Below are 72089 nucleotides of genomic sequence, written 5' to 3' on the forward strand. Positions count from 1 at the left end.
TGACGGATATGTTATTCATGGTCAATATGTTGGCTCAATGTTGATCTTGAAAGAAGTTCTCACCCTGAAACAATCTTATCCTTGTCCCCTTGTTGGAACAACAGAGGAACAATCACTCCTGTCATGGTGTAAAAGACCAACAAGGCTGTTTGATGTCAAACTCTGACACCAACAGGAAAAAAGCAACTTCCACAGTGTTTACCAACTCTGCCTCAGGAAATCTGTTTGTAATTTGCAAGTTCTCCTTTGAAACCAGGGATTGGGAAACAGCTCTAATTGAAGAGTTATCTATTAATCCGTGTTTATTCTTTGCACTTCCACCTTAATTAAAGTGTGTGTGTGTGTGTGTGTGTGTGTGTGTGTGTGTGTGTGTGTGTGTGTGTGTGTGTGTGTGTGTGTGTGTGTGTGTGTGTGTGTGTGTGTGTGTGTGTGTGTGTGTGTGTGTGTGTGTGTGCGTGTGTGTGCGCGTGTGCGTGTGTGCATGCATGTATGCAAATGCTCATGACAGAAGTATTTGAGAAAAATACACAATGCAGATGAAAACTGCACCCCCTGTCACGTTCCTGACCTGTTTTCTGTTAGTTTTTGTATGTGTTAGTTGGTCAGGACGTGAGTTTGGGTGGGCAGTCTATGTTTTCTGTTTCTATGTTGGTTTAAGGGTGACCTGATATGGCTCTCAATTAGAGGCAGGTGGTTTTCATTTCCTCTGATTGAGAGTCATATTAAGGTAGGTGTTTTCACATTGATTGTGGTGGGTGGTTGTCTTCCGTGTCAGTGTATGTTGCGCCACACGGGACTGTTTCGGTATGTTTGTTCGTTCGGTTTTTGTGTAGTCTATTTTCCTGTTCGTGCGTTCTTCGTGTCATGTAAGTTCGTTTGTTCAGGTCTGTTGACTGCGTTTGTTATTTTGTATATTCTCAAGTGTTTCGTGTTTGTCTATCATTTAAATAAATTCATTATGACTGCATACCTCGATGCGTATTGGTCCGACCCATGCTTCTCCTCTTCAGACGAAGAGGAGGAGAGCAGCCGTTACAGAATCACCCACCAAATTAGAACCAAGCAGCATATGTTCGAGCAGTGGAATACACAGGACTACTGGACTTGGGAGGACGAGCTGGATGGAAAAGGTCCATGGGCACAGCCGGGAGAATATCGCCGTCCCAAAGCTGAGCTGGAGGCAGCGAAAGCAGAGAGGCGGCGATATGAGATGAGGAGGCAGCAAGGAGACGTGGCTGGAAGCCGGAGAATCAAGCTCAAGACCGGAGATATGAAGGTACGCGGCTAGCAAGGAAGCCCGAGAAGAAACCCCAAAAATTTCTTGGGGGGGGGCTAAGAGGTAGTGGGCCAAGGGCAGGTAGGAGACCTGCGCCCACTTCCCAGGCTAACCGTGGAGAGCGGGAGTACGGGCAGACACCGTGTTACGCAGTAGAGCGCACGGTGTCTCCTGTACGTGTGCATAGCCCGGTGCGGGTTATTCCACCTCCCCGCACTGGTAGGGCTAGATTGAGCATTGAGCCAAGTGCCATGAAGCCGGCTCTACATATCTGGCCACCAGTACGTCTCCTTGGGCCGGTTTACATGGCACCAGCCTTACGCATGGTGTCCCCGGTTCGCCTACATAGCCCGGTGCGGGTTATTCCACCTCCCCGCACTGGTCGGGCGACGGGGAGCATTCAACCAGGTAAGGTTGGGCAGGCTCAATGCTCAAGGGAGCCAGTACGCCTGCACGGTCCGGTATTTCCGGCGCCACCTCCCCGCCCCAGCCCAGTACCACCAGTGCCTACTCCACGCACCAGGCTTCCAGTGCGTTTACAGAGCCCTGTTCCTCCTCCACGCACTCTCCCTATGGTGCGTGTCTCCAGCCCAGTGCCTCCAGTTCCGGCACCACGCACTAAGCCACCTGTGCGTCTCCAGAGCCCTGTACGCACTGTTCCTTCTCCCCGCACTCGCCCTGAGGTGCGTGCCCTTAGCCCGGTACCACCAGTGCCGGTACCACGCACCAGGCCTATAGTGCGCTTCGAGAGGTCAGTGTGCCCTGTCCCTGCTCCCCGCACTAGGCTTGAAGTGCGTGTCTCCAGTCCGGTGCCTCCAGTTCCGGCACCACGCACCAGGCCTACAGTGCGTCTCAGCCGGCCAGAGTCTGCCGTCTGCCCAACGGCGCCTGAACTGTCCGTCTGCCAAGCGCCGCATGAACTGCCCGTCTGTATTGAGCCTTCAAAGCCGCCCGTCTGCCATGAGCCTGCAAAGCCGCCCGTCTGCCATGAGCCTACAGAGCCTTCCGCCAGACAGGAGCCGCTAGAGCCTTCCGCCAGACAGGAGCCGCTAGAGCCTTCCGCCAGACAGGAGCAGCCAAAGCCTTCCGCCAGACAGGATCAGCCAGAGCCATCCGTCTCCGCAGCGCCGTCTGAGCCATCCGTCTCCCCAGCGCCGTCTGAGCCATCCGTCTCCCCAGCGCCGTCTGAGCCATCCGTCTCCCCAGCGCCGTCTGAGCCATCCGTCTCCCCAGCGCCGTCTGAGCCATCCGTCTCCCCAGCGCCGTCTGAGCCATCCGTCTGTCCCGAGCCATTAGAGCCGCCCGTCTGTCCCGAGCCGTCAGAGCCGTTAGTCAGTCAGGATCTGCCAGAGCCGCCAACCAGACAGGATCTGCCAGAGCCGCCAACCAGACAGGATCTGCCAGAGCCGCCAACCAGACAGGATCTGCCAGAGCCGCCAACCAGACAGGATCTGCCAGAGCCGCCAACCAGACAGGATCTGCCAGAGCCGCCAACCAGACAGGATCTGCCAGAGCCGTCAGCGAGCCATGAGCGTCCAGAGCCGTCAGCCAGCCATGAGCGTCCAGAGCCGTCAGCCAGCCATGAGCGTCCAGAGCCGTCAGCTAGCCATGAGCGTCCAGAGCCGTCAGCCAGTCATGAGCTGCCCCTCAGCCCAGAGCTGCCATTGATCCAGAACTGTCCCTCAGTCCAGAGCTGTCTCTCTGTCCGGAGCTGCCCTTCAGTCCGGAGTTGCCCCTCTATCCTGAGCTACCTCTCTATCCTGACCTACCTCTCGGTCTTGAGCTATCTCTCCATCCCGGTGCTGCCCCTTGTCCTGGTGCTGCCCCTTATCTTAAGGTTAACATTTAAATTAAGTGGGTGTAAGATGAGGGTGGTCATTCTAAGGGGGAAACGTAAGCTGGGATTGACTATGGTGGGGTGGGGACCTCGCCCAGAGCCTGAGCCACCACCGTGGTCAGATGCCCACCCAGACCCTCCCCTAAACTTTGTGCTGGTGCGCCCGGAGTTCGCACCTTAAGGGGGGGGTTATGTCACGTTCCTGACCTGTTTTCTGTTAGTTTTTGTATGTGTTAGTTGGTCAGGACGTGAGTTTGGGTGGGCAGTCTATGTTTTCTGTTTCTATGTTGGTTTAAGGGTGACCTGATATGGCTCTCAATTAGAGGCAGGTGGTTTTCATTTCCTCTGATTGAGAGTCATATTAAGGTAGGTGTTTTCACATTGATTGTGGTGGGTGGTTGTCTTCCATGTCAGTGTATGTTGCGCCACACGGGACTGTTTCGGTATGTTTGTTCGTTCGGTTTTTGTGTAGTCTATTTTCCTGTTCGTGCGTTCTTCGTGTCATGTAAGTTCGTTTGTTCAGGTCTGTTGACTGCGTTTGTTATTTTGTATATTCTCAAGTGTTTCGTGTTTGTCTATCATTTAAATAAATTCATTATGACTGCATACCTCGATGCGTATTGGTCCGACCCATGCTTCTCCTCTTCAGACGAAGAGGAGGAGAGCAGCCGTTACACCCCCTCATTGATCAAATAATAGACAATATGCCAAAGTACATGTGCTGCAAAAGGATATATATTTTAAAATCACAAAACAGTGGATAAAAACTCCTGTGTCTAGAATATCAGTTTACTGTAAAGAAACATTGTGGACAGTGAGTTAATGCTGGAAGACCTCAAGTGTAATTGGTTAAACTGCAATAATACATGCAAGGTGTTCACTCTTTCCAGTACCATATTCTTGCATGTGTGCCAAGAAACATCTTGGCAAGCATGGCCAGTCTTTTCCCCTAAGTAAATTAACTAAATCATTGGAATGGTTTAGGGAGGAAATGACAAGGTGTGTCTGACACAGCTGCAGAGGTCATTTAACAAACACAATGATGTCATGGGAAGTAGCTTCTTCACAGCACTTGGTTTCCTTTCATCTGAACAGCTGAGCTACTTTGTAAAGGGTTGGATTTTCCTCTATAGGCGTTCAAAAACTCCATTTCATAGATCTTTTTGAATGGTAAGTAGAAACTTCTACTTCTGCTGTTGGTTAGGTTACCACCTTGATATTCCTCAACAGATAAACTAATACAGTTATGCTATAAATGTATTGATCTTTTGGGGAAAATGAAAAAATATTGAGGGAATAACCTAAACGCTTCATCCTTGAATGCATTAATGGAGACCAAGACAGAAATGTATATTTATTTACCTTCTTCTGCCCTTATGTGACATGAAGTGAAAGCCCAGAGGCTCTCCTATTTGCCACACTCTGTCAGGTAACTTTCACACCCAGAATCTATGGCCCCATAAACCAGCCTGGGAGCCTAGGACTTGGTCAGACCTGGTCACACAGAGCACAACAAGGGAATGTGGCCCAGCTGAGAGTAGTGGGACCCCAGCTCCAAGCACCACCTAATCTTGAACAAGTGTGAATAGGTTACTGTGGGAAACAGTGGGGGAGCGTTTAATGTGGTCTCGGGGTGTAATTCGGCATGCTCTTAATCAGCTCTGGACGTTCTTCTGAGCGCTCCCTAGGGAAGAGAACAGCAGCATTTCTGATAACGTATGCAGGACAATGGAGAGGGGACACAGTCAGGGCATCTGTTTTGTAGTGCCCCAATGACTTATTACTGTGGCCAATGGGACCCACGTGTAAATCTGAGGTCCTCTGGAGCTGCAAGGCGAAAGAGTCTCTTTGATGCTGAGTGAGATTTAAAGCAAATAAAACAAGTCAACAACGCATTAGACGGAGAAAGAAAACCCTTGTCGACAGCTCTCTGTCCTCCTGAGTATGTTGAACATTGCTATAGGTTGCAATGTGTTCTGAGACATATGGCCAGAGAAGAGTGTTACAAAGGATTACACAGGCTTCATATAGAGTATAACAGTTAATTGAAATCCTATTACTGCATATTACATACATGTCTAAGTAGGCTACAGATGTAGGATCTTAATTTGAGCCAGTTTAGTACAGCAGGAAAATAATTCTGAAGGAACAGGAAATGTGAATTATGATGTGGATTATAATTAATGTAAATGTTTTGTAGGGGTTGATACATTTTTTGTTAGGGCAAATCAAATCAAATTTGATTTGTCACATACACATGGTTAGCAGATGTTAATGCGAGTGTAGCGAAATGCTTGTGCTTCTAGTTCCGACAATGCAGTAATAACCAACGAGTAATCTAACCTAACAATTCACAACAACTACCTTATACACACAAGTGTAAAGGGATGAAGAATATGTACATAAAAATATATGAATGAGTGATTGTACAGAACGGCATAGGCAAGATGGAGTAGATGGTATCGAGTACAGTATATACATATGAGATGATGTAGGGTATGTAAACATATAGAAGTGGCATTGTTTAAAGTGGCTAGTGATACATGTATTACATAAAGATGCATATAAAGTCTGATACTTTAAAGTGGAAATGACAAACTTTAGAATCCTTTTAAAACCTTGAATACACTACAAGTTTGCATTTCCTCCTGTGCAAGAAAATTCTTAGCAACAAAAGAGTGATCAAATTAAAATCCTACATCTGTAATTTAGTGCTGTCTAAAAAACATTTAAATGATTCATGTGGTGTTTCGGTAAGGGTCTTTACATGTGTCACATGCGGTTTAACACCACTGTAAAAGCGCTCCTCTCCCAGGCTGGGCTTTAAATTTAAGTCACATGGTACACAGACTGGTCGTGCTTTGTGAGGTCCTTGACTAAAGGAAGCCATGAGCTTTGGGAGGAGCAGGTTCCCACACCCAGAAGAAGAGACGGAGGACAGGCTAACACAAACAGTCCGCCTTTCAGGAAGGAAAAGGCTCCCTTTAGGCCTTTATCAGATCTGCGAGCGCCTCAGTCCGCCAGTCGCCTGCCAGCTGCTGTCCCCCCGAGAGGTACGGCTTCACCCTGGTCCAATTTAATGGTCCCTTTACTCTGAAATAATCAGTCATCATAATGCACTACTAATATATCAGGCTAGATGCTAGGTCACTCCCTTATTTGGGTCTGAGGACACAGTGCATACAGAGGTAAAGTGTGGAAGTTTTGGGACCAATTTCAAGAATGCAGACTAATGGCAACACTATCAGATAGGGCTAGACCGGCAGTGAAATATGTGATGACCTGTGCATGGTAGGCCTACACCCCCTCACATATGTTGAGGAAGGTCTGGCCAACATGATACAGCAATGTGGTAACAATTACTATAGAATGAACAAAATAACAGATCTGTGGGTAGAGTGTGTGTAAGCTTGGTTTACCACACCACACATTCATTCCTTCCCGTTCAGGTCTAATTTCCTGATCAAACAAGTTATTCTATTCATAAAAACAATTCTGAAGGAAATAAACACAACACGAAACAAATCCTCAACCCCCTGGTTCCTCAGTCTAGATCCCCTCTACTCTCTGTACCCATGGACCAGTATGTCTCTCCTGTGGTATTCGTACACATTGCGGCTGAACAGGAGCTGCCCTCAGCTGTCTTTTGATTGCATAACCCTGCCTCTTTGCTTACCTCATGGAACATCTCTGGAGTAACTCATGGAGACTGAAGACACAAAGAACAGGGACACGTTCACAACATCTGCTGGCTTCAGCACCTCATGACTGTGTATGCCGCTTGGGCAACTCCGAGTGAGTAATAGTTCCCTTATGTCCAGTAAAGGGGGCTGTGTCTACGTTGATCTTTTTTCTAAACTTACTAAACCCTTATGTAAAGGAATCGGATGTGGAATGGTATATTTAATGGGGGAAGGAAACTTTGATACTTCAGTTTAGTTAAACCTTTCAGCAACAAATGTTTTCTTGGTTGACTCCTCCATTCTTTAGATAGAAACAGATCTCAGCAACAGTCATGTAGGATAGGGACTGGGAGTAGATGATATCCCACTAACGTCATAGGGAAAACTTTGCCACATCGAGGAGGTCTCGATTTTATGGGTTGTTGCGAGAAATTGATACACTAACGCATTACAAAATTAGCACTCTGGTTTAAAAATATATATTTAAAAAAAGCCTGGGCCTGAAACCTCTGCAATCTTTTTTACTGGCATGGCTAAACTCTCCAAACTTGTATAAAATATATCTTACATTCGTTAATAGTAGAAACAACACAGTGTCCGCCGACTGAATGTCATTATTACCAGATCTGTAAAACAGACCATTTTAAACTAAAATGTAAACATGCTGCCTTTTGATTGATGTCAGTTAAGTTGTAACAACTTTCTACATTTGGCGCACCCTCATGGTTGCCCACAGAGACACCATGGCAACAAAGACAAGAGTGCTTGAATACATACATGTCAAGACAAAGGTCCATGCTGTTCAGTATTTGAACGTGAAGCTAGTATAGGCGAGAAAGGCTCTTGGGGCCCTGTAGTGCCGATTTATCACATTGTGTTGGATTGCAGAGAGGGAGGGACCTTTTGAATGTGTATGCCTTGTAACTCATTTGTTGTGGACTTGGAGGGGTGAGGGTGGGGGGTCAGGATATGTCTGATGGAGGGAGGGACACCACCGAGTATTAGTGGCATGCTGGGAAAATAAACAAACACTGAGCAGAGTTTTGTCTCTTTCCCTTGTAGGTAAAGTCTTTGTGCTCTAGCAGAAAGTGAGGCTTTTGTTAACAGAAAAGTCAAAGAAAAGACTAACTCCCCTTGCGTCCTCAGACATCCACACACAGAAAGGCTCCATCCAGACAGAGACGACAGATGGGAAGGCCCAAGGCCCTCCGGCAGGTTTCTCTACATATCCTTTCTCCCCAGCTCTCTAAGGGCGTCTGTCTGCTTCCAGTCCCGTGGAGACGGCCGGACACCCTGGCACCAGGTCTGGAGCTGGGAAAGATCGCCGGCCCAGATGTAAACAGGAGAGAGACCCCACCCATGGGCATGGGACAGACAGACAAACCTGACATATCCTCTCCTGGAATCACTTCCAAAGAACTCAACAAAAACATCCCTCAGCTTTTCCTTCAACCCAATGTCAACGGGCTATTTTTTGTTTAGTAATCTTGAAAATTAAGCTATATGGATTGCAATGCTGCAAATGACCTTACCAATATTAATCCATACCCACAATGTCATCTCATTGCCAAAATGTACCATTTCCCAGGAGGAAATTCTGGCCTCCAAAAATAAGGTTGTTGTTTGCTAAAGAAATGCAGGTTGAAAATGTTCTGCATATCAATCCACAAACAGACAGGCTGACTGTATTAATGCTGAGGCCGCCACACAAGGGCGTAGCCTTTTCCAGATGCTCATTTTGGGAATTTGACCAGATTAACAAGTGATGACGAACTGACTGACGTGCAGAGGACTGTCAGAGGACATGGTTGCTCAATGAGGACTTTTTACTCAAAGACAGAGAAGGCATTAGTCTTCTCCATAAGCTTTCATGAAATATTGTGCTGATTGTCCTTCAGAAGCCAAAATAACCCTCTTGTTTTAAATCAATGTCCAAATGGACAGTTAGATCATGACATTTTGGTGTGGCTATGAAAAATCTTTGTAACCTTTGACATTGGTCACAAGAACATTAAAAACGTATTAAAGGCATGAAAATCCAGTTCTGCTAACAGTGAATCCTAACTAAGCCTCTGATGGTATTTGGAAACATGAAACCTCTTTTTCAAAGAAATTCTTACTATTTCTTTATGTCATCTGTTTGGGGCTTGTCCATTGTAGACAATCATCCTGATAAATGACCAGTTGATCCAGAGGAACATGAACTCTAAAAACAGAGCTGTTAGAAGTTCATCAATTCACATAGGATCTATCTGGTTTTATCTTTGTTCAAGAATACAGTCTAAAACTCATGTATACACTCAAAAAAATGCACCAATCAAATCTCATCTGTTTGTATTGAAGTGCCTAATAAACAAATATTGATTACCAACGACATCAAGTAGAACATTACTGTTTGCCTGTCCCCATACATGACAGACACAGGAGTGTGTGTGTGTGTGTGTGTGCGATGGCAATCTGGGTCAAAGTTCAGATTATCATCCTATAGATGGTGCTGTTCCTACTGCGCAGCTCATGTTGACGATGATGACTGCCCTCTGCTGCTCATCTAACCCTCTCGCTTGAAAGCAAAAGGATGAAAACCATACCACAGGAACAACATTAGCTTCACTCAGTAAAAAGATATCAGTAAATATATATGGTAAAGAAATGTCCTTGTGGTGGAAGTTTTCTCTTCCACAGAGCATGTGTATTTGAAAATGAAAAAATGGCACTGCCTTAATTGACATGCGTCAGCACAGATTATTGACCTCATAGGAACGCTTTCAATTCCGTTAATCCGCCCTCTGATATCTCTGCAGCGGCAGCCTACAACGACTGTGTCAATCCTCTGCTACACACAGTGAACAGAAGAGTACTGATCACACATATTTACCACAATAAATATGCCTGCATTGATATTTAACATTGAAAATATGAAAGTCAAAGACCCCTCTTTCACATCTGAGTAGCTTTTTAAGTCGCTATCTCGGGTCTCTATTTAGCCAGATGGCTCCCTCTCTCAATCCCCACTCACAATCAAGATTAAGATTACACTATTACACACACACACACACACACACACACACACACACACACACACACACACACACACACACACACACACACACACACACACACACACACACACACACACACACACACACACACACACACACACACACATACACACAGAGACAGACACACAGAACACAATACTCATAAATGCGTCATACACATGTTCATACTAACGACAGACTGTCCGTCCCCACCCTGCTTTTTCTGTTAATTCTCTAAATCCGTGCTGTTTCCAACATTAATATGCCCTTGATAAACAGATTCTGGTGATATAACACAGGCTTTCAAAAATGGCCTTTTTAAATGGGCAGAATCCTACACGAGATTCAGTTGTTGAAATTACAACTGAGGCTTAAGTTATTAAACAGAGCAGCTTTAATCATTGATCACAGAAATTCAAGGTTGGAGGAATGGCATGGATTAAAGTATTTTTACCACAAAGCCACATATCCACTGTGATCTGAGAGAGAGAGAGAGAGAGAGAGAGAGAGAGAGAGAGAGAGAGAGAGAGGAGATTGACGAAGATAGATTGACGAGGATAGAAAGAAAGCCCTGCTGTCACTTGCTAGTTTGGTGATTCCAGCTCCACTGAAGGCGACCGTCTTCCATTCTCCGTCCCATCCACCAGCTGTTTCTTCTGGGCCTGTGGGCCGCACAGTATGAGGCAGCCACCATGGGCTTTAAGGAAAACTTCTCGGAGATTGATCCTGTCACTTTGAACCTCTGCATCCTTATCGCCAGCTATGTTATCTTGCTTCTGGTGTTCCTGATATCTTGTATAATGTATGACTGCCGGGGCAAGGATCCGACCAAGGAGTACGCGCCGGACCCTGTGCCTACCCAATCCCCCATCAGACTGGTGGTAATGCAGCAGACCACCCCTTCTCCGCAACATCAACGCTGGGACCAGACCAATATGGTCACCTCATATGAGCCTCAGCCCAGTCCAGACTTCAGGGAGAAGAAGAGCACCATGGTCTAGATTCTAGAAGGACTACTGTGGTGCTGAAGAACTCAGTCCACCACCTGTTGGAATTATCGCAGCGGGATAAACTTTTGTACATATATGTTTTTTTAAAATCTGTTTCTACATTTATTTTTTAGACTGTATTTTTCCCTGGTGGCCAGGACAATGCTAGGATTGGACCTGCAGAAGACCAGTCTGAGACGGTAAGAGAGAGGCATGTGTGTGCAGTGTTGATGCACATGAAATCCGTCTTTTAGAAAGCTCTGGTGGATCACAGAAGCCTACAGCCTGTTCTAAAAGAAGAAATGTCACAACTGATAATCAACATGGAATTCAGGAGCTGTACTATTAACAGTGGTTTGTGTTACACGACATGAGAGGGAACTGCAATTGACTGAAAAAGGGTTGCAGTTTTCAAACCATATCTTTGCACGTAGCTCAAATATTTATTACATCACAAAATGCCTCAGTGTTTAAATTTGATACAAAGTATTACCAGTTATAATTTTTCATTTTTCAAGAGAGACAGGTCTGCCCCTCTCAGTGAGCGTTCATTGTCATCTTGCTTCACTACTTTGTCAAAATGTTACTTGATAGACATTTGTATGATGCTCTGCTAGTGTAATGTTTTCATCGATGACAGACTTGTTGCCCTATCTCAATCAGGACTCAGGAGGAGTGTATTACAAAGTGTGCCCTGGCATTTTCAGATTAGGAAACTGCCCAACATTTCCTCGTATTTTTTATAGGCAAACTAAGGTAGCCATTAGCCAATTACATAACTTGACAGTGTTGAGTCTTTATGAAGTAACCAACCACAGTTCAGCCAAGTGCTGTCCAACCATGGTCATGACTTGTGAGGCCCAGATTATTCTGCTATTTTGAGACTTGCTTCTTTAATCGCTCTCCCACCCGCCATGAGAAACAGGTTATTTATGGAGCCCATTTCAGATATGTACCTGCTAACCCTTTGATGTCAAGACATGTGACTTGATTCAGCCAACACAAGTTGATATATGTAAATAAATACATTAACAAATGCTATGTAACGGTTTATATACAGTTAACTCATTAATTATAAGCTGTATTGAAGATACAAATGGTCAGAGTAACACATCAATCAATCAATATTGCATACTGTGTACTTTTTCTGAAGTGCTTATTGTTTTGTATAATTTCCCTGTATGAGTAGTAGCTTCCTGTACAAATGTTCCCTTATGAATAATGAAACTACAGACGCTTGATACAGACTACTCCTATCATCAAGCAAAAATAAACATACTTTCTAAATAGTGTTTTACTTTGATAATTGCTGAATCCTATCAGTGCATGTAAATATTACATGGACTGTTCCAATAAAGAGCTGCAGTATCTAATACTGATAAAGGTGTCTGCAGCACACGCATGGCTATTTCCTGACTGTAGGGTCCAGACTGCCCAGGGCACTTCACTCTCTGGTGATACAGAGAGCATGCCATGCAGTGCCCGGATAAACCTGTATCTCTCGTGACACAGATACGATGGGAACATTGTATTCCCAAGCCCCACACCAGTCATAATGTAGTGCAGCTCTGCAGTGTACACGTGAAACGAGCAAAGTCCCATAGATATTTATTGATGTGACGCAGTGCTGTTACTGTAGGTCCTGAGTCCTGACTTTGCCTAATCTACAGTATATGACTCACTAAATAGCCAAATCTATGCACACATTCCTTGACTTGATGTTGTCTGATTCCAATGTGTTTCCTCTTTTATTCTGACTGGCAATGTTTCCATTTGGCATCTGTGTTATAGATATATGAGACGCTAGAGAGGGTCTGTCTTTTGTTCTGTTGTCCTAATGCTGAAAGGGGAGAATGCATCCACAATGCAGGCCTCATGAGGACTCGCAGGTATGGACTGTCGTGGCCATACATTCCCCTCCCGAAATTCACTAGGCCATCACAGACTCCATTGAACGACTACAGTATATTGTGAGACAGAGGTTGTGGCTAACACTTATCCAATTATTCAGTCAATCTGCTTGAATTAGGATCTCTAAAAGAGAGTGCAAGGTGAGGCTATAAACTGAATTAAGCCCTTGCATGTAATATAATTAAACGGCAGTAATCATACATTCACTCGAAGGTGTGACGGAAACCCGTAGTAGTCACTGCCAAAACTAGCACCTGTACACACCGAAATAGCTTTGCCCATGCCATCTTACCTGGAGCATAAACAAATTAAGCTGTTTTCGTCCTTATACTTAGAAACGCTACATGTATGCACCTTGCCCTGAGCTGACACACCTGGCAAAGCAACTCCAATAGCTTGATTACAGTACAACAACATCAACACCTACAGTACCAATAGAAGATTACACTAGATTAACATCAACACCTATAGTACCAATAGAAGATTACAGTACAACAACATCAACACCTACAGTACCAATAGAAGATTACAGTACAACAACATCAACACCTACAGTACCAATAGAAGATTACAGTACAACAGCATCAACACCTATAGTACCAATAGAAGATTACAGTACAACAGCATCAACACCTATAGTACCAATAGAATATTACAGTACAACAACATCAACACCTACAGTACCAATAGAATATTACAGTACAACAACATCAACACCTATAGTACCAATAGAAGATTACAGTACAACAACATCAACACCTACAGTACCAATAGAATATTACAGTACAACAACATCAACACCTACAGTACCAATAGAAGATTACAGTACAACAACATCAACACCTATAGTACCAATAGAAGATTACAGTACAACAACAACACCTACAGTACCAATAGAAGATTACAGTACAACAACATCAACACCTACAGTACCAATAGAAGATTACAGTACAACAACATCAACACCTACAGTACCAATAGAAGATTACAGTACAACAGCATCAACACCTAGGGAATCACACCATCTCTTTATCAGTTGTTGACAGAGAGAGACACTTATATTCTTGAAGTAATTTACTTGGGAAAATGTATTTCTCAAAAGCTGGAATCAAGAGATTCCAACTGATGAGAAACTAGCAATCTGAAAGGATCATGTTCAGCTGAGTATTAAGATGTAAAAATAATTACCACTAAGATAGAATACCACGGAATCCCATCTAAGAATATACTGTATGGGAACAAATAATTGTAACGTTTAGAAAAGGCAACATGTTGCAGGACAATGGGGCTCCTGAGGTCTAATGTGAACATAAATCCAAATGTTCCAAATATCTGAAAATGCTTGCAGTATTTTTGTCAACAGTGAAGAGCAATGTTGCACCAGGCTGGCTGTCACGCCTCTATGCAGACACTACACCAGTAATCCTTTGCTACAGGGGGAAATGTGCTTTACAGGTTAAGAACACGCCACACTCAGCTTGTTAGCTACTAGATCAATTCTGATCTCTGTTGAGGCTGGGACACAACACAGGCTCTATCTTACTTTACAGCAGTTTGATTTATTGATTGAAATGGGCATTTACAGCATGGCTATAACATACACTAATATATCCACCATGCCATGAATTGCAAAAAGCAGCCATTTTATTTCCATCTCTTTACTGAAACCTCAAAGCATCTGAATATCACACCTTTACATTTCTTGTCATCTTTGTCAGACAGAATTAGTGTTGTTGTTATTCTAAGTGTGATGATGGGAATATTCCGTGGCTTTTCCTAGAGGTGTTTCCGGCCTATTGTAATCCACAGTATTGGGATTCCCATGTCTTCCCTTTTTAGAGGTACTGCATTCCAGCATGAAACAGTAAACCAATTACAGAGCTGTTTAACCCTGGCATCACGTGTCTTCACAAAGCCTCTGTTATCCTGTGGGTAGTCCCACCAGTGTCTGTCTTACAGTAGCCACTAAAGATGTCATGTTAACAGCATGGCCTGCTGTGTGCATGTACAGTACAGTACATTGCGGTTGGGCAGTATGGAGCATTGTTTAGTACTGTTGATCTACATGGTGTAGGGAGCTTTTACATCCTGGCAGAGAGCTTTGTTGGGCAAGCTTTGAGTGTTTAAAAGCAATCAATGAAAATAGGTCACACACAGCCTTTACAGTATATGTAGCCATAGTGACACAGAGGGTGATTCTTCTCGGATGCTTAACGTAATACCTGACCTGAGGGACCTTTAACCACACTTCCTCTGTAACATGAACTCTTCCACTTGCACTGCCATTGTGGCTAGTGGAGTAAGTGAAATTGGTCTTCAGGTTGTTGACTGTGAGCAGAGTGGGGTAACGGATGAACTCTGCATGTGCCTCTAACATGTAACAGTGTCAGAAATAGAATGAGCTAAACACTGTTTTATAGCATATTTAGAAACACAGGGACACTATGCTGAGCTGCTAAACCCTGTGTTGGTATGACAGAATGCCAACCTCCATGTCTCAGTCCTGTATCGCATTAGGGGTGTTAGCATGGCACCATGGGGGAACTGCAGCCTTGCAGCAAGAACAAGGAAACGCTAAACCCTAACATATGGCTGCTCGCATCCTCCCGTTGTCTCTGCTAATGTCATTCTTAAAAACCCTGCCTGCCTGCCACCATCTCAGCTGTACTTCCACAGCTCGTAAACCATGAGCTCCTCCTGGGCTGGATAAACCACATTTGAACTGTCCGATGCATGGTGTACCCTAGGGATAGGATCTTGTGCAAAAAGTGGATTTGACTTTCATGAACTACAATACACATTAGGCTAGGGCTACTTTTGTAATCCTTTGCCATCACAACATATAAAACCAGAGAGATGAATTCATATTTAGAGGCTTACCCGTCTGTCCAAATATAACATGTGAAATCTTTCTCTAAGGGGTTGGCTATACATCTTATTTTGAGTTTACCAATGCAAATATTTAAAATGGATACATTTGGGAATGTTATCTTCTCATGCATAAATGTGCTGGTTATTAATGGTTCTGAAACGTATTGTGCAATGCCACTGCGTTGAAGTTGAGTCCGTATGGGCTTATGTTTCACTCTGGTTGTAATAGCCCAAAGAGAAAAAAAACTGCAGGCATTTGTCAGTTTGAAAGTCATTAAGCCTGCATATCGCACTTAAAGTCTTATGCAAACAGCTATGTGTTGTGTTGTCTAATGCTGTTCCTGAATGATCCAGTTACATTACTGTCACTGTTATGTAACTCTATGGGTTAGAGAGTGCTCATCAGATACATTGATGAGTTACAATGCTGTCACTGTTATGTAACTCTATGGGTTAGAGAGTGCTCATCAGATACATTGATGAGTTACAATGCTGTCACTGTTATGTAACTTTATGGTTAGAGAGTGCTCATCAGATACCGTGCTGATGTGCAATTCAACATAGGCTAGCAGTACATTGTTTTGTGTCCTGTCCACATACAGCACAACACAATTACCCATAGGGACATATTTGCATCTGATAACATTGGGAATTAATCACTTTGCATGCAAGTATGCATCTGTTGAAACAGGCCTATGATGTAATATCAGTTTATTTGCTCAAGTTTATTGACACTGAGATAAAAAGTCAATACTAAAAGGCTGAATTTGGAAAAATAAATGATTCATTCATGACACAGGACATGATATTGGACTCTGAACAGAATACAAAAATCATTTTTGATGCATATTCAGATTTTCGTCACTAGTTGCCACACCCACAAGGTCATAAACCCCGGCAATTTATACAACTTCTCTTCTTGAAATTAAAATCTGATTTAAAAACTAACTCTAACATTAACATTAACCTTAACCTTAACCACACTGCTAACCTTATGCCTAAACCCGAACCTTAATTTAAGACCAAAAAGCTACTTTTGGTTCTCATTAATTTTTTCGATAAAGCGTTTTAACTTTAGGGTTGTAGTAACTAGTGGAAAACTAGTGGAAACCCATATTCAGGGTTGCTGGTTGAAAAACAAAAGTAACTACTACTGTTACATTTGTCTATCATGGTGTGACAGATTTTGAGACCTCCTCCAGCCACCCATACTGTCATCAGATCTTTGATTGGTCTGATAGGATGATGTCCCACACTTTTAGTGCTATTATTGGTTCAAGCATCCGTCATTCAAAATCTCTTTGCATGAACTAAATACATTTTAATCGTGAAAAAAGGAACAACGCCGGTGTCTACAAGGGGATACAAGTGTTAGGAGGATATGTCTTTGCTAAATGATTGTATTAATGTAATCGATTGAAGCTAGTTTATATTTGCAGCACAATGGTATTAAGGAAAATACTAAAATAGTGTCTTGATGTATTGATTTGGACTGGGGGTATCTTATTATGTGTACAGATGACTGATTAGTTGATGACGTTAGCTGGGCCTTCGCTTTCTCTTGTTTTGGCTAGCTTTCTAATTTCCCATTTGGCTAGCTTGCTGATTTCCTATTTTTGACTGTAGCTCGCTAGCTAAATCTTGCTTCGTGATTTCCTCCCTTCGTTTTGCGTGAAGGCATTGACATGAAGAGAGTGAACAGCCTTCAAAGGTGGGTTAGCTAAAAATGTGGCTGTCATCCAATGTTTGCATTATGATGAATTTAGCTATAGATAGATAGCTGGCGTTCATTTGTTCAGGCAAGCGGTCTTGTTAACGTAAGTGAACCTAGCTATTGGCATTTACTGAGCCTTATTCTTAGATGGATTGTTTGTTTGTAGCCATGAATGAAGCAGAAACATGGTTATTGTAGCATGCAGTACTATAGCCTACTAGCTACAATGTTTCCCACCAGGAAATGCGATATAGCACAGGGAGATGGAATCCGGTAAAACAAGTCGCCATAATTGTCCAATCATGGCTTTGTAAATAATGGGTATATGTCCTTGATGAAGGGTAATTCCATGTTATCAGAGTGACGCTGAGACTCACTTTAAAATGTGTGGCAAATAAAAACGATTGATCGCAAAGTTTAAAAAAACATACACCTATATGCAAAAGTATAGTTTTAACAATTGCCACTGAACATTTTACAAAAATACTTATTTGAGGAACAGTGCAGATGCAAAGTTTGGAAACAGTATAACAGTAAAATCTCCCTCACTTTTTTATGTGACCACGTTTTTCAAAAACTCTATTAAATAAGTATTTCGAATTAAGATTCAAAGATGATTGCATTAAGAATTCGGTTTCAGCTATGATATGACACCTTGAGTATGAACAAATCTGTTTTGGTTATTGAACTACACTAAGTGAAGTGGATCAATACCTGGTAACAGAATGACTGTAACAGATTAACATCATGGGTCTGTACTATACAGAAATGTATAATTATGAATATCATTCTCTTCATTGTGATGTGTCCTATACAAAGGTAGAAAAATGTAATATTCTCCTTTGCATGTTTGAGTATTATTCTACACACTGGCTATTATTCAAAATGTTATTTTTAAAATGTATTTAACCCTAATGAGCTCTGCCTCCATACTTGACCAAATGTGGTTGGTCCAGATCGGACCAAATCTCTACCAATCATAGATGTCGATGTTTCACAGGTTTGGACATCACAGTACAGTAAATAAAAGTATAGTACAGTAGAGTAGAGTATATAGTTCAATACAGCACAGTATAGTTCAGTCCAGAAGAGTATATTACATTATATGGTACTCTACTCATGTGCTCTACTGTACTGAACTCTACTTTCATCTCGGTGACCAGAAATCAAAGCCTTTGCATATTCCACATTTTTAGGATTTAAAATGTTGAAAAATTTACCTATGTCTTAATTTGTAAATGTAAATTTAAAAAAAAATACAGACTCTTAGCTTTCATTTGGAACAAAATGTTATATGCTCTTATAAACTTCAGGTTGGTGCTGATGGGTCCTTTTACATGAAAATAACTTGTTTAGTTTCAGGTCTTCTTTTTTTCTTTGGTCAATCACTAAAATGTGAATGTACCAGTAGGCCTTCTTGTGTTAGTTATATGCTATTTTTCTTTGAGATGTACTGTATGTCAGTTTCTTGTCTTCTTGTGTTATTTTCCTGCTTCCTTCAATTGGCATGGCATACTGTTGCATGAACAACCCAGAAACAGTGTGGAAACAGCCCTGAATCAGGATGACCTCTAACACCGGTATTGTAACAGCCCCTAGTCCTCCCCGCTACCTGCCCCACTAACACTTGCTGCATGTTGCTGTATGTTTCAGGTTCATGAACAGGCGGGCCTCTGCTAACTGCCGCTACCAGCCCACCTGTTATGAGCATGCTGCAAACTGCTATACTCACGCGGTGAGTTCACCTTCCCTAAGTGTAGGCCTACTGTACAGTTGTGGCCAAAAGTTTTGAGAATGACACATATTACTTTCCACAAAGTTTGCTGCTTCAGTGTCTTTAGATATTTTTGTCAGATGTTATAATGGAACACTGAAGTATAATTACAAGCATTTCATAAGTGTCAAAGGCTTTTATTGACAATTACATGAAGTTGTGGCGAAGAGTCAATATTTGCAGTGTTGACCCTTCTTTTTCAAGACCTCTGCAATCTGCCCTGGCATGCTGTCAATTAACTTCTGGGCCACATCCTGACTGATGGCAGCCCATTCTTGCATAATCAATGCTTGGAGTTTGTCAGAATTTGTGGGTTTTTGTTTGTCCACCCGCCTCTTGGGGATTGACCACAAGTTCTCAATGGGATTAAGGTCTGGGGAGTTTCCTGGCCATGGACCATGGACCAAACTCTTCCTGGATGGTTGGGAGAAGTTGCTCTCGGAGGATGTGTTGGTACCATTCTTTATTCATGGCTGTGTTCTTAGGCAAAATTGAAGTGAGCCCACTCCCTTGGCTGAGAAGCAACCCCACACATGAATGGTCTCAGGATGCTTTACTGTTGGCATGACACAGGACTGATGGTAGCGCTTACCTTGTCTTCTCCGGACAAGCTTTTTTCCGGATGCCCCAAACAATCAGAAAGGGGATTCATCAGAGAAAATGACTTTACCCCAGTCCTCAGCAGTCCAATCCCTGTACCTTTTGCAGAATATCAGTCTGTCCCTGATGTTTTTCCTGGAGAGAAGTGGCTTCTTTGCTGCCCTTCTTGACCCCAGGCCATCCTCCAAAAGTCTTCGCCTCACTGTGCGTGCAGATGCACTCACACCTGCCTGCTGCCATTCCAGAGCAAGCTCTGTACTGGTGGTGCCCCGATCCTGCAGCTGAATCAACTTTAGGAGACGGTCCTGGCGCTTGCTGGACTTTCTTGGGCGCCCTGAAGCCTTCTTCACAACAATTGAACCGCTCTCTTTGAAGTTCTTGAAGATCCGATAAATGGTTGATTTAGGTGCAATCTTACTGGCACCAATATCCTTGCCTGTGAAGCCCTTTTTGTGCAAAGCAATGATGACGGCACGTGTTTCCTTGCAGGTAACCATGATTGACAGAGGAAGAACAATGATTCCAAGCACCACCCTCCTTTTGAAGCTTCCAGTCTGTTATTCGAACTCAACCAGCATGACAGAGTGATCTCCAGCCTTGTCCTCGTCAACACTCACACCTGTGTTAACGAGAGAATCACTGACATGATGTCAGCTGATCCTTTTGTGGCAGGGCTGAAATGCAGTGAAAATATTTTGGGGGGGATTCAGTTCATTTGCATGGCAAAGAGGGACTTTGCAATTAATTGCAATTCATCTGATCACTCTTCATAACATTCTGGAGTATATGCAAATTGCCATCATACAAACTGAGACAGCAGACTTTGTGAAAATTAATATTTGTGTTACTCTCAACTTTTGGCCACGACTGTACAAAGACGGGTTTTCAAATGTCAGACCTCATTTTCTCTTTTTCCCATGCTTAATTCTATTGACAGAATTCTACCTGGTGTTGATAGGTTATGGAGAAAACACATTTGACCAAAAACACTATCATTGTAGACTACACTGAGTGTATGTTACAAGGATAGTTTTCAACAGTTGGTAATGTTAATCTGTCTCCCTTTGTCTGTACCCTGCAGCTACTCATCGTACCAGCCGTTGTGGGCATGGCCCTGCTGCACCGGCTCTCAGACGACCGCTGGGAGAAGATCACAGCCTGGGTGTACGGCATGGGCCTGTGTGCCCTCTTCCTGGTCTCCACTGTGTTCCACATCATCACCTGGAAGAAGAGCCACATGAGGTGAGGAGGCAGAGGAATGTTCTATCACACTAGACCAGGGGTCTTCAACCTTTTCTTGCCAAGGGACCATAAGTTAGCTTTTTTTTTTTTTTTACATGTCTTATCATCAGGTGAATGGAAAGGAGAAGTAATTAACATTTTAAAATTAATAGATTTCTTTATTATTATTATAGATTTGTTTATTATGATTATTTTGACCTCCCCACATTATAATTGAAAGAGGAAGTGTAAACTCATAGCATATTAGTTAGAAAGGTAACTCCAAACTAATTTTCGCTAAGAGCAGCTGTTTAGCTGGTTAAACAAAGGTTAGCCATGTGTTAAAAATGAATGTCTAAGCCGAGAGCTTACCAGGTTTGATTACAGTAACCGGTCTGACTACCTGAGTTATATTATACAGCACATAATTTTAATTGCATACTAGGTATGAGTGGGCAGACACAATCAAAGGACAAAGAGAGAAATACTGAATGCTTGGTCTTGATTCTAGGTCTGTGGAGCACTGCTTTCATATGTGTGATAGAGTGGTCATCTATTTCTTCATCGCTGCCTCCTACACACCATGGTAAGTTCTATTTCTAATATTAATTTCCATATGTCACTTATGGGATGCATCTAAGGGGCGGATCGCAAGCTCGAAGTATCCAATCACACAGCGTCTGTTGGAGACAGAGTGACGAATGAGGTGAGCCCTCTCCTTCATAAAGGTAGCCACTCGCCTGCCAACTGGTCATTCTTGCCTCTACCTTGCGGAAGTGATCGCATTCACTAAAAGCTCTCCTCAGCACAACTAGATTCCTGTCTTTCTAGTGAACTGTTTTCAGGCGAACCGTGAGGTTAACGCTGCCGAACTTAGAACCTGAGCTCTTGTCGATTAGTGTTGAGTACTGACCGAAAGGAACATTTTTGCTTCGAGTAGAAGTTACTTTCTACTCGTTCAGCCTCCGGTTTTCAGGTAGTGCCACACGGCTAGCTACCGAGACTCGGTTACCCCTCGCGTCGGCTAACTAGGTTAGCACACACCGTAAAGCTATAATTAACCACTAACATATGTCCAGCTCCCGCCGCAATGCTTAAAACCTGTCTGGCTCTGGCGTTCCGCCAGCGGAACTCCTCCCACATTCCACTGAAAAGGCAGAGCGTGAAATTCAAAAGATATTTTTTTAGAAATATTTAACTTTCACACATTAACAAGTCCAATACAGCAAATGAAAGATACACATCTTGTGAATCCAGTCAACATGTCCAATTTTTAAAATGTTTTACAGCGAAAACACCACATATATTTATGTTAGCTCACCACCAAATACAAAAAAGGACAGACATTTTTCACAGCACAGGTAGCATGCACAAAGCCAACCTAACTAACCAAGAACCAACCAAACTAACCAACAAACAACTTCATCAGATGACAGTCTTATAACATGTTATTCAATAAATCTATGTTTTGTTCGAAAAATGTGCATATTTCAGGTATAAATCATAGTTTACATTGCAGCTACAATCAGAAATTGCATCGAAAGCAGCCAGAATAATTACAGACACCAACGTCAAATACCTAAATACTCATCATAAAACATTTCTGAAAAATCGATGGTGTACAGCAAATTAAAGACAAACATCTTGTGAATCCAGCCAATATTTCCGATTTTTTTAAAAGTGTTTTACAGCGAAAACACAATATAGCATTATATTAGCTTACTACAATAGCCTACCACACTACCGCATTCATTCATCAAGGCACGTTAGCGATAGCAATAGGCACATTAGCGATAGCGAATAAACCAGCAAGATATATAATTTTTGACTAACCTTGATAAGCTTCATCAGATGACAGTCCTATAACATCAGGTTATACATACACTTATGTTTTGTTCGAAAATTTGCATATTTAGAGCTGAAATCAGTGGTTATACATTGTGCTAACGTAGCATCTTTTTCCCACAACGTCCGGATATTTTTCTGACACTTTTTCTGACACACATATTCTGACCAAATAACTATTCATAAACATAACTAAAAAATACATGTTGTATAGGAAATGATAGATACACTAGTTCTTAATGCAATCGCCGTGTTAGAATTCTAAAAATAACTTCATTACGACATCCAGCTTAGGTATTGCGAGAGAGTACCCAAAAGCTGGGCGCAAACGACTAGTACAACATGTTCGACAGATATATGAAATAGCATCATAAAATGGGTCCTACTTTTGCTGATCTTTCATCAGAATGTTGTACAAGGGGTCCTTTGTCGGGAACAATCGTTGTTTGGATTTAGAACGGCCTTTTTCCCTCTCGATTTAGCAAGCACACTTGCCAAGTGGCGCGAATCTCTCCATCGTCAACAAAGTCAGAGAACGGAACACGGCAAAACTCCCGAAAAAATTTCAATAATCTGATTAAACTATATTGAAAAAACATACTTTACGATGATATTGTCACATGTATCAAATAAAATCAAAGCCGGAGATATTAGTCGTCCATAACGACAGCTTATCAGAAGGCAAATCCAGGTCTCTTCTCGCGCTCTCCAGAAAACAGGAAACTGGTGACACGTCATGCCAAGAGCTATTATTCGAGCCCAGATCAAGTTACACACTCAATTTCTTCTCTCACTGCTTGTCGACATCTAGTGGAAGACGTATGAAGTGCATCTAAACTAATAAATATCAAGGACTTTAATAGGCAGCCCCTAGAACAGTGCATCGATTTCAGATCTTCCACTTCCTGTCAGGAAGTTTGCTGCAAAAGGAGTTCTGTTTTACTCACAGATATAATTCAAACGGTTTTAGAAACTAGAGAGTGTTTTCTATCCAATAGTAATAATAATATGCATATTGTACGAGCAAGAATTGAGTACGAAGCCGTTTAAATTGGGCACGATTTTCCCCCAAAGTGAAAACAGCGCCCTCTGTCCTCAACAGGTTAAGCTAACCTGGCTAGCTAGCTACAAAGCAAGCTAACCACACCAGCCTTACTACCAGCAACACTGTACTATTGCTAGCGCTCTTCTCTTGTCTGGTTCAAATCTACTTTTACACGTTTGTATTAACTTCCTAATGTTGATGTCTTCACCCCCGCGGAAATCAAATTCGCATAATAAAAAGATCCCCATAAAAATCTGTCAATTTAAGCTAGATAAGTTTTTTGTTGTTGCATTGGATGCGTATCAAGCCATCGCATTCGCCTTTGTAACACTTCCGCATCGGCGTTGAAAGGTGACCGAGCTAGAGCAGTGTTTGTAAGACCATGAGACATCCCGAAAATCGGTCTGCTCACAAAATCGTCTGTAGCGGCCGAACGGTTTGGGTTACAAACTATTATTGGCTACGACCTCCACAAGCATCTTGAGACTCGTCTGAAGTCGGTACTGCCGATCTGCCAACTTCTGTCTGTAGTGTCCGAACAGTTTGTGCTACACACTAATCTAACATACATGTCGGTTGTTTTGCTCTAGGACGCCCACAGACCTCACACGAATCGTCTGAAGGTCTCCTGTAGCAGTCGGAAAAATGTATGGAAGTAAATTATATATACAAAAGTATGTAGACACCCCTTCAAATTGGTGGATTCAGCAATTTCAGCCACACCCGTTGATGACAAGTGTATAAAATCGACCACACAGCCATGCAATCTCCATAGACAAACATTGGCAGTAGAATGGCCTTACTGAATAGCAACAGTAAGTGCTGTTATTGTGAAGTGGAAACGTCTAGGAAAAACAACTGGTCAGCCGTGAAGTAGCAGGCCGTAACAATGGTCTGTCCTCTGTTGCAACACTCACTACCGAAGTCAAAACTACTACTGGAAGCAACGTCAGCAAAATAACTGTTCGTTGGGAGCTTCATGAAATGAGTTTCCATGGCATAGTGAATGCATAGTGACAACTTTAAAGTTTGGTGGAGGAAGAATAATGGTCTGGGGCTGTTTTTCATGGTTCGGGCTGGGCCCCTTAGTTCCAGTGAAGGGAAATCTTAACGCTACAGCATACAATGTCATTCTAGAAGATTCTGTGCTCCCAACTTTGTGGCAACAGTTTGGGGAAGGCCCTTTCCTGTTTCAGCATGACAATGCCCCTGTGCACAAAGCGACATCTATACAGAAACGGTTTGTCGATATCAGTGTTGAAGAACTTGAGCCCTGACCTCAGCCCCATTGAACGTCTTTGGGATGAATTGGAACGCTGACAGTGAGCCAGGCCTAATCACCCAACATCAGTGCCCGACCTCACTAATGCTCTTGTGGCTGAATGGAAGCAAGTCCTCGCAGCAATGTTTCAACATCTAGTGGAAATCATTCCCAGAAGAGTGGAGGCTGTTATAGCAGTAAAAGGTGGACAAACTCCATATTAATGCCCATGATTTTGGAATGAGATGTTTGACGAGCAGGTGTCCACATACTTTTGGTCATGTAGTATATACAGTGCATTCGAAAAGTGTTCACTCTTTTTCCACATTTTGTTACGTTACAGCCTTATTCTAAAATGGGTTAAATAAAATATAAATCCTCATCAAGCTACACACAATACCCCATAATGGGCTCCTGAGTGGCGCAGCAGTCTAAGGCACTGCATCTCAGTGCTAGAGGCGTCACTACAGATACCCTGGTTCAAATCCAGGCTGTATCACAACCGGCCATGATGTGCGCTGCCCTATGGGACTACCAAATTGGCCCAGCGTCGTCCAGGTTCTTAACTGACTTGCGTAGTTACATTTTTAAAAACGACAAAGCAAAAACTGTTTTTTTCGAAATGCTTGCAAATGTATAAAAAAAACAATACTTTATTTACATAAGTATTCAGACCCTTTGCTATGAGACTCGAAATTGAGCTCAGGTGCATCCTGTTTCCATTGATCATCCTTGAGATGTTTCTACAACTTGATTGGAGTCCACCGAGACTCTTCCTAGAGCTGGCCTCCCAGCTAAACTGAGCAATCAGGGGAGAAGGGCCTTGGTCAGGGAGGTGACCAAGAAAGAACCCGATGGTCACTCTGACAGAGCTCCAGAGTTCCTATGTGGAGATGTGACAACCTTCCAGAAGGATAACCATCTCTGCAGCACCACCAATTAGGCCTTTATGGTTGAGTGGCCAGATGGAAGCAACTCCTCAGTAAAAGGCACATGACAGTTTGCCAAAATGCCCGTAAAGGACTCAGACCATGAGAAATAAGATTCTCTGTTCTGATGAAACCAAAATTGAACTCTTTGGCCTGAATGCTAAGTGTCATGTCTGGAGGAAACCTGGCACCATCTCTACGATGAAGCATGGTGGTGGCAGCATCATGTTGTGGGGATGTTTTTCAGCGGCAGGGACTGGGAGACTAGTCAAGATCGAGGGAAAGATGATTGGAGCAAAGTACAGAGAGATCCTTGATGAAAAGTGCTCTGGAGCAGGTTAGGACCTCAGACAAGGGCAAAGGTTCACCTTCCAGCAGGACAATGACCCTAAGCACACAGCCAAGACAACGCAGGAGTGGCTTCAGGACAATGCTCTGAATGTCCTTGAGTGGCCCAGCCAGAGCCCGGACTTGAACCCGATCGAACATCTCTGGAGAGACCTGAAAATAGTTATGCAGCGACGCTCCCCATCCAACCTGACAGAGCTTGAGAGACTTTACAGATAAGAATGGGAGAAACTCCCCAAATACAGGTGTGCCAAGCTTGTATCGTCATACCCAAGAAGACTCGAGGCTGTAATCGCTGCCAAAGTACTGAGTACATGGTCTGAATACTTACGTAAATGTTATTTAAGTTTTTGTATTTTTTATGTATTTGCTAACATTTATGAAAACCTGTTTTTGCTTTGTCATTATGGAGTATTATGTGTCGTTGGTGGGTGGGTGGGTGGGGGGACTATTTAATCAATTTTAGAATAAGGCTGTAACGTAACAAAATGTGGAAAAAGTGAAAGGGTCTGAATACTTTCTGAATGCACTGTATATGGAGACTGTTTAGTGCCAAAAATAAGGGGTTAAATACATTTATCTGGGGCTATCTGTTGTACCATGTAGTCAATGCGTTTGTATGGGCCAATAGCAGTAAGGCTCAAAATAATTTTGAATTAAATACATTTTTTATATATTTTTTTGATAACTAAAGGGGTCTTAAAATTCCAAATCAATAGCAAAATGATCCTTGGTATGACCTTCTTTAAAATAATTCCATATAGCTTAGTAGTAGCTCAAGCCCCGATTTCTCTGTATCGATTGGCCAGCTCTGGAAAAATACTCCTATCCCGCATGGCCCCCGCTAAGAAACTGCTTCCCACGGTGACAGCCTGCCTCAGAGAGGCTAGGAGCTCATGGAATAAGCCCCTTACCAGCAGCATCCTGAATAGGGGTTCCCTAGCAAGGACATGTATGATCTGGGTTTCGCAACCCTCCCAAGGTGGAGCCGTCACTGGCGGACCACCTCCACCCCACACGCTGTGCTGCTAGCACTACTGGCACTTTCCTCCCTGGAAAGATGGATCACTTTATTGCCTCCATTTTCCATAAGACATACAGAGCTTTGGACCTTTAAATCTGTGACCTCTTTATTGTTGGCCTACCAGGCAGAGTTACAGGAGGATGTGGGGGAAGCAACTGGATTCAGGTACTCTGAATCCAGTTTCTTGGGATGAGATCTGTATGGCTACAGATCTAAACCTCTGTGCCTCCCATAATGCCATCCAAGGCTGTGGTCATACTATGAGTCTGGTGGTGGTGGGAAAGTGGGCTCTTTGGCTAAGCTTATCCAGCTTGACAGACAAAGAAAAAGTGGACCCCCTAAGGGGGGCAAGAAGTGCCAGTCAAACTAGGTCACAGCCCTAAGTGGCAGAGGAGGATAGTGTCCAAAGCCTATGGCATCTCTCTCGGGTTTAACGTAAGCTGTCCCTCCCCCTCGCGTGACAGTGGTGAGGCACATCTGTAAAAAATAATATGTATACACTATTCCCTTTTGCAACAGCGCACTTTCTTGACATTGCTCACATGGGAAGATGGAGGATGTGCACTCTTACCACGAGTGCCATCCCCCTTGGACTCTCCGCTTGGCACCTTCTCAGGTTTTAGCCAAGGATGAAAAAGTTAGCATGTCCGTTCTCCCACCGGTCTCTTCTGACATACGGAGCTGGATGACAGATTGTCTTTTGCTATTATACCATGGCTTCCTTATTTTTCCTTGCCTTAGCAACACAGTAAAAACTGGCTAATGTGGGCAACTCCTCGATACTACCACCAGGAGGCGCCATCACGAACTGAGCAAGGCAGGGGAGAAACCAAACCAAATCAAATTTTGCAGAAACCTTGCAGCTTTCTCTGTTTTCATAGTGACAAACAGGAAATCAGGTTTCTGGGGTTCACTTTAAGGACCAGTCTTTTTTGGGCAATTTTATGGCAACTTAGCTCTATTGATAGAAAACTATTTTTGTTGAGCTATAGGACAGTCAGTACAGCATTCCATATTCCAAAAATAAGAGGGGGGGAAATGGTTACCTTTGCTGGGCCCTGGAGCCCCAGACAGCAATCTGGTGCACTAAGTCCAACGCGCTCTGGCGTTTGTTCCTTGTCCCGTTCTTACCTGCGCTTGGTTTGCGCAGTCTGAGATTAGGTCAGCTCCACCTTTGCTTTCTGAACGAGCGGCTGAGGAGATCTTCGCTCATTCTAACCCTCCCTTCCGGGGAAGGGCCAAAACAGACCAGACACATATAGGCAACTGCCAAAATAAAGGAAACACCAACATAAAGGGTCTTAATAGGGCGTTGGGCCTCCACGAGCCGCCAGAACAGCTTCAATGTGCCTTGGCATATATTCTACAAGTGTCTGGAACTCTATTGAAGGGATGCGACACAATTCTTCCACGAGAGGCTTTGATGGTGGTGGAAACCACTGTCTCAGGCACCACTCCAGAATCTCCCATATTGGGTGGAGATCTGGTGACTCACTCTCTCTCTCACACACACACACACACACACACACACACATACACACACACACACACACACACACACACACACACACACACACGCATGCACGCTTTAAATCCCCTATGCTTCTTTGAGACCCCTCTTTCAAAGACAATGAACTAATGGGCAACTGGGCATTTTTATATATGAGTATGATGGGATGTTAATTGCTTAATTAACTCAGGAACTACACCTGTGTGGAAGCACCTGCTTTCAATATGCTTTGTATCTCTCATTTTCTCAGGTGTTTCCTTTATTTTGGCAGTTACCTGTAGCTGATCTATTGCTTAGGATTAGGATCTGGGTAACCAGCATGTTTCCTTCTTTCTTTTGGCTACACCGGTTGCCACTGTTCGTCATTCCATTGGCCGGTCTCTCTTGCGCAAAGAACCCCGCTCGGTGACACGGCATAGCCATACCTATTGCCACCTGTAGTCCAAGAGGATCAAGCAGGTTTTGCAAGAAACATTCATGCTCATATGCCTTCGACCCATTGCGAGGTATCCTAGTTAACTGGGACACACTTTGCCTCTCCCCCCGTGGTGTTATTATGCCCCGGGGTGAGCATGACACTCGCGTGCTGGCACTTCAAACCAGTCCCTGAGAATCTGGCCTCCTTATCTATCCAGACTGACTCGAGAAGACACTGTTAGACGAGTCAACCCTATAATGGTCTTTTGGAGACCCCGCCCCTAAATTATGATTAGGCACCACTAGGGGTGGAAGCAACGGCACACCCTCTCAAGGGTAATGTCCTATGCTTTTTCTCTCTCCTAGGCCTGACACCCCACTCTAAGCAGAGCGAGGTAACAGGCTTATCCCTGATCTTCGACCCCCGCAATGACCAGGTGCACCCTGGTTAGCGGAGACCACTCTCTCCTGCTCTATAACCAGTCCTGGTAGCCACTGTTATGCAGGGATCCACAGACCCTAACATACAGAGAGATTTGCACCCTAAATCTGAATGCGACAAGCCGGCCACTCAAGATCTTTCACAATCCAGAGTGCCAGTGCCCCACATACATGCCCATTGTTTGGAGAAACAGACAATGCGTTTTTTGGAGAAGTGGTGCAACCTACACAGATCATTCCTTAAATGCTCCATATGCTTCATTGCAGGACTTTTTTTGGACAGAGGGAAGATCTCCAAACGTCCAGTTGACTGGTGTCTCGCCTGTCACACAGGCCTCGACAGATGTTATACTTCTCTTTCTAACCCGCTTTACCGTCTGCCCTATGCCTACAAAACTAATAAGTGGGCTGTACTCACTGGCAGCCAACCTCTGTGCTTTTTTGGGGGCACCTCCCTGCAAAGGGAGGCCCCCTACATCGCTAACGGCTATATTGAGATAGTGTAGGCTATTGTATTGGAAAATATAATAGCAAGGTTACAGCCCAGAAGGTCTCATTCCACTAGAGATATGGCTACCTCTTGGGCACTGGTCTAAGGCATCTCCTTAGGGGAGATTTGCGCTATAGCATGTTGGGCCACCCCTCATATGTTTGTGGTCTTCACCGACTGGATGTTACTGCACCTTCGTGGGGCATACTCCCTCAGTGTCATAGCCTCTGAGAGGTGATGCTGTTGGAGCTACCCTGGCTTCAGAGAGCATGTCTGTGTTATGGGAGTTGACCATATCCCATAAGTGACACATCAAAACAAGTATAAGAAATATAGAACCCCGGTTCTATGAGAATATGAGTGAGATGTGTCACCGCTTTTCCCTGTTCGCAAGGACTAGAGGCATGATTGAAAATGACCAGTTGGCTGGCGAGTGGCTCCCTTTATGGAGGAGAGAGGTTCACCTCATTCGCCAATCGACCAGTCTGTCTTCAACAGACGCTGTGTGATTGGATAATTTGCGCCTGTGACCCGCCCCTTAGGCATATCCCGTAAGTGACACATGTCACTGGTATTCTCATAGAACCGAGGTTACACAAGTAATTCAAAATGATCTCATGTATGTGATGAGGATCCTGTAGTTGGTATGTTTCCCTAGGCTAAAGTGTGGAATGAACATCATCTTTCTCTCCTGCCAGGTTGAATCTTCGTGAGCTTGGCCCACTCGCAGTTCACATGCGTTGGTTTGTATGGCTAATGGCTGCTGCAGGAACGATATACGTCTTCAACTATCACGAAAAGTCAGTATAATAACCTTTCTGCATTTTAATGATGCCTTTTTTGCAATGTAAATATTTTTTTTTACTAAATCTTCAGTGGAGTAATTGGATATGTACAGACTACGGTCTCAATGAATCCTATAACAATGAAGCTGATGAACAGGGCCATTGTTATATCTGCTAACCATCATCACTTTTGTTCTCAATTTTGTAGTTTTTCTGGTGATAAAGTAGGTATTTTTTTAATATGGAATATTCTGTGTTTTTTTTGTTCTAGGTATAAAGTTGTTGAGCTCGCCTTCTATTTGACTATGGGTTTTTTCCCTGCGTTGGTTGTGACATCAATGGTAACGTACTCAGTTTTACATATTGACTTTCTGCTGTAATCTCCTTACTCAGTCACCACCCACACTCACAGCGGTAGTGGCAGTGCTGCTTACATTTGCATCTGCTGCTTACTGTTTGCTTTGACACTCTGTTTCGAGCTATCTGGCAGATGCATTAAACATGACCGGTTTTACATAACTTAATTAAAATGGCCCTAGAAAATCTGGAATCTGTCAATTCCACCAAACCAGTGTCTACATATGTGAAAACAGCGCATTTCTATGATCTGTGGTTAAAAAAAGAAGGTCCTAAAAAATGCTTCTCTGTGACATCACAGGGTAGGATTAAAAGGGAAAAACTGTGATTTTCAAAACCTGCAATGAGTTTCTTGCCCAAGGGAGGGTATTTTCTTGCTCCCCACGTCTCCATCAATCTCATAGTGTTTGAAAATCACTGTTTTTAAATGGTTCAACATTTGATGATGTCATCGGGTAGAACTTTTCACTTCATTTTTTTCTATAAAACTTAGAAATGGGCCGTTGACACTGGAGTTGTGCTGGAGATAGTGAAAATGAGGTTGAAAAGTGGTGGAGTTGTTCTAAGGTGCTCTATCGTTTTGCACCTTTGTAATGCCTACCGTCATCTGGTGTTCTTGCAAAAACATCAAGTTAATGAATTTGTTAATGTGTGTATTAGTGACTTACTATACATTATCAGTAGCATCCATCACCAAGGCGTAGTGATCACAACCTCCATCACCACCCTTCACTTGTGTACCACTATATCCCTCAAACTCAACTCTGGACCTTGAAGCCAGTCCCACTGCATTTTTCATTATTCCCCTCTAATCAGGGTCTGATTTAGACCTGGCACACCAGCTGTGTGCAAATAATTATGAGATAGGACAGAAAACCAGCAGGCTCAGGACCTCATAGGTTAAGAGTTGAATAGCCCTGCGCTATATGATCAGCAGAATATCTGTTGTTCAGCTTCCTATGCCCCCTTGTGGACCTCTTGTGGTAGTTCACTCAGACTCCAAAGGTTTTTAGGGGTTGTATTACTGTACTATATGCTGAACCTTGGAGAATCATTTTCTAGTCCTTTACATGAGATTTTTCCACAAATTTTCCACAGAACAACACGGATGGACTGTACGAGTTGGCCTGTGGGGGACTCATCTATTGCCTGGGCGTGATCTTCTTCAAGTCGGACGGGGTCATCCCGTTTGCCCATGCCATCTGGCACGTGTTTGTGGCGCTGGCTGCAGCCGTGCACTACTACGCTATCTGGAAGTACCTCTACAGGAGTCCCCCTGCTAATACTATTCGGGACACCTGACCCCCACCGCGTCAAGTAGGCTAACTGAAAACACAGTGCCCTCCAGTGCCTCTCGACAGAGGCACCAGCTAATAAAGACTCCCACAACTGCCCACCGAGGATGCAACCACAGCCGGAAAGTTTACGAAAATGACCATGCATTGTTTACTGTTTCCAGGTAGGGAACAGTTTTTCGGTTTATCTTTGACTGTACAAATGTTGAACAAAGGTTATTTGTAATTCTGTTTTTGTACAACTGTTATTCAGTTGGAACCCCCAAAACAACTAAAATGATCAACTTATGACTTCCATTTGGAAATTGTTCTCATCTTCTACACATAATGATACGTTGGACTGTATTGATATCAGTGTTTTGTATCACTTCACATTCCATACTTAGTATCATATGTCATTTGTAGTGATTTTGTCAGTCATCTTATTGATTGGAAAGCAGTTGGGAAGGACATTCAATTGAGTTGGGCTTTTCACTCTGAGGTAAATGTGCACTGTACACATTGGACACAAAATGTCTGAATCAGTATTTATCAGTATCTAAGTGCAGTCTTATTTTTCAGAAGCACTTTTGTATGATAAGAACCGCAAAGAACTATTGGATATGATGTTTAATAAGTACTCTGATTTGTGTAATTGTATTCTTTCTCACAAATATGGAGCCTTCAGAAGGTGAGTATTTGAGTTGGTATAGCTTTTAAAAAGGGTCTCTGTGATTGGACTGAACTTCCAGAAAGATACAGTATTTACAGTACATCTGAGATGTCCTGTAATTCTGCACATATTATCACTGCTGCCACTTTTATGGTATAGTAGATAGTTCCATTATATCACACACTTCCTGATTTAAAAACTCTCCTCACATTCTAAATTACCCTTCTGTTCTTTGTATTAATTTTAACCTGTTATGTGTTTTTGGATCTTTAATGGTACTGCATTCCCTACCTTTCTTTTGAGGAGTATTTGCCATTTCAGTTGAGAAACTATGAAGACCAGTACCATTATACTATGAAGTTGAATTGATTGAGAAACGTGTCATGTACAACCAACCCTATAATGATTTTTAATGGTTGGTAGATTTATCCATTTTTAGCTTTCTCACTTGTTTCTCAAATTGCCAGAGACAGTTTTTGGAACAGGTGTTCACAAATTGTCCTTGTGTAAAACACTGTACAGCCCTTGGTGAGCATGCCTTTGTTTTTCCCCTCCCTGACATTTTGTTAGCTATGCTAAGTGGAGAAATCAGATGATTTTGTTATGGATTGTAGCCATTCTGAAATGTCTTGCTCCCTTTACCACAATGTTTTGTAATATTTGTATATTCTGTTTTGGCACATGATCCCGTACTGGCCTTTTTAGGGAAAACATCTGCTTCTTGTTAACTCTCTACTTTATCCATTGGGTGTATTGGTGCTGTACATATAGAAAACAATGTTCACTCTGTAAGAAATGGGTAACTAATGTGTTGATGAAAAATAAATGCCCTCAACATTGTTCCTTTCTTCTCAGTTTGTCCATGTCTTGTAAATGTGTACTAGATCTATAGGTTGAAACTATAGCTGACCTCTGGGGGCTTGTCACAGCACTTCATACAGACAGAAAACACATTTCTCCATTGTTCTGTGTAGGAAACCAAACCTTCATTAAAGGAGTTGCATTTCCCCTTAGCTCATTTCCTCCATGGACAGAATGGTAGCCAGACAGAGTCCCAACAAGAGACCTTCCAATCACTGACCTTGATGCTTGCGACAGCCGCTGGCCCTGGGAGCTTTTTGATCAATCAGACTGGCAGGTGGATGAGGAAAACACACAAGCCACTGAAATGTTGATACCAGCGGTTTCATTCATTTAGTACCATGTCCTGAACATACCACAACTGACCTTAACCCAGCCACCTGTAAATGTTTTTTACTCCTTAGAAATACTAGTTATGTGACATTACTTTCCTAAATGTATGCTAAACATTAGGAACATCTTTCTAATATTGAGTTGCACCCTTTTGACCTCAGAACAGCCTCAATTTGCTGCGGCCTGGACTCTACAAGGTGTCGAATGCGTTCCACAGGGATGTTGGCCCATGTTGACACCAACGCTTCCCACAATTGTCAAGTTGGTTGGATGTCCTTTGGGTGGTGGACCATTCTTGAAACACACAGCAAACTGTTGAGCGTGAAAAATCCAAAACCGTTGCGCCCGGCACCGACTACCATACCCCTCCAAAGGACCTTAAATCTTTTGTCTTGCCCATTCACCCTCTGAACAGCACAGATACACAATCCATGTCTGTCTCGAGGCTTAAAAATCCTTCTCTAACCTGTCGCCTCCCCTTCATCTACACTGATTGAAGTGGATTTAAAAAAGTGACATAAATAAGGGATCATAGCTTTCACCTGGTCAGTCTATGTCATGGAAACAGCAGGTGTTCATGTTTTTTTATAAACCGGGTGGTTTGAGCCCTGAATGCTGATTGGCTGAATGCCATGGTATACCATGGGTATGAATAAAAATGACTATTTACTGGTCTAATCACATTGGTAACCAGTTTATAATAGCAATAAGGTACCTCTGGCCAATATACCACAGCTAAGGGCTGTTCTTAAGCACGACACAACACCTCCTCTGGCCTTATTGCTTAAGTACTACAGTATATAGACTCAGTGTATACAGTAAACAGTTTGAAAATGTTTGACACTAGCAGAAATAACAAGTGTGACACTCATCAAAAGAAACAGAAAATACTTTATTAGACACTATGAATTACAGAAAGGGAGGCCAAGGCCTGAATATCATATGTTATGCATTCATTCCATGACAGACAAGACAGAATACTCCTTTCATTGTGTATCTATGTACCCTCTGTGAAACAGTCCATTGGTGTTGCCATTAATACAATGGTAATTAGTAAATTGTAGTGTTTTAAATAAGTAAAAAGACAATTGTAAATATATAGAATATTTGCTGCATTAGATCTGAACCTATTCAAGTGGTGATAATGACATTACATCGCTGAGAGACTGAGGAACAGTCAGTGTATTCAAGGCACTGGAATAGACTCAGAATTATGGTTACTTTTTTCCATTCATGGGTGAGGTAGTGAAGTCACTCTACAGGGAGGTATGTGGGCAATGTGTGGACTGGTAATGGCTTTATCCTATTCTTTCATATGGTACATCCATGGTACAGAATAGTATGTTAAAGTACATGGACACACACAGCTAACAAAACCCATATCTGTACGGATGGGCTATAGAAATGTGAATAAGGAAAACCACCTCCAGCTATTTCTCTACAGCCAAAACATATCATCTCTACTCTCACCTTGGCTGGACCATGATCTGCAACAGGTAAGGAACACTACACTGTATTTGGTCAATTGTGAAAGTCTTATAGCAGAATTAGAGAGATTTCAGTAAGCTATGCAGTGTCATTGAGAGTAATATCACTCAGGCAGTGGGGCTTACTAGAACTGCAAGGTCTAACAAGCAGACAAACAGCAGCTACAGTAACCTGAAATTGCCCTCCCCCTTCATTGTAACATCATTCTAACTAGTGAACATAGAGATGGCTCCAAATATTAGTATATATCAGAATATGACTAAAGGTAAACCTTTTCAGTTTTACCATCAAAGGACTCCTGCGACATATTTTGGTCATCTGAGTGAAGGAACCCATAACAGGAGTCTTCTTGAGACACCTAGTGGTGACATCGAGGACAATCAATAGCAAGCAAGTGTTGGCATCTCCTTTACAATAGCGGGTCTCTACAGAAAGCAATTAAAGATCATTCCATACATTCCATCCTCCATACTCACAACTTTATTTCATGTTAACGTTGGGGAGACTCGAGCTTAAAGCACTGCGATTCCATGACACAAGGAACTAAAGGTTACTAACGGCTAAATCTATAGTATATAACCAGGATACAGGAGTGTCTTCCAATAATGCCCAAAAGTATCTGTTACTGCTGCTGGATTTGGATGAATCGCTGTAAAACTACCACATTATTATGGTTAAGATATCAAAACACTACTATATTGGTTCTTTGAGTAATGTATTTGTATTCTTTAATAATAATACTATTCTGGATTCTGTGCCTTTAAAATACATAGCCAGTAATGTATAGGAAAAATACTGTACAAAAAACCCCATATAGAATAGCTTTATATAAACATCTCTTATAACCAATATATCATCTCTGTACTGAATCTTTTGGTTTGTAGTAAACTAATTGTTTGGGATAACCACAGTACTGGACAACACCATCCAACTTTTTCCCCAACATCTTTTACATTCATACAGCCATCTTACAGAAGAAGGCAAACACATATCTACAAAAATACAGATATCTCTATTGATTATTAAAAGAACCACTCTTGTTAATCATGCTAAATAAAAAGGAAATAATTAAACCACTTTGCGATTAGCTTGAGGTTTGTGTTCTGAGAAATCATGCGGAAATATTAAAATAAAAACAATGAGATGATAATAAGAAGAATAACATTATCAACAACACAAATAGAAGTCATAATAATATCAATTAACAAATTGAATATTCCAAAAATTCATCTGTCCTTAACAGAAAAGATACATAAATATCAGACAGATTAGACTGAGGAACATTGCACCAGGGCAGATTGTGACACGCGTTAGAAGATTAGTGCAGAGAGGGTTAGCTGAGTTGTGGTTTTGGAACAGGCTGCAGCAGAGAGACCACTGAGCACAGGGTGGGAAATCTGTTCACCATCACCATGCTAGCTAGCGCAACTCCCAACAGAAAATGACCGTGCCGTGCAACGCGAGACAAGAGGCTTGTGGGTTCTACTGGAGACCAAGAGGTGCTCTGATTGGGGAATCGGTGTGGGAGGAAAAACTTGGTAGCATGAATTATTATAGATTTGGAAAAGATTATTGCTCAATGTGTGATAGAAAAGAATCGCTGGTTTTTATTTTCAACTGTACAGCTATACTGAGGTTTGAGAAAGAGGTTAAGTGCTAACAAGAAAATATTAAAAATCACAAGAGTAGCTTATAGTCCTGATGTGATGAACTGATGTTACAGCGCCGCAATAGAACAAAAATGGACACGAAAATGTATAATATTAACGGAAGTACAATAACAAAACAATTACAATATGAATGTACGCGCAGTACAAACCGTTCGAGAAAGGATGCTACAGGAAGGTACAGGACATAACAGACAGGAACAGGGTCTTAGGTAGGAGGATAATCCCTCTGAAAACAGCACTAGAAGAACATAGGATGGGGAGGGAGATACATTACAACAGTTCTCAGTCCTGATCACATGTATAAAACAGGTGAGAAAGGCGGAAAACAAACACCATGGCATCATTTACAAAATGAACAATGGAAGGAGGGGACAGGGTAGGGATCCGGAGAGTAGATTGTTGGCTCATTAACACACAAAGTGCCTTCTAGTACTTGAAAGAGGAAAGTGTGTCTGCATACTGTACATACATACATACTCATACCCCATGTACATGTTTGTACATGAAGGATGAGTGAGAAAACAGAAGGAACAAACAAACGGATGCCAGTGACAGAATTCAAAATGATAGAATCCTATCCCCTATTATCATGTACAGGGGTGAGGGGCTGGTGTGTGGGGGGGCCAGTGCCACCAAAAGGGAGGCACATTGTCCTTCAAACTCTTGGGTGAGGGGGTGAGAGGGAAGGGTGTGGCGTGGACGTTGGTTTGGGGAGGTTCACAGGGGCCCATGCCGAGCCTCGTATTTGGCCACAATGTTCTTGGTGCGACCCAGTTCCTTCCTCAAGTCGGCCACCTCTGAGCGAAGCGCACCGTTCTCCTTCTCTAGGAAGCTAGCCCGGATGGCAATTTGGTTCTCCTTCAGTCGCCTGGCATCCCGTGATCTTTTGGCTGCTACGTTGTTCTTTCTGCGTCTGGCCCAGTACTTGTCATCCTGGAAAGGGTGGTGAAACACACTGTTGTGATTCATATTTTTTTCACACTACCTGTGGTATTGTAAATATATAAGTGCTTCACCTGAGTAATAAACAGTATTCCAAATGTGACCTATTATTTATGTCATCACGCATCTCATTTTCACTTATTACATTTCCATAATGCTATTTAAAACTGCCTTACACATTCAACCTCCTTTGCACCATGCAGGAAGCCATCTTACCTCAACAAACCAAATAGTACATGTGATACACCTCTTCCAACAACATCATATGACCCGGGTTAAGAGTGAATGACCACAGCTAAACCTGTCAATCTAAATCCTGGCCAAGTTCGCCTCCTCCCTATCAATACTGAAAATCTGCCGGTTTGGGTTTGCGCTAACGCTCCTCCTTATATTGTGGTTTAAAATACGTCTGGTTATTTAGGTGGAATAAGTCCACTCACTGCTTACATAACATAAGAAAACATGGTGCTTAAAGTTTTTGGCCAAACAAGTGGCGAACCCTTTCAACCTTTCACATAAGTAGGCTCCAGGTAGGTTACCTTGAGATCTTCAGGGATGAAGATCTTGCGTGCCTTTTTGATCATGGGCTGTGGTTTGAGCTCCTCTGGGGCGAACTTGCGTTTTCGGGGGTCAAACATCTCCTGTCCGGGTACGCTGGACAGAGCCAGGTCTGCAGGGTCGGGCTCGTAGCCCACTGGAACTTGAATAGACTCTGGATCGATGGGGCTGGGGGTGTTCCTGGCAGCTGAGGGCAGCACTGCAGGAGAAAGGCAAAGGAAAACAGGTTAGAGGGTCTGCTGAATTACGTCTGGGCACTGTTTAGAAGAGACTGTACTCTCTGAAAGAGCAGGCTTTGAGGTGCAATGGTCCTTGAGAAAGTAATGGTTAGAAATTAGGCCTTATTAGACCTCAACTGGTTTCCTTAAAATGAAGGTTCTAGAATCTGCCATTAAATGTAATATAAAAAGCTATGACAAATGTGGCAGTCATTAGTAACCCCCTCCCCTCCTACCCCATACCAAGGGTACTTTTGAGTTATCTTGAAAGCCCCCTTTAAAAAGTCCCGAGGAGGGCACTTAGGGGAAACTAACACACGTGTGCCTGTTTACATCATAGTATTCTGCCATTCTGTTCTTTAACATGGTTGTGCTTTACAAAGCTGATCCTCTAGAACAGGGGTGTCAAACATACAGCCCGGTTCAATGCGGCCTACGGGTGGTTTGAGTAAAAAAAAAATCTCTCATTTGTTTTTCAACAGGACAATGACCCAACACACCTCCTTGCTGTGTAAGGGCTATTTGACCAAGAAGGAGAGTGATTGAGTGCTGCGTCAGATGACCTGGCCTCCACAAATCACCTGAACTCAACGCAAATTGAGATGGTTTGGGATGAGTTGGACCGCAGAGTGAAGGAAAAGCAGCCAACAAGTGTTCAGCATATGTGGGAACTTCTTCAAGACTGTTGGAAAAGCATTCCAGGTGAAGCTGGTTGAGAGAATGCCAAGAGTGTGCAAAGCTTTCATCAAGGCAAAGGGTGGCTACTTCGAAGAATCTCAAATATAAAATATATTTTGATTTGTTTAACACTTTTTTTGGTTATTGCATGATTCTATGTGTTATTTCATAGTTGATGTCTTCACTATTATTCTACAATGTAGAAAAAAGTAAAAATAAAGACATACCGTGGAAGGAGTAGTTGTGTCCAAACTTTTGACTGGTACTGTATGTATGTATGTATGTATGTATGTATGTATGTATGTATGTATGTATGTATGTATGTATGTATGTATGTATGTATGTATGTATGTATGCATGCATGCATGCATGTATGTATGTATGTATGTATACACTTTAAAATGTCTAAAACCAAATTGAAAATGTGTAGAAATGATAATGGACCTACATTCATATAGTTTCTTGACTGTAACCAGCTCGCTAATAAATCACCGAAATGAAAGCTAGACAGTCAGGGAGCATCGGAAATTCAGAAAACTACAAGACTATTTATTGCAAATTTTGACAGCAAGGAAATATAACCCATTTTTTGTGCGGCCCTCAGGACCTCGTTGACGACCGTATGCGGCCCCCGGGGAAAGATTAGTTTGACACCCCTGCTCTAGAATCAATACCAGCCTTGCAAGTGAAGACGGACTATATTCTTAGGTCCGTCTTATTCTATACATGCTCATCAAGTCAATGACTATTTCATCTAATTAATTCTACAACTGGCCTTGCCCACAGAGAAGCAAAACAACTGTGGTTGCACCTTTTAACCAACAGGTGGAGCACAGAGAACACAAACACAGATTTACAGACACACAGACAGACAGACACTCTCACAAACACAGAAGATATGTTATTTAAGCTTTTCTGGGGCCCTGTTATCAGTGCCTCTAGTCAGCTGAGCTCAGGCAGACAACAACATTTTGTCTGTAAATGTTAAGGAAACCTTCTCGTCAGCCAGCCTCAACATGTGCCTCTGCAAGCTCTCTGTGGATGTTACGTAACACCTAATAGATTTCTATTGCACAGAGCAGCAGGTCAGCAGTTGACACGGTTTCACATTCTACCCTTCATCATTCAGTGGATTAGCAAGCAGAACTGAAAAACTTAATTGGATGGCTTCATCAAATCAGCTGTAATTTGATTGGTGGCTGGCGGTGAGCATCTTATGACAGTAAGCTAATAGAGCCCAATGTCAGTGTATTTACTTGAGATTCCTCCACTTAAACAGCTTGACAATTACAACGATTCACAATCAAAGGACTGTAGTCTTTTGTAGTTGGTTTGAAAACGTAATGAGGAATGAAAGAAATACAAATTCTTCCTGCTGACGGTGAAAACATTTCACTCAAACAGAATTCAAAGGCCGACATTTTAGGTGACTTCCTACGTCATGACCCAGCTTCTCTGTGCTTTAAGCTGGCTACGGCATTAAGCCTTCTGACCTTTGGTCACAGCAGCATTTCTAGCTCCAGCAAGTCCTGGTTGAGATTTAAGCCGAGGCCAACATACAGGTCTGACCTGCTTGTACGTTGTGCAGAAGGAAGTAAGACAGCTACTCCAGCCCTTTCAGAAGAGAAAACAAATATGTATGAATTTAGAGAAAAAAATATGGATGAATATGTATGCACTCACTACTATAAGTCGCTCTGGATATGAGCGTCTGCTAAATTACTAAAATGTAGACACGCAAGCGTGACAACTACACTCTAGCGTTACCAGTGAATCACTGCATCAGTAGTCACTGATACATTAAGCTAAAATGGCTGGCCATCCAAAGTGGTACTTCAGCATGGGTCCAATTCAATGCCTCATTTTAGTGAATTGTCAACAAACACGTTGGCTGCATGTTAGTCCCCAACAACGACAGGCCACTGACTAACACTGTCAGCTTAGTGCCAAGCTACTTACAAGGGCTAAATCAGACGCTGTCCAAAACAATCTGTCAAAAGTATATCACCTGTATAAATAACAAGCACTGTGGCCCAAACATCTTATCAGTTTAACCATTAATTCTGACCAGATTACTGGAGTAAAAATACAGTGACATGCTTTACTGGCTAAGAGTGGCCTGGTGAAAAGTCTGGCTGATAGTGCCCCATAGTATTTGGCTGTGAACTCCCCTCTACGAACCTCCAATAGGAAGAGACAACACACACCCATCTGACAACATGTGTTCAACATCCACCAAACATAGATAGAAGGTAAGAGCTCTGCGTCTTGTTCCTTCTCCTGTAGGTAAATGCTCAGATTTGCATTGTGTGGGTGGGTAGTAGAACCAGTGCAGATGGGACGGAGGGCTAAGATGGCTCTGACCTGACTCTCACCTGCATGTTCTTCCTCTGACTGCTGGACAGTCAGGAGAGAAACTCAAACCCTCTTTAAACTGGTTTGATTTTCATTAACATTTTAAGCTCGACCCCTAAGGAATGACAACATCGAGTCTGTGCCTTTTCCAACCAATCTTCAAAATGAAGTGTGAGCTAGTCGGAATTTCATATTATTGTGTTAAGTGTTTACTGTATATGAATGTGATGCTAAACAACATGGAGTCAACAGAACTAACCACGCCAGTATAGCCTTAGCCTTTACTATAGGGAAAGGATTTCCATAGGTACCACACACCTTATCAGACAGTCACTTCCATTGAACACAAGTTTAGACCTGACCTTTGACCTTGTCTACGTTCCACTTCCCTTTTGGCCCCTGCCATCAATACACCGTGGGCCCCTCATTGAACCAGCAGTGGGACCCGCCCATCGCTAACTCCACTGGATATCTGCTGTGATAACAAAGCTATCTCAGGCTGCATTGTGCTTGCATGCAATTGGGAGGTGGTGGGGCGGGCTAGGCTGGGGGTGTATGTGATACCAGTATAGCCTTGACCATGTGATCTCATCAGGGTTCAGCCTGTGCCTCTGCTATGGCTCCGACTGGGATCTGTCTGGTGAGGGAGAATTAAAGGAAGCAGGAGGGGGAGATGCTCATGCCATGACAAGCTCCCGTTAGCAGTGGGGCTACACATGGCGGATGCATGTGTCTGTCAGGAAGACCTAGCCGTACACGTGAGAGGGGATGTGCATAACGGCGAGAAGACAGGCCCTGTGAAACTGTACCAGACAAAAACACACACTCACTCGCACTGAGACAAATATACACACGCACGTACACCCTCACATGCTGGGATTCTTTGTACTGTAACTGTACAGATGTAATTCTTTGACACGAGTGACAGACTTGTGTCCGGATGTACTATTACTTCCTGTGGTGAGGCCAAAAACTATTTACAGTACCACGTCATGGTTTGTTCCCAGCTTTTTTTCTTTACTTTGTGAAAGCAGTGGGGAAATAAATACTGAGAGAAACGTTGTGGTCACCGTACGTACACTGACGAAGGACATACATATGGCTATATTTGGCATGAATAATAATGTCATCATTAGAAACAAACTATTACACTTCTGTCTGCGACTACTTTCAAGGGACAAGCTAAATCATATTAAAATGTGTCAAACAGAATGCCATACATCAGAAGAAGTTGTGAATGTTGTTTTTTATCATGACAATTGTGAGGTTATTTTTGGAATGGATGGGAATTTAGGGCATTTGCAATTCCTTCAAATGTGATTGCAAATCACAGTAAAAGCATGCTGGGTGGATCAGAGTAATAGTGGGGGGGAATTGATACAGTAGAGTATCGTAATATTAATACTATTTATGACAATATTATATCAATTTTATGACTCCAAGTATCAATTCTCAACAACAAACCTTTTGTATATTTTCTGCTAGGTAGTTGACGTTAGCTGGCGCTAGTCGGCTGTACCTGTGCCAAAACGTTGGTATTTCTCCTTCTATAGCTTTGGCCTCAATCTTCTATTAAATGGTGAGCCAACATGTTTTCCGCACTTTTATTTCCATGACGGATCAAAACTAGTTTTTATCATGGGTCTCTCGTGTCTCCCTGCAGCAGACACAGTGAGCAATATGTCATGAACATCGAATCACAGAAATCGCAGTATCAAATCAGAATACATATAGAACCGTGATACATATCGCAATAAATATCGTATTGGCACCTAAGTATCGCGATAATATCGTATCGTGAGGAGCCCTGGCAATTCCCAGCACTACCATTTAAGTGGTAATTCATATGAATTCAAGTTCACTACACAGGCCAGTTTCACTAGATCACCATCACTGTTCACGTCGGGACTTGGTAGATCATTAATGACTAAGATGAAAAACCTTTGTGTTTTGTGTGAGAGTTCAACTTCTATTCAATCTGAGGATGTTTACTGATAATGGTGTCTTAACTCATATCCATAAAACCTCAAGAAGTATGGGACAAATAATATAGGTCCCACCGAGCAAAGACATTGTAAACATGAGCTTCTGTTATACACTGGAACATTATAAAAAGGCAGGTTTCCATACATTGTGGATGTAATTATAAGGATTGTATTTGACACACTGTGCTCTACCAACTATGGTAATGAGAAGATATCACACACACCAACCAAAATACGTACCAAAGTTACTATATAACACAAACCAATGGGCACACAGAAATATTCCCTTTAAACATATAACATACTTATAACTGATGTGATAACACCTTATTTACATATACTTGATTAAATAAAATAGGGTCATAAAGACAACTATCTTCCTCATCATTAATTAACTAGCTTCAAAATAAAACAATTACAGGCAATAGAATCACTGTTTTCCCCTCGACTAGAAGATTCAGATAGGATGTCCATTATTTAGCAACAAAGAATTGGCTAGCACAAACCAGATCACATCTGCCTGCTCCAACAAACACACCAATTACACTGACCCTCTTTATTCACTCCCCCACTTTCAAGAGGCTGAAACCATGACAACTAGCCTTATGGAAGATGTTTGCCTTGGTGATGCCTGTAAATAAGGTATGTTTATCCTCACACCTCTAAATAACTGGGTACCAGGAATGTGTGTTTCATTAAGGAGGAACGTTTAACTTTTTTCTGGTTGTCTCTTCAGTAGGCAGCAACAGATACATCAGGATTCACCTTAGGCAAACAAAGCAAAATGGAGCATCGCGTGCCAAGCAACAAAATGAGCCTAATCTAAATCAATATTGGAATTTCATCAGGTATGTAGTAAAACTGTAAATGTTTGTTGACAAAAACTACACAGTTGAGGGATAAAACTATAACCCACCCAAGTTGTACAACTACTGTCCCTCCAGTTTAACTTTCTAGTACTTGGCACAATGCCACTCAAGCTCCAAAGTCCAGGGCCAGAATTGTAGAAGAAATGTCCTAGCATACTCAAAGCCCCTGAAGTAGCCTAAATACGGAGAAACCTCTATCTGTGCTTTTGGTCAGAGTGGAATGGCGTATACAGTAAAGGAGAAAGTTCAGTGTTGAGAAGACAACCTGGTCATAATATGCGTGCTGAGTACACCAGGTGGACAAACAGCGCACGGGGCATATTATTAGAAAGCGCAACAACTAAGGTTTTGAACATAGAGATTTGCCCTAATTTGAGAGCTATAGGAGAGTTGTGTGTGTGCGCGTGTGTGTTTGGTTGACCTTGCAGATGTTAGCCCTCGTTTGAGAGTGTTCCTGTGCTGTGTGTTGTGTGTGATATGGTCTTTTACCTGCTCTGGCTGGGGGGCTCTGGAGACAGTTCTGGGAGACCATGGCTGTATGAACGGAGGTAGTGGCGTGGCTGCTGAGGTCGACCACAGAGGGTATGGGGGGTGCAGGGGAAACCTGCTGGATAGTGGGCTGCCGGGACTGCTGTGGCTGGTTTTGGTTATTCTGAGCTGAGTTTGCGGGGATGCCATTCTCTGACAGAAACTCTTCCAGGTCCATATACTCCAGCTGAAAGTTGTCCCCATCATATGGCAAGGTCTTGTCCCACAGGGTTGGCCCCAGGAAGGCCGACTGTGGAGTATTGGCACCGCCTTCCTCATCCAACTTTTTCTCTTTCTCATTCTTCTCTTTTCCAAAACCTGCAAATATTTGGAGAGAGTCATATCACTGTTAGACCAAAACAGCCAAACAATGTCTTTACAATGTCAAAACGGCTAAGCCAATAAAAGGCCAAGGTTTTAATTTATATACACACACACAATATCTACAGCCCCTGATTGTTGATTAAACGTATAACATAGGTCTACTTGAGGCGTATTTGAATGCTTATATACTTGATGCAAATAGATAAATAACCAAAACTACAGTAAACACCCCATCAACTCCAATAGCAAAAGCACCCTCTAGGGGACAACCTCCAGTCTCAGGAAATATATTTTAATTTCTCTTCAACCTATTTCCAGAAGTTTTGAAGAGTTTTTTCAAATCTTTATCTATATATTCCCTATCAAGTTGTTGACAAATAAGTACTAAATGGTTTCTAGACTGGCTAGTCTTTGGAATACTAACTATAGTGTATTTACAGTAGATTACAAACTTCCCACAATGTACTACTGTTGGACTTGCTTTTGCCCTTTAAAAGTATTTTTGTAGCAGTGTTCAGATTTTTGTCTAAGTTGTTGGGAAAGTTCTCAAAATGTCAGTTCTTTTAAAAGTTTAGATAGAATGTAGTTGATAAAACAGCGGTTGTTTGTTTGGTAGAAGATATTTCTGTTCTGATTTAAATAGCAGAGAAGTAGACCAAGATGCCATATCCTCTAAGTTTTTGCCTACGTTGTTGGGAAAGTGGTCAAAGTAGCTGATGTGTCAAAAGTCTAAATGTTTACTCATTGTCTCATGCTAGAAATGTGCTCACCCAGTGCTATAAATGTTACATTTCTGAAAGTTATATGACAGTTAATTCAACAATGGGAAGTTAGCTTAACGAATGCAGTGGATAACCGTTACTAAAACAGCTGTCACTTTTGATCAGAAGAAGATAATTCTGTTCTGATTACAGATTTGAATGTGTTGTCACGACACCAGAGTTTTGACTTCGATACCAGGTTTAGTATCACGATACCAAAATGATACCAATTGAAAAAAAGAAAGGGTATTAGCCAAAGTCACAGAATGGTAATTGATCCAGATGGATCTTTTGAGTCCAAACTACATAACATTATGGTCATCATTTATTTGAATGGTAAATCTCTAGTCTATTGATAAACTGGGTAAATCAAGATGTAGCCTAGGTCTATTTACAATACAAGTGAATGCATATTCAATAGGAGTGTGTGCATGCATTGAGTTATTGACCTTGTCTTGGCTGATTTCATTGGGCTACAGATGAAAACCAATCTGTTTCCTTTCCATTTGGGACTTATTTTAAATTATGCGCGTTCTCTTTAAGACCCATGACGTCATTCACACACCTTTGAAAACATTTATAAATGTTTTTTTACTTTGTGAAAGCAGTGGGGAAATAAATACTGAGAGAAACGTTGTGGTCACCGTACGTACACTGACGAAGGACATACATATGGCTATATTTGGCATGAATAATAATGTCATCATTAGAAACAAACTATTACACTTCTGTCTGCGACTACTTTCAAGGGACAAGCTAAATCATATTAAAATGTGTCAAACAGAATGCCATACATCAGAAGAAGTTGTGAATGTTGTTTTTTATCATGACAATTGTGAGGTTATTTTTGGAATGGATGGGAATTTAGGGCATTTGCAATTCCTTCAAATGTGATTGCAAATCACAGTAAAAGCATGCTGGGTGGATCAGAGTAATAGTGGGGGGGAATTGATACAGTAGAGTATCGTAATATTAATACTATTTATGACAATATTATATCAATTTTATGACTCCAAGTATCAATTCTCAACAACAAACCTTTTGTATATTTTCTGCTAGGTAGTTGACGTTAGCTGGCGCTAGTCGGCTGTACCTGTGCCAAAACGTTGGTATTTCTCCTTCTATAGCGTTGGCCTCAAGCTTCTATTAAATGGTGAGCCAACATGTTTTCCGCACTTTTATTTCCATGACGGATCAAAACTAGTTTTTATCATGGGTCTCTCGTGTCTCCCTGCAGCAGACACAGTGAGCAATATGTCATGAACATCGAATCACAGAAATCGCAGTATCAAATCAGAATACATATAGAACCGTGATACATATAGAATCGCAATAAATATCGTATTGGCACCTAAGTATCGCGATAATATCGTATCGTGAGGAGCCGTGGCAATTCCCAGCACTACCATTTAAGTGGTAATTCATATGAATTCAAGTTCACTACACAGGCCAGTTTCACTAGATCACCATCACTGTTCACGTCGGGACTTGGTAGATCATTAATGACTAAGATGAAAAACGTTTGGACATACATAGGTCTATTGGAATAAAATGCAGCAGAATGTGTTTTGTGTGAGAGTTCAACTTCTATTCAATCTGAGGATGTTTAACAACATTTCTACATGCTGTTTTTCATTATTCAAGTGTGTTAACTTGTGTGCAGTGTAACGGATGTGAAATGGCTAGCTAGTTAGCGGGTACGCGCTAGTAGCGTTTCAATCAGTTACGTCACTTGCTCTGAAACCTATTAGTAGTGTTGCACCTTGCTCTGCAAGGGCCGTGGCCTTTGTGGAGCGATGGGCAACGATGCTTCGTGGGCGACCGTTGTTGATGTGTGCAGAGGGTCCCTGGTTCGCGCCCGTGTCGGGGCGAGGGGACGGTTTAAAGTTATACTGTTACAGCAGCATAAGTGGTGATGCAGCTCAGACTCCCAGTGGTTCCTCCTGATAGGCTAGGAATGAGGAAGTGAAGCAGGCACGGTGCTCTCGCGCTATAAGGGGACATCGGCTACGCTGATAGACAGACTTGGTCCTCTCTCAATCCGTAGTCGACATGAGACATATATAACAAATATAAATATAACAAAAATGCTGGTACCCAACCGTTTTTCAGGTTCTAGTATAGAAAAAGTACTGAAGTGTCGGTGAATCGTGAAACACGCATTTGAATAGCAGAGAAGTAGACCAAGAGTTTGTCTAAAGTGCTGGGGATGTTTACAGAAAATGCAGTTGATGCGGTTACTAAAACATCTGTACCGTTTTATCGCAAGAATATATTTTTGTTACGATTTCAGATTTCAATAGCAGAGAAGTAGAGGAAGATTCCATACGCCCTAACTGTTTGTCTAACTTGTTGGCAAAGTGTCAATGTAGCTGAGTGTTGTCACACGTTATTGTTCACAGTGCATAGAATGTTGGATGTAATGATGTCACAATGGGACCTTTAGAATGTTGAAATCCCTTTAAAGTGGATGGAGGACAAAACGAAGGGCAAAAAGCTTTATAGTTTATAAAGTGTAAAAGATATCCAAAAGTTGTATACAAGCACACTGGTCCTGACCACTCTGCACTTTTTAAACGTTTGAATGACGTTTCTAGCTTAAACGGTGTACGAAAAAATAGCACTCCCAAAAATAATAAGTACTGTATGACAAAAACTTAGTGGGACGTTTTCTGTCGTAAGTCACATGAATTAAAGGGATTGTTGCTACACTGTATCCTTATCAATGTATTTTTGACATTTAATGACAAACTGCAACCATCATGGATCATACAGTACTCCTTCCCGATCTGGCTAGATGTAGTAGTACTAATACATTACACTTAATGCGGCAATCAGCAGTATAAACAATAACAAAGCGAATCCCCCGACATTGCTTCGGTAAAAAGCTGAGGGATGGGGCTAGAGAAATGTAACCACTCAAATGCATAGACATGAAGAGTTTGAGTTATGGATACAAGGATTGACCATCCATGATATCAACATTATAGTTTTAACCATGTTGGGTCTATATAGTGTTTGTTTACATTTTCATTGTTTACAAACATTGGAGTAAAACAATCTTATATTTGGGGTTCTGATGGGGTATGACAGTTGAACTAAGCTCATGAGGCATTTATAAGTTCTACTCTTCAAGAATCAATTAATTTATAAGTCCAAAAATGGATGTAGCAACAGTGATTGTCCATTTAATTTACACTTGAATCAACGCCAATTCTTAGTAACCAAAGGTGAGAAACACCGGGCTACTGAAATATTGTAGCCATCCGAGACGTTGTTTTTTCTGCATTGTATCTTGCTTGCTCAGGCGCTGCAACACTGACAGATCCTGCTTGAAAGCGAGAACGACAAAATCGTATCAAAAAAGAATGTAAACTACCACGTAACAAGTTATTTGACGTCTGCGTTTTGTTTACCTTCTTCATGATGAAATGGCAGCTTCATTGGATTCTCCAACAGGGATTTCAGTACGCCATTAGTTGGAGGTTGGAAAGATGAGTTTATAGGAACAGGTCTGGCCATTTTCTCCATTGGTCTGGAGGACGATAGTATAGCGTACAATTGCTGTTATTCCAAAAGAAGACCCACGTTTGAAAATATGTTAAACAAACACCAAACGTCAATGCTTGACCCAACCTGGAGTTTCTGACCTGACCGAGAAATTGATATCCGCGCAGAAAATAACAATTACGGTTTTCGTCGAACGACGCTAGTTCGAGAAGGCAGAGAATCAACTGGATGTGAAGCTCAAGATGGTTCACAATCCATTTGTGGACACCGATGTACATGACGTCAAACCTTTGGCAAATACTTGAATACCGACTCTGCGAATGGGAAGGAGGGACTGACCACTGCTGAATAGGGAACTTATTTGTTTCACGTTTTTTCCCTATCATTTTTTTCTCAGCCCCTTTCTCCTTGAAAATATATATGTCAATCATGTTAATTGACAGATTACTCCGACATGGCGTATGTGATCGTTGTACTACCCACATATTAGCCTTGGTATGTAGTGCAAGATCCATAGATTGAGCCCCCCCATACAGTTCTCTCTCTCCCTCACTGGTGGCAGCAGTGGGATCATTGTGGTGTTCTCTCGGGTCCGTGTAAGCATGTGAAGCTTTGAGTGTGAGGACATACAACCCTTCTTTAGAGGGGGAATATTGTAATTTAGGCCTACTGCAATGTGGTGTAGTGAGCTTCGTTGGACGTATACACAGAGGCCTGTGTTACTAGGTGCTCAGCTCTGTATATCCGCATGTGTAGTTCCCACCGTGAAGCATGGAGGAGGTGGTGTGATGGTGTGGGGGTGCTTTGCTGGTGACACTGATTTATTTAGAATTCAAGGCAAACTTAACTTTGATTTGTTAAACACTTTTTTGGTTACTACATGATTCCATATGTGTTATTTCATAGTTTTGATGCCTTCACTGTTATTCTACAATGTAGAACATAGTAAAAATAAAGAAAAACCCTGGAATGAGTAAATGTGTCCAAACTTTTGACTGGTACTGTATATTAAAAGTCAAATGTATGTCCCAGATTGGGTCCATATCAAGTGAATGATTGGCCTATGTTGGGATCCCTATATCTGAAAGTTTGGGAAACAACCTCAGTTCACCTCAACAGAGGAGCTGAGTCTAACAACTTGATAAAACATAAATAAATATTTAGTTTTATTGGCTAAGTTGCTTTAAAAAAATAAAGTAAATTTAGGCCATATTTCAGTCATGGCTTGTTGTGGGTGGTAGTGGTAGTGGTAGTGGTAGTGGTGGTTGAGATGGATTTATTCCTCAGATAGAGTAGTTCTGACTAAAACTGCACCATTCTACACAGCATACCAGAGTGGGAGTACAGAGATCACAAATACTGTATGTGAGAATCTCACTTTGCCTGCAGCCGTTTTTAGGGTTCTTGTGAATAGGGTTGTATGATCAGTATATCCAAACACACTACCCTGGGCCTTTCCCCCTCACTCCCCCACAACCAAAATATAGAATTGAAGATTCAACTGGTTGAAATGTGTAAAATGAAACCCACAGCTTAATTTGAATTGTACTGACAGAGAGGAGACTATGGTTTTTCAAGAAGATTGTCCCACTTAGCCGTGGAAGTCATGTGATTAAGAATTCAGGGGCTGAACGGAAAAAGAACAACTCACTGAAACGAGCCAGAGTACAGCAGTTAAAGGCCTGTGGAAGGGACTGAAATGAGCCACAGCACAGTAGCTAAAGGCCTGTGGAAGGGACTGAAACGAGCCACAGTACAGTAGCTAAGGGCCTGTGAATGGGACTGAAACGAGCCACAGTACAGTAGCTAAGGGCCTGTGGAAGGGACTGAAACGAGCCACAGTACAGTAGCTAGGGCCTGTGGAAGGGACTGAAACGAGCCACAGTACAGTAGCTAGGGCCTGTGGAAGGGACTGAAACGAGCCACAGTACAGTAGCTAGGGCCTGTGGAAGGGACTGAAACGAGCCACAGTACAGTAGCTAGGGCCTGTGGAAGGGACTACTGGGTGGGGCCCACTAAGTACCTTTAAGATACATGATATGGATAACATGGGTCTTAAAACATTCATTGAGAACCCTTGATATTGACCAACTATTTTGGGACTTAGCATCATGTGCAGCTATTGATTAGAACCACTTTACATGATTTATTGTCCACCACAGCCAATTAAAATTATATTTACCATTCAAAAGTATTGATTTTATTTGCAATTATTATACATTTAAATCAATTTCAGTGGCCTAATGTAGACATATTACAAATCAGTGAGGGGCACTTGCCATCTCGAAAGGATGTTGTGTGTATTTGATCTCATAGAGGTCTACCAACCCTGTTCTAGCTCTGGCCATGAGGGTTAGACCTCCGCCTTAGCTGCACTAGCTGTGTCATGTTCCCCATGGCTCCCCACCTGGGCGTAGGCTTCCTGTGAAACTACTGGGCCTGAAAAAGAAAACATGACAGATCTCACTCGGCCTGTCTGAGGAGCTAGATGGGAGACCAAGCCCAGAAGGGTTTAGAATCCTCTCCTCAGTAGTGGCAAACTACTCAAGCTGGAAGTATTCATTGTTTTAATTCCAACTTCTTTGTGCACTGTGTATTTTGTACTTTTAAATTTGCAGTGCACTTCAACTTGAAGTTGAGCCCGTGAGAAGGGTCACATTTCAACATTCTCTTTGTCATGTTTCAACTGGACCATAGCATAGCTCTATCCTCTGTGTTTTTTTACAAGTAAAAGTGATGGATTACCAGTAATACAAGTGTAAGTGTTGATAAATACAGCCAATTTGACTGGCTTTTAAAGTAGAGCTGAGAGTAGACTTCTACATTTCACAGTTGGCCCTCCTTACTCTGCTCCATGCAATGCAGATATGTCACCGTGTATTTTCAATGTCACTGCTGTGGCTTAAGTGCATGTTACTCAAGGAATATATCATTTATTAATTGTTCATAAAGTGTTGGTCCCCTCCTTTTTCTATTTATTTTGTTATGTAAGTGCGCGACAGTACTGTTCTGTGAAATACATGCAGAGTCTAATTCAATGCAACATCCCCCTCCCAATACTCCCCCTGACAATAATTCACACTGAAGGTTCAGGTGTGGTTTTGGGCAAGATGTGGCACACAGAATCCTGCAGCACGGTGAGGTAGGGATAACGGCCTGAGTCCGCGTGTAATTACTCTGTGAAATGTTACATAACATGAATAGTTTTCTGTTGAAAAGAGCTTCAGCTTCATTTCAGCTTCCGCAGCATGCTACCCTAGACCTTCAGGCCTGCTGAGGTATTACAGTACAGCTTTTTATCTCAGCGTGTTTATTCATTCACATTATCCTTTTTCACAGAAAGATGACGTGACATTGTTGACCTCTCGATCCCTGGCTATTTCAGGCACATCATATACGTACAGTGGCTGATGTTAATCCTTCGGATTTCGTTATATTCCCAAGTGGAATCCAAGTGGCCTGGGCCAACGCTAAAAAAAAACTTATTTAGGGTTGGTTATTTTTAGAGGAGTGTAGTCGTCAAGATGTTCTGTGCTTATATATAGTTTTGAGTCAATTTGAGTGAGGCATCCTCAAAGATAATCCCAGATTATGGAGACATCTGACCTACCTGGAACCCTGCTCCTCCTTCTCCAAATGGAAGCACTTCAGGGAGCTCATTCTTTACCACAGCATTGCAACTCAAACATCCCCAAACCTGAGAGTGTCACGTTCTGACCTTAGTTCTTCTGTTTTTTCTTTGTTTTAGTATGGTCAGGGCGTGAGTTGGGTGGGTTATCTATGTTTGTGTTTCTATGTTGTGTTTTTCGTTTGGCCTGATATGGTTCTCAATCAGAGGCAGGTGTTAGTCATTGTCTCTGATTGGGAACCATATTTAGGGAGCCTGTTTTCTGTTGTGTTTTGTGGGTGGTTGTCTTCTGTGTCTGTGTGTTCCACACGGAACTGTTTCGGTTTTCAGTAGTTCACTTTATTGTTTTGTATCTCAGTGTTCAGTTTGTTCTATTAAAGATTCATCATGAACACTTACCACACTGCGTATTGGTCAGACATTTCTTACTCCTCGTCAGATGAGGAGGACGAATACCGTTACAGAGAGATTGCCAAGGGTTACACCAAAACCTCTTCAGAAATAGAATGGGCATGAATGTACAATATATAGCAATAACAATTCCATGAGAAGTCCATGTACCCAGGCAAGCATAAGGCAGGGTAACACTCTTCAGTTTCTGATTCCGTTTGCTTTGATTTATCCTGTGGCAAGTAAACATTTCTTGGAATCAGAAGAGCTCAAACTCGGGCTTTGTGAGGTAGAGCAGAGAAACAATCAAGCCATAAGTGATACTCTAACCAGATCTAATTTCATTGACAAAGTGTTCAGAGAACACTCAACAAGACAGGTGGGCGGCATGAGACAAAGGCTACGTGTCAAATGTATGTCTCCGTGGTAACACCTTGCGAAGAAGTGGCAATAGACAGTCGGAGACAAGGACATGATCTGTATGTTTTTCCATTTGAATGTTATCACTACAAGGGGAAAGAACTCTACAATGTTTTGTTCATTTACATTAGGAACAAGAAACAGGGTTTTAGGGCTGTACAGTATTTGCTCTATGCAGCTGCATGCATGCATTCTTAGCTTCTACTTCACACACTGATTCTCCATCCTCTGCATGATTCTGCCCGTCTATCACCTCCTCTCCCTGCCTGAGATGTGAGTTATTGAGGGTCATCTCCAGCTCCCATACACTGCATTAAGCTCTCACAGCGCCAAAATACTGAGCTGCTGCTGCCCACACACACATCAAGAGCAATGCAGGTGAAGAAATCTCTCTGCAGGGTTGCCAGATATGCTTGATTTATTAAGCGCATGTATAGGTAGAAATAAGAGTAAAGAACAGTCAATTGACTTATACTATTCAGGTCATCAGAGTTTGTTTAGCTGGAGATGTAGCCTATAGATACATAAAAAAAATGTGGTGCTTTGGAGACATTTAGTCACTATGACCCACATCTTGGTGACATTGAGTCCATGCAGATTTCTTGAGATTTGAACCAAAGCACAAAGCATGTTTTGACATACGACCATTACATGTTGCTATTAATAAAACAAAAAAATCTACTTCAATCAAGGTTTTCTACAAATGACCTGCTTGAATCCATTGATTGTATTGACTTGGCCTTTGAACAAAAAGTCAATAGGGAAAGCTGCTTAGTGGTTTACACTTAGAGAGGTTACTGAGGATGAAGAACATCACAAGTCAATACTTTTCAACCTACTGGAAGCGCATTTAACAAATCTCTACACAGAGTAATAATCACAACACACATATCTGTCTACCCTTTGTTCAAGGTGTGCTGTCACTTGTCCATGTCATTCAGTTTCTATGCCCTGGGGAAACGACTGTACATTTCACTATATGGAATACTTTCAGAGAAATTTACTTGAGTACATTGTGACTTTAGCAAAGTGTTTTGCCTCATAGCTTACCTTACCTTGGCCAAGATTCAATCAGATAAAGTGTTAACCCGAAGACAGCCGACACCCTCATAGCTGATGTTTTTGCAGTGTCTGAGGTGTAAAGGCAGCCACGTATTAGGTTCGGTTTGCGAAGCTAACGTCTGTGCCTCGCATACTCCCTTAAAAGACCATTGCTTGAAAAACTGCAATATTACTGTTTGTCCCTCTTGAGACACCATAGCAACAACATACCCAGTATACATTTCCTCAAAATAGTCTGAATTAATCTGAGATAAATCAAGAAATCTGTAATTAATTGAAGTTTTTGCTGAGATCTTAGTCGCGCAATTTTACATCTAACTAAGATGTTTGGTGCAGTATTTCTCAAGTAAAAAAATCTGCATGAAAACTAGCCATCTGTCACGCCCTGACCATAGTTTGCTTTGTATGTTTCTATGTTTTGTTTGGTCAGGGTGTGATCTGAGTGGGCATTCTATGTTGTATGTCTAGTTTGTCTATTTCTATGTGTTTGGCCTGATATGTTTGGCCATATTTAGGTAGCCTGTTTTGTATTGTGGGTTGTGGGTGATTGTTCCTGTTCCTGTGTTTGTGTATGTTCACCCTTCAGGACTGTTTCGTTTCGTTCTCGTGTTTTGTTGTTTTTTGTTAGATTATTCGTGTTCATTAAAATGGATAATCATCACGCTGCATTTTGGTCCTCCTCTCTTTCTCCTAACGACGATCGTGACAGAATCACCCACCACAACCGGACCAAGCAGCGTGGTAACGGGCAGCAGCAGCAGTGATCGCAGGACTCCTGGACCTGGGAGGAGATTCTGGACGGCAAGGGACCCTGGGCACAAGCTGGAGAATATCGCCGCCCCAAGGCTGAGCTGGAGGCAGCGAAAGTGGAGAGGCGGTGGTATGAGGAAGCAGCACGAAAGCGCGGCTGGAAGCCAGAGAGGCAGCCCCAAAAATGTATTGGGGGGGGCACACGGGGCGTGTGGCGAAGTCAGGTAGGAGACCTGCGCCAACTCCCCGTGCTTACCGTGGAGAGAGAGGGACCGGGCAGGCACCGTGTTATGCCGTGAGGCGCACGGTGTCCCCGGTGCGCAGGCAGAGCCCGGTGCGGTACATAGCAGCGCCTCGTATCGGCCGGGTTAGAGTGGGCATCGAACCAGGTGCCATGACATTTCTTACTCCTCGTCAGATGAGGCGGACGAATACCGTTACAGAGAGATTGCCAAGGGTTACACCAAAACCTCTTCAGAAATAGAACGGGCTCAGCGCATCTGGTCTCCAGTGCGTCTCCTCAGGCCGGGGTACATGGCACCAGCCCTACGCATGGTGTCCCCGGTTCGCCAGCACAGCCCAGTGCGGGCTATTCCACCTCTCCGCACTGGCCTGGCTACGGTGAGCATTCATCCAGGTAGGGTTGGGCAGGCTTGGTGCTCGAGACCTCCAGTGCGCCTTCACGGTCCAGTCTATCTAGTGCCATCTCCACGCACCAGCCCTCCGGTGGCAGCCCCCCCGCACCAGGCTGTCTCTCTGTCTCCTCACTACAGGTGCTCCCGCCTGCTCAGCGCTGCCAGAGTCTTCCTCCTGTCCAGCGCTGCCTGAGTGTCCCTCCGGTCCAGCGCCGCCTGAGTGTCCCTCCTGTCTGGCACCGCCAGAGCCGTCCCTCCTGTCCGGCGCCGCCAGAGCCGTCCCTCCTGTCCGGCGCCGCCAGAGCCGTCCCTCCTGTCCGGCGCCGCCAGAGCCGTCCCTCCGGTCCGGCGCCGCCTGAGTGTCCCTCCTGTCCGGCGCCGCCTGAGTGTCCCTCCTGTCCGGCGCCGCCTGAGTGTCCCTCCTGTCCGGCACCGCCAGAGCCGTCTCTCCTGTCCGGCGCCGCCAGAGCTGCCCCTCCTGTCCGGCGCCGCCAGAGCCGTCCCTCCTGTCCGACGCCAGAGCCGCCCGTCTGTCCGGTGCCGCCAGGGCCGCCCGTCTGTCCAGAGCTGCCCGTCTGTCCGGAGCCGCCAGAGCCTCCCGTCTGTCCGGAGCCGCCAGAGCCGCCCGTCTGTCCGGAGCCGCCAGAGCCGCCCGTCTGTCCAGAGCCGCCAGAGCCGCCCGCCAGTCCGGAGCTGCCCCTCAGTCCATAGGCGCCCCTCAGTCCAGAGGCGCTCCTCAGTCCAGTGGGGCCCTTTATTAGGGTTCCCAGTTCAAGGTCGGCGGCGAGGGTCGCCGCTCCAAAGAGGTCACTGAAGCGGGCAATGACTATGGTGGAGTGGGGTCCACGTCCCGCGCCAGAGCCGCCACCGCGGACAGATGCCCACCCAGACCCTCCCCTTTAGGTTTAGGTTTTGCGGCCGGAGTCCGCACCTTAGGGGGGGGGGGGGGGGGTACTGTCACGCCCTGACCATAGTTTGCTTTGTATGTTTCTATGTGTGATCTGAGTGGGTATTCTATGTTGTATGTCTAGTTTGTCTATTTCTATGTGTTTGGCCTGATATGGTTCTCAATCAGAGGCAGGTGTTAGTCGTTGTCTCTGATTGGGAACCATATTTAGGTAGCCTGTTTTGTATTGTGGGTTGTGGGTGATTGTTCCTGTTCCTGTGTTTGTGTATATTCACCGTTCAGGACTGTTTCGTATCATTCTTGTGTTTTGTTTGTTTTTTGTTAGATTATTCGTGTTCATTAAAATGGATAATTATCACGCTGCATTTTGGTCCTCCTTACTTTCTCCTAACGACGATCGTGACACCATCTCTCACTGAATGACAACAAACACTTAATTGAAGAATCACTTCCATAGCTCTCACTCCTACTAGGAGTAGTACTGTTGACCAATCACAGAGGAAGGGCTAACGAACAGCTAAAAAAAAAAACCTGCCTATCACAGTAAAAAAAAAAAAAAAACATTACAAAATGTTGTCATAATATATGCACAAACTGTTTTGACTGGGTAGCATGCGACAGGCTTGACTGCATCGGAGCTGTCAAATCGGTGAGCAGCAAATCTTGATCATTAACATGAAGCACGTCCCACTCCTGTTAGAAGTTCAGAATGAGAAAGTGTAGGCTAAATAGAAATAATGACGCTCAAATTGAAAAACATCAAATTAAATAATGAGGATTTCTATCAGCCTAATCGAGGTGTAGATTACGTCTCACATTCCAGTTTTCAAATGTGTTAACAAGGCTGCATGGTATTTCTCTTAATGCGACTTCGTGCAGCCAATGGCAATGTCCGCTTTAGGTATAATGCCAGCAGACACTTGTGGATTTGACAGCTCTAACACAGTTCCACCCCCAACACTGCCAATACAGTGTTTTTACATAACAGAAATGATGCACATGATTGAGCATAATAACATTCTTATTAAAAAAAACATTCCGCTGAAGGACATCAGTCCTTTATGGTTAAGTAAAATACACATTTGATATGACTGGCTGCTCTTAATTGACCATTTATTGATTACTTATGCTTATAATTACTTAATATGATTTGAACTTTAAAACAGCATTACAATGTAAATGGATTTGTGCATTAAAGAAAAGAAAATGTCCTCCTGTGTGTATGGCCCCGCTCTGGCTTTAGTGTGATCTGGCAGGAAGAAAACAAATACTTTGATTGAAATATAATATTAACTCTTATAATGAATCAGTCTAATTTGTGAACTACAGACTGGTGGTTATTGCTCAGTTAAAGTAATCTCTTTTTTACATTGGATAGGGGACTTTCTTGTATCATTTTTTCATGGCACAGTAGCACTTCTTTCTTTGCCACCCATCCCTTGCTCCTCTCCTCCTCTCCTTCTCTGCAGGTTTTTTTTGTGTGCTTAGTTATCATCATCCACGTCATCTGCTCTTTGATGGCTTGTTGTGTCACATTGCTGCACAGTTGGCCTTCACATGGCACACAGTAGAACGCAGCAGGCCAGCCGCATTGCTGCCCCAGGAGATGTGTGTCCCTTAGGGATCTGCTGGGGAGAGACCACCCTCAGCCTACACACAACACTCATCATCCCTGCATAAAATACTCTGCTAAAACAACAGTATCCTCACAAACACACACACAATAAGAAGTCACATGCTGCCAGTGCACACAGACACGTTTTCTCACACACACATAAACATTCAGGGGAGAACGGATACATCTCCTTTCTCATCAGTGGATACACACAGCCACGCACGCAGGCACGTTCACACACACACACACACTGAAATAGAGCTGTGTCCATCTGTTGTGGCTGGTTGTTTTTACAGTCAACAACAGATAGAGACAGCATGTTGGCTAGGGCTAGGGACCAGCGGAGATGGAGCGTTCAAGGGGAGTGAGTCAGAAAGTGAAGATGGAGACAGGGGATGTCCACAGCATAGCAGACCTTTCTCTGTGCCTTGCTTGTCATTTCTCCATGACACAGACAACAGTCTGAACCCAGACCTCTCTCTCTCTCTCTCTCTCTCTCTCTCTCTCTCTCTCTCTCTCTCTCTCTCTCTCTCTCTCTCTCTCTCTCTCTCTCTCTCTCTCTCTCTCTCTCTCTCTCTCTCTCTCTCTCTCTCTCTCTCTCTCTCTCTCTCTCTCTCTCTCTCTCTCTCTCTCTCTCTCTCTCTCTCTCTCTCTCTCTCTCTCTCTCTCTCTCTCTCTCTCTCTCTCTCTCTCTCTCTGGTATGATAGTTGACAGGTTGAGAGGGAGAGTAGCTGAAGGTTAATGTTAGATTATAGACTGAGGGTAGTGACTGTCGTGCTATTTTGAGATATATAATCAAATCAAATCTAACTTTATTTGTCACATGCCCCGAATACAACAAGTGTAGACCTTACAGTGAAATTCTTACTTACAAGCCGTTAACCAACAGTGCAGATCAAGAAGAGTTAAGAAAATATTTACCAAAGAAACTAAAGCAAAAAATTATAAAAAAGTAACACAAAATAACAGTAACAAGGCTATATACAGAGGGGACCGGTACCGAGTCTATGTGCCTGGGTACAGGTTAGTCAAGGTAATTTGTACATGTAGGTAGGGGTGAAGTGAATATGCATAGTGTACAAAACAAATGTGGGGGGGGGGGGTCAATGTATATATTCCAGTGACAATTTGATTAGTTGTTCAGCAGTCTTATGTCTTGGGGTTAGAAGCTGTTATAAGGAGCCTATTGGTCCTAGACTTGGCGCTCCGGTACCGCTTGCCGTGCGGTAGCAGAGAAAACAATCTATGACTTGGGTGACTGGAGTCTCTGACAATTTTTTGGGCTTTCCTCTGACACCGGCTATTACATAGGTCCTGGATGGCAGGAAGCTTGGCCCCAGTGATGTACTGGGCCGTACACATTACCCTCTGTAGTGCCTTACGGTCAGATGCCGACAGTTGCCATACCAGGTGGTGATGCAACCAGTCAGGATGCTCTCGATGGTGCAGCTGTAGAACTTTTTGAGGATCTGGGGACCCATGCCAAATCTTTTCGATCTCCTGAGGGGGAAAAGGTGTTGTCGTGCCCTCTTCACGAATGTCTTGGTATGTTTGTTGGTGATGTGGACACTAAGGAACTTGAAACTCTCGACCCGCTCCACTACAGTCCTATCGATGTTAATGGGGGCCTGTTCGGCCCTCCTTCTCCTGTAGACCACGTTCAGCTCCTTTGTCTTGCTCACATTGAGGGAGAGGTTGGAGAGGTCTCTGACCTCCTCCCTATAGGCTGTCTCATCGTTGTCGGTGATCAGGCGTAATTACCACTGTTGTGTCGTCAGCAAACTTAATGATGGTGTTGGAGTCGTGCTTGGCCATGCAGTCGTGGGTGAAAGGAGTACAGGAGGGAACTAAGCACGCACCCCTGAGGGGCCACAGTGTTGAGGATCAGCGTGGCAGACATGTTGTTGCCTACCCTTACCACCTGGGGGCGGCCCGTCAGGAAGTCCAGGATCCAGTTGCAGAGGGAGGTGTTTAATCCCAGGGCCCTTAGCTTAGTGATGAGTTTTGTGGGCACTATGGTGTTGAACGCTGAGCTGTAGTCAATGAACAGCATTCTCACATCGGTGTTCCTTTTGTCCAGGTGGGAAAGGGCAGTGTGGAGTGCAATTGAGATTGCGTCATCTGTGGATCTGTTGGGGCGGTATGTGAATTGGAGTGGGTCTAGGGTATCCGGGAGGATGCTGTTGATGTGAGCCATGACCAGCCTTTCAAAGCACTTCAGTGCTTCCTTGGACACAGGGACTATGGTGGTCTGCTTGAAACACGTAGGTATTACAGACTCGGTCAGGGAGAGGTTAAAAATGCCAGTGAAGACACTTGCCAGTTGGTCCGCGCATGCTTTGAGTACACGTTCTGGTAATCCGTCTGGCCCCGTGGCTTCACACCATGAAAAAGTGCTAAGTGAGCATCATGCACTGTTCAGATTTGGTATTTGGTATTTTATTAGGATCCCTATTAGCTGTTGCAAAAGCAACAACTACTCTTCCTGGGGTCCACACAAAACACGAAACACAATACAGAATGACATAATACAGAACATCAATCGGCAAGAACAGCTCAAAGACAGAACTACATTTAAAAAATGTAAAGGCACACGCAGCCTACATATCAATGCATACACACAAACTATCTAGGTCAAATAGGGGAGAGGAGTTGTGCCACGAGTGGTTGCTTCATCTGTTTTTTAAAAACCAGGTTTACTGTTTATTTTAGCAATATGAGATGGAAGGAAGTTCCATGCAATTAGGGCTCTATATAATACTGTATGTTTTCTTGAATTTGTTCTGGATTTGGGGACTGTGAAAAGACCCCTGGTGGCATGTCTGGTGGGATAAGTGTGTGTGTCCGAGCTGTGTGTAAGTTGACTATGCAAACAATTTGGGATTTTCAACACATTAATGTTTCTTATAAAAAGAAGAAGTGATGCAGTCAGTCTCTCCTCAACTCTTAGCCAAGAGAGACTGGCATGCATAGTATTTATATCAGCCCTCTGATTACAATTAAGAGCAAAACGTGCCGCTCTGTTCTGGGCCAGCTGCAGCTTAACTAGGTCTTTCCTTGCAGCACTGGACCACTGGGACAGTGATAGAATCATGCACTGTTTAGATGTGATAGAATCATGCACTGTTTAGATGTGATAGGATCATGCACTGTTTAGATGTGATAGGATCATGCACTGTTTAGATGTGATAGGATCATGCACTGTTTAGATGTGATAGGATCATGCACTGTTTAGATGTGATAGAATCATGCACTGTTTAGATGTGATAGGATCATGCACTGTTTAGATGTGATAGAATCATGCACTGTTTAGATGTGATAGAATCATGCACTGTTTAGATGTGATAGAATCATGCACTGTTTAGATGTGATAGGATCATGCACTGTTTAGATGTGATAGAATCATGCACTGTTTAGATGTGATAGGATCATGCACTGTTTAGATGTGATAGAATCATGCACTGTTTAGATGTGATAGAATCATGCACTGTTTAGATGTGATAGAATCATGCACTGTTTAGATGTGATAGACTCATGCACTGACAGCACTGTAGTCCTTTTATCATCAGCCAAACACAATGCTCTATCTGACAGAGAAAAAAATGACCTGCAGCTCAAGCTGAACATGAGTACAGTATAGAGGATGTAGGGGGTAGAGGGTAGAGGGCAGGGGAGAAGGATAGAGAGTAAGGGACCATGACCATTTGCAGTGACTCTGCAAGCCTGAGAGGAGATATACCCAATGTCTGCAGCCTCCACTGTGAAATCGATTTAGGCCTACAGAGATGTGTACATTCAGCCATGTCTTAATACAGGGAATGTTTCAATGATATAACCCTCTGAAATGCATTATGAATGGCAAAGTTATTGTAGACACAGGTCATCCAAACTACCAAAGGAATCCCCAAAGGGCATCTTGATATGCATTTTAGTGTATGAAGTGAAAGGCATTCCATGGATTTCAGTTATATCCTGTGTACTAGGATAGGACAACAACAACATATGTTGTCCCAGTGGTAGGGGTGGCTCCCCTGTAGGCCCGGGCCTGTGTGCTCCCTGATCCACGTCCCCTACTCTGGCCCCAGGAGGGCGGCCCGGCTGGCGGCTGAGAGAACAGACTGTGCCGGAGGAAGTGGCCCCCAGCCGTCTGCGTTTGTCACGGAAGCCCCTTGGATGGATGCCAGCCACCCTTTAGACCCAGTTACAGTACAGAGTGTGAAGTGCTCTCACAGACACTCATGTCAGAAGGAGAACAAGCAACAGGCTAAATAGTAATGACCAGGCATATACCAATTGGACAATCAGTATGGAAATTATTAAATTTTTCATGAATAATATTTAGAAGTTTTAGCAAACTCCACAGATATTGTAAATTATGAGTCCACTCATACAGATGCCATATCTTAATTTGATCCAGTTTCTCAGAGCAGGAAAAGAATCATGCAGAAACAGGAAATGTGAATTATAATCAGTGGCAATTTTAGCATGTAAATCTTGGTGGGGCAAATTCAACAACAACAAAAATATGATGCATGCCACACAACCGCTCACTGAATAGCAGACTAGTGATTGCTTTGCAACGCCTGCAGTTAGCCACTGATTCCTTCCAAACCACTCATTTTTGAATTTGCGATTTCCAACTTGTTGTGTAATGTTTATGTCCAATGGCTGATGAGCACTGATATGTTGTATCTATTATTTCTCTCCATATGACAAGAATTGAAAAGGATTTGCCAGTAGATTGTCGACTTGATTCATGATAATGGCTGCTTGTCCAGCTTGCTAGCTAACATTTTGAAAGTATGATGTTGACATGATCAGTCCAATCAAAGCTATGGTAGATATAATGTAATTTGATGTAATTTTATCTGTGGCCAATGACCTTGAGCCTTCTTGGATGGGCACTTCTAATGTAAATCTATGGCAGCACCCAAGGTGCTTGAATTTTATAGCTCTCCCTGTAGATTTTGCTGTGAAGTAGTGTCCCCATGAGTGACAGAACGCTGGGCCAATCACAGCGCAACTAGAGAACATTACCAACCCCTACACTCTGTATTTCTTGCTGTCTGCATCACCACCACAGAAAGCACTGAGCTAGCCTGAAACACCTGCATTTTGGAACTGCCTTACTCAAGAAAGCAAAAAATGAGACCATATTTGTATGCGGCTTTATTAACTCAAAGATTATTTCAAATCAAATCAAATAGTATTGGTCACATACACATGGTTAGCAGATGTTATTGCGAGTGTAGCGAAATACTTTGTTTACATTGTTTGCAAACTGATACGTGACACGTACTAATGCCAAAATATTTTTTAGCTAAACAGGCGGGGCTCAAAACAGGCTCTGCCCCACGTGCCCTGAATGACGTGTCAGGGAAAGGGGGATACCTAGTCAGTTGTACAACTGTGACCACTGGTTATAATGTGGATTATAATTCATGGAAGACATTTTAAGACATGTTTTCCGTTAGGGTAAATCAAGTCAGAAATGTTAAGTGTAAATTACAAACCTTATAAGCCTTTTTAAACCTCGAATACACTACATGCTTGCATGTTTTGCTGTGCAGGAAAACGTCTGCAACAACAGGATGATCAAATTAAGATACGGCATCTGTTAAAAAATATACATATATATTTCCCCTTTATTTAACCAGGTAGGCCAGTTAAGAACAAGTTCTCATTTACAACTGCGACCTGGCCAAGATAAAGCAAAGCAGTGCGACACAAACAACAACACAGAGTTACACATGGAATAAACAAACGTACAATCAATAACACAATTGAAAAGTCTATGTACAGTGTGTGCAAATGAGGTAAGATTAGGGAGGTAAGGCAATAAATAGGCCACAGTGGCAAAATAATTACAATTTAGCAATTAAATACTGGAGTGATAGATGTGCAGAAGATGAATGTGCAAGTAGAGATACTGGGGTGCAAAGGAGCAAAATAAATTAATAACAATATGGGGATGAGGTAGTTGGGTGGGCTATTTACAGATGGGTTACGTACAGGTGCAATGATCTGTAAGCTGCTCTGACAGCTGATGCTTAAAGTTAGTGAGGGAGATATGAGTCTCCAGCTTCAGCGATTTTTGCAGTTCGTTCCAGTCATTAGCAGCAGAGAACTGGAAGGAAAGGCGGCCAAAGAGGAGTTGGCTTTGGCGATGACCAGTGAAATATACCTGCTGGAGCGCGTGCTACGGGTGGGTGCTGCTATGGTGACCAGTGAGCTGAGATAAGGCAGGGCTTTACCCAGCAAAGACTTATAGATGACCTGAAGCCAGTGGGTTTGGCGATGAATATGAAGCGAGGGCCAGCCAACGAGAGCATACAGGTCTAGTGGTGGGTAGGATATGGGGCTTTGGTGACAAATCCTAATTCTGTAGTGAGAGTCAACTTTGGGTCTCCTAAAGGGAAAAATCTAAATTAGGATTTCTCTTGGGTCACTACTGTATCAATCAATCAAATTGATTCATGAAGTCCTTTTTACATCATCAGTTGCCACAAAGTGCTTATACAAAAACCCAGCCTAAAACCCCTCAGAGCTCCATACTGTTGCTGATGGCGCTGACAGAGATAGTCGCCTCGCTTCGAGTGCTTAGGAAACTATGCAGTATTTTGTTTTTTTTAATGTATTATTTCTTTCATTGTTATCCCAGGAAATCTTAACTCTTATTACATACAACTGGGAAGAACTATTGGATACAAGAGCGACATCAACTTACCAACATTTCGACCAGGAATACGACTATCCCGAAGTGGATCCTCTGTTTGGACCACCACCTAGGACAATGGATCTAATCCCAGAAGACGACCCAAAACAACGCCGCCGCAGAAGGCGCAGACGGAGCGGCCTCCTGGTTAGGCTCCGTAGATGTGCACATCGCCCACCGCTCCCGAGTATACTACTCGCCAATGTCCAGTCTTTTGACAACAAGGTAGATGAAATTCCAGCAAGGGTTGCCTTCCAGAGAGACATCAGAGATTGTAACATCCTCTGTTTCACGGAAACATGGCTCTCTTTGGATATGTTGTCGGAATCGGTTCATCGCTTCTTCATGCATCACGCCGACAGAGATAAACTTAGAGGAAGGGCGGGGGTGTATGCTTCATGATTAACGACTCATGGTGTAATCATAACAACATACAGGAACTTAAGTCCTTCTGCTCACCCAAACTAGAATTCCTTACAATCAAATGCCGGCCATATTATCTCCCAAGAGAATTCTTGTCAGTTATTGTCACAGCGGTGTACATTCCCCCTCAAGCAGACACCAAGACGGCCCTCAAGGAACTTCACTGGACTCTATGTAAACTGGAAACCATATATCCTGAGGCTGCATTTGTTGTAGCTGGGGATTTTAACAGAGCAAATTTGAGAACAAGGCTACCTAAATTCTATCAGCATATTGATTGCACTATGCAATCAATCACTCACTATGCAATCAGTGGTCGAGTGTAATACACTCGACCACTGCTTCTCTAACTTCTGCGATGCATGCAAAGCCCTCTCCCGCCCTCCCTTCGGCAAATCCGAACACGACGCCATCTTGCTCCTACTGGCTTATAGGTAGAAACTCAAATAGGATGCAACAGTGACTAGAACCATTCAACACTGGTCTGACCAATCGGAATCCACGCTTCAAGATTGTTTTGATCACGCAGACTGGGATATGTCCCGGTCAGCCTCAGATAACAACATCGATCTATACGCTGACTCGGTGAGTGAGTTTATAAAGAAGTGCATTGGAGATGTTGTACCTATCCTACCCAGAAATCGTGGATGGATGGCGGATTCGTGCAAAACTGAAAGTGCGAACCATCGCATTTAACCATGGAAAGAGGTCTGGGAATATGGCTGAATATAAACAGTGTAGTTATTCCCTCCACAAGGCAATCGAACAAGCGAAATGCCAGTACAGGCCAAAGACACGAGATGTATGTGGCAGGGTCTACAGGAAATTACGGACTACAAAAAGAAAACCAGCCACGTCACGGACACCAACGTCACGCTTCCAGACAAACTAAACACCTTTTTTGCCTGCTTTGAGGATAGTACAGTGCCACCATCACTGCCCACTAACAAGGACTGCCCCCCCCCCCCCTTCTCAGTGGCCGACGTGAGTAAAACATTTAAACGTGTTAACCCTCGCAAGGCTGCTGGCCCAGACGGCATCACTAGCCACGTCCTCAGAGCATGCGCAGAACAGCTGGCTGGGGTGTTTACGGACATATTCAATCGCTCCCTAACCCAGTCTGCTGTCCCCACATGCTTCAAGATGGCCACAATTGTTCCTGTACCCAAGAAGGCAAAGATAACTGAACAAAATGACTACCGCCCCGTAGCACTCGCTTCTGTCATCATGAAGTGCTTTGAGAGACTAGTCAAGGATCATATCACCTCCACCTTACCGGCCACCCTAGACCCACTTCAGTTTGCATACCGCCCCAACATGTCCACAGACGATGCAATCGTCATCACACTGCACACTGCCCTATCTCATCTGGACAAGAGGAATACCTATGTAAGAATGCTGTTCATTGACTACAGCTCAGCATTCAACACCATAGTACCCTCCAAGCTCATCATCAAGCTGGAGGTCCTGAGTCTCAACCCCGCCCTGTGCAATTGGGTCCTGGACTTTCTGACGGCCGCCCCCAGGTGGTGAAGGTAGGAAACAACATCTACACTTCGCTGACCCTCAACACTGGGGCCCCACAAGGGTGCGTGCTCAGCCCCCTCCTGTACTCCCTGTTCACCCAAGACTGCATGTCCATGCATGCCTCCAACTCAGTCATCAAGTTTGTAGATGACGCAACAGTAATGGCATTGATTACCAACAACGACAAGACAGCCTACAGGGAGGAGGTGAGGGCACTCAGAGTGTGGTGTCAGGAAAACAACCTCTCACTCAACGTCAACAAAACAAAGGAGATGATTGTGAACTTCCGGAAACAGCAGAGGGAGCACCCCCCTATCCACATCGAAGGGATCGCAGCGGAGAAGGTGGAAAGTTTTAAGTTCCTTGGCGTACACATCACAGACAAACTGAAATGGTCCACCCACACAGACAGTGTGGTGAAGAAGGCGCAACAGCGCCTCTTCAACCTCAGGAGGCTGAAGAAATGTATCTTGTCACCCAAAACCCTGACAAACTTTTACAGATGCACATTTGAGAGCATCTTGTCGGGCTGTATCCCAGCCTGGTACGGCAACTGCATCGCCCTCAACCACAAGACTCTACAAAGGGTGGTGCGGTCTGCACAACGCATCACCGGAGTCAAAATACCTGCCCTCCATGACACCTACAACACCCAATGTCACAGGAAGGCCAAAAAGATAATCAAGGACAACAACCACTTAAGCCACTGCCTGTTCACCCCGCTACCATCCAGAAGGCAAGGTCAGTACAGGTGCATCAAAGCTGGAACAGAGAGACTGAAAAACACCTATCTCAAGGCCATCAGACTGTTAAACAGCTATCACTAGCTCAGAGAGGCTGCTGCCTACATTGAGACCCAATCACTGGCCACTTTAATAAATGGATCACCAGTCACTCTAAATAATGCCACTTTAATAATGTTTATATATCTTACATTACTCATATCACATGTATATACTGTATTTTATACCATCTATTGCACCTTGCCTATACCGCTCGGCCATCACTCATAGATATATTTATATGTACTGTCGAGGAAAATTGCAAGATTATGTTATAATGCTTGTATTACATAATAATGGTTGTTTTATTCGACAGAATAGAGTATTCTGTTAACTATTGTGTGTGTGTGTTCTACTGAGGATGGGCCTCTATGAGATAACACTGACAGGGAGATTTACGATGTCTTTGGGTGATAAAACCTAAAGAGCATTCCAGAGAACATGAGCTAATGGTTCTGTTCTATGCCGTACCAGGGAGAGACGGTTCCCTTTTGGAGTAAGAGGGCCAGACACTGGTCTTTACAATGAAAACTATTGACACAGCAGTAACTGTCTGTTATGTTTTATAGATATCTTTCATACAAATCTTAACCTTTGTGAACTGTTCCTAAGATCTGTGGTTCGTCATGTAGGTTGAGAGGGGTGTATCTTGGCTATAAAGATCTTTGTAATTTTCTGTAGTGACTTCCAATGGTTCATTAGAAATGGTGCATCATTGAAAGTAAAAATGCTATTGCAAAGCTTATTATTATTAAAGATGTAGTTTAAGTATAACTCTGACTGGTGTGTGAAGTTTCTTTCTCTCCTCATTTGGTAATGCAGAAATATGCCACCACAGTACATATTCTCATTCACCCCTTTAGATTTGTGTGTATTAGGTAGTTGTTGGGAAATTGTTAGATTACTTGTTCGATATTACTACACTGTCAGAACTAGAAGCACAAGCATTTCGCTACACTCACATTAACATCTGCTAACCATGTATATGTGACCGATAAAATGTGATTTGATTTGATTTGAGCAATCAATCCAGATGTAGAAGCACGGCGGCTAAAAACTCCCAGGAAAGGCTGGAACCTACTGTAGGAAGAAACCCAGAGAGGAACCAGGCTCTGTGTGCTATGCTTTCTATACACATGCGTCTATTTTTCATTTGTGTTGTTGTTGTGTGTAGTCCTTTAAGTTAAATTCTGTATCAAGTGTATACACTTACCAAATCCCCCCCTCTCTTAAGCCACACGTGCGTCACCAAAGTGCCGGTCTCTATGAGACGAGAAGCATGACTGAGACATGTGCTTTGTGTAACTCAGCTCAAAAGAATAAATCAGGTTGGTTAATCAGGTTTCATTGAACTGGCAGTCTTCTTTTCAATGTAATTCCAACACCAAAGAAAAAGAAACCCTTAAGAGCAGAGATGCTCTCCCACACAAACACAGTTAGTCTTGTGTGGTTCTGGCAAAGTGCAGGGACCTAAGGAATAGGAGGTTTCTTCTCTGTCTCCCAGCTGTATCTAGGCAACCTTCTCACAACCAATCAATTTGAGATCAAAGGACAGTTCAAGCTGTCACTCCACTGTGCATTGACCTAGTTCCGTTATGTTCTCACAGCAACCACTGCTTCGTTCACAGTGGATCACCTGCTAATTAGTGTGCCTCTCCTCTGGCTTCCCTAGATGGAAGGCCGCTCTGACCCCGCATCTCCTTCTGAGGGATATTAGCCACGGCAACAGTCTCAGTCTCCACTCTACATCCGGCTGAACCTCCAGTTTAACACACAGTAGACTTCTCCCATTATTCGTTAGGTTAACACTAGCAAACAGGAAAAGATGAGTGTTGTGGAACTCTTAATTGACTTGCCATTGTGCTGTCGAAATGTTACAATATGCATTATGTTACAATATCCATGTTTTATGGAAACAACTGTTCTCACAGTTCCAACAAACACACTCCAGTAATTTGCATAAAACAATCTATGTCAGATGTTTACAGTTATAATGAGGCTACCAGTATCTGAAGAACAGCAGAGTTCAATAAAAGCCTGTTTCCTAATGATCCAAGGATCCCTCATAATAATCCTTTAGTTGGGTTTTGAGGGGGCGGAGGGTGGGAGAATGTCTGTTGTGGCACAAGGCTCATAGAGGTATCGTTAGTACAGTAGTCTATAGTGCATCTCGTTAGTGTCTCTTTAAGGGCTGAGTGGAGGACCCAGGGCACACAGCAGATGGCAGCTTGCTGCAGGTTCAGAACTATGCCCCGGTTTAACCTGGTGGCATGTCAGCACTGCATGCCTGCCTGCAGTACAGTACAACACACACAGCAGTGAGGTGGTGGTAGTGGGCCCATCATGTCTCTTTGTTATGTCTACAGTCATCTCTTATGATGGAGGGTGACCGTATGGGCCATGATGACTTCTGTAAATGATATGTGTGAAAAAACAACGTTTGTAGTCATGGATGATATGGTTTATGTACATACAGTGCATTCGTAAAGTATTCAGACCCCTTCCCTTTTTCCACATTTTGCTACGTTACAGCCTTATTGTAAAATTGATTAAACAAAAAATGTTCCTCATCAATCTACACACAATACCCCATAATGACAAAGTGAAAACAGGTTTTTAGAAATGTTTGCTAATAATAAAAAAAATTAAGACGTAAATTTATTTACATAAATATTCAGACTCTTTGCTATGAGACTCTAAATTGAGCCCAGGTGCATCCTGTTTCCAATGATCATCCTTGAGATGTTTCTACAACTTGATTGGAGTCCACCTGTGGTAAATTAAATTGAATGGACATGATTTGGAAAAGGGACACGCCTGTCTATATAAGATCCCACAGTT

General features: G+C 43.1%; 2 protein-coding genes across 3 annotated transcripts; one reads left to right on the forward strand and one right to left on the reverse strand.

Annotated features, from left to right (window-relative positions):
• Positions 1–16915: 16915 nt before the first annotated feature.
• LOC120034155 (monocyte to macrophage differentiation factor) lies at positions 16916–34153 on the forward strand. Of its 2 annotated transcripts, none has more exons than XM_038980605.1 (7): positions 16916–17316; positions 18973–19054; positions 20775–20935; positions 21426–21500; positions 30923–31024; positions 31281–31350; positions 32465–34153. In XM_038980605.1, the coding sequence occupies exons 1-7, from the start codon at positions 17291–17293 to the stop codon at positions 32666–32668; spliced, it is 720 nt and encodes a 239-aa protein (XP_038836533.1). In that variant the 5' UTR covers positions 16916–17290; the 3' UTR covers positions 32669–34153. The 2 variants fall into 2 exon arrangements, with proteins under 2 accessions (XP_038836533.1, XP_038836534.1); XM_038980606.1 differs by lacking the exon at positions 16916–17316 and adding an exon at positions 17366–17422.
• A 1225-nt stretch (positions 34154–35378) lies between these two features.
• Positions 35379–50650, reverse strand: LOC120033904 (hepatic leukemia factor-like). Its single transcript, XM_038980286.1, has 4 exons — positions 50300–50650; positions 45760–46116; positions 39147–39364; positions 35379–38598 (listed from the first exon to the last, which is right to left on the reverse strand). Exons 1-4 carry the CDS (start codon positions 50412–50414, stop codon positions 38383–38385), a joined length of 906 nt encoding a protein of 301 aa, XP_038836214.1. The 5' UTR covers positions 50415–50650; the 3' UTR covers positions 35379–38382.
• Positions 50651–72089: the final 21439 nt, after the last annotated feature.

This window comes from Salvelinus namaycush, chromosome 41, assembly GCF_016432855.1.
Source record: "Salvelinus namaycush isolate Seneca chromosome 41, SaNama_1.0, whole genome shotgun sequence".
NCBI lineage: Eukaryota > Metazoa > Chordata > Actinopteri > Salmoniformes > Salmonidae > Salvelinus > Salvelinus namaycush.

Bases quoted from the DNA above. Each gene is read 5' to 3' on its own strand.
- LOC120034155 (XM_038980605.1), top strand. From the start codon at position 17,291: ATGAAGAGAGTGAACAGCCTTCAAAG. The intron at 21,501-30,922 runs GTAAGTTCTATT...CTCTCCTGCCAG, and splicing joins GCTGCCTCCTACACACCATG to GTTGAATCTTCGTGAGCTTG. The intron at 31,351-32,464 runs GTAACGTACTCA...AATTTTCCACAG, and splicing joins CGTTGGTTGTGACATCAATG to AACAACACGGATGGACTGTA.
- LOC120033904 (XM_038980286.1), bottom strand. From the start codon at position 50,414: ATGGAGAAAATGGCCAGACCTGTTCCTATAAACTCATCTTTCCAACCT. The intron at 46,117-50,299 runs GTAAACAAAACG...AAATATTTGCAG, and splicing joins GCCATTTCATCATGAAGAAG to GTTTTGGAAAAGAGAAGAAT. The intron at 38,599-39,146 runs GTAACCTACCTG...CACCCTTTCCAG, and splicing joins TCATCCCTGAAGATCTCAAG to GATGACAAGTACTGGGCCAG.